We start from the raw sequence: 72,089 nt of genomic DNA, 5'->3' as shown, positions 1-72,089 counted from the left end.
CACAAAAAATGTCTTTGGTAACGTTAATTGTCTGACTTAGTGTACAAAAGATAATTCAGAGCTGGGGACTCATGGGCTAAACAAATACACTGATATCATTGAAATCTCTCCGAATGAAAGAATGAATGAACCTTTTTCAGCTTTAATTTACAGTACTTGGAGTTTCTTTGTGTTTATAGATTTTAAGCCAAACCCTTAAATCTGATGTTAATGTCAACTTTACATTACTTAAATTCAATTTTATTTATTTATTTATTTATTTATTTTTAATGGTTGAGTAGCATTTATTGTGTGGGCATTTTGGATAAGGATGTTACAGTTGGGTCTAGCACAGTAAGTCAATACAAATAATAGTGTGCTTTACATTAAAACCTATAGAGAGAAAAAAAAAAGAAAGAAAATAAGCACTAACACAGACACAGGGAAATAAGTGTCTTTTTCTCATTAAAATTATCCCACAAGAAAGGAGGGAGAAATTGCAGAATTATTTTTCATTAGGCATTTTTAGAAACAATTTTTTAATAAGTAGTCTAACTTCAAAAACAGTGAAACAGGATTCTGAGGAAAATGACTTTAGACTAAGAATAAATATTTGGCCCAGTAAATGATTTATGATTGAATTATATATCTCTCAAGGACTAAAGGAGAAATGTGCTTAATACTGTTCCTAATACTAAAAGTGAGGAACTAATTTTAGGGCCTAATTTTACAACCTTTATTTAGGCTAAATAGAGGCTTCTCAACAAAGTATTCCTAGTGGTCTTGGTAAAATTATTATCAAAAGTAAGTTATTACTTAGCATAACTCATACTCCTAGAAGACGATCTGAATATCAAATAGTATTTAAAGTTTTCTGAAACATGGTAACATTGTCATTACCAGAAAAAATGGAGGAGGAGGGGATAAATTTGACTTCTGTGTTACTTTATGTTAACTTGTTGCAGGCATTATTGACAAAAGCTATAGCTAGAGATAAGCTCGTAAGAATTTCCTTGGAAACTAACCCTATCAGATTTAAAATACTGTTTCTCAATCTTTTTTAATCATAGGATCATCCAACCTAAAAAAAAATAGGTAAATACAAAAATCCAAAGATTGATTATTTTTCTTGGGAAAAAAGACTGCTTTGTGGATTGTAGATTGGGAGATTTTTCTCTTGAGACTTACTAAAATGAGACCAAACTCTGAATTTCAGTTTATTAGTTTTATTTTTCCCATTTGATTCATGAGTATGCTTGAAGGTATGAGAAAGACCATATAAACATATATTTCAGGGAATTTTGCAATCATTTCACAGTTTGTCTCCTGTTGCTTTATGGACCACCAGTAGTCCCACGGCCACAGGCTGGGAAATCTTGCTGGCACATGAGCATGTTGGTCACAGCTCACCTCTGCACTGTCTAAATCCCTGTATAAATGCAGATCTTCACGCAGTATAAGGACGTGGATGAAAGCATGTACTCAGCATCTAGCTCCTGAGAAACACATACCTTCTAATGCGGTGACAGTCACTTCATTAGCATTTTAGGAACTCAAAATATAAGATATTAAATTCTAAAAATGCCTAGGCTTTGCAAAGATATGCAGCAGAAAAGCTGCATTCTGGCCATTTTGGAACAAAAGGATTAGAGCTGCAGAGCTGTGTTTGCATGGTAATACAGGGTACAGGTGGTTGTGCAAGTTCAAGATTTGAACAAAATACCATTTTCTGGCTGTTACGGTATTCTAGTAATTGCAGCAAGTCTGCCTGAAAGGCAAACGGTCTGCTTAAAGACACTCCCCCAGTCTTAAGATGTAAGCCCATCCTCCTGTTTTACTTAAATTCACCCATTTTGTCGCAACCAGTGGAGTCAGCTGATATGTTTCCCTTCACTATAAAATGCATTTAATCACAATAATCAAATGCCTGTGTAGTGAGAACATCTTCATAATCCACTGTACCAGCTTGTTCGCTTCCAGGCTCTGACTGGTGTACTCTGATAATCTTTTTGCTGTCATGCTGAGATGTTTCATTCCTAACTGGAGCTCAGCTGATCTGAAATATCAGCATTTATACTTACTCTGAGAGTAGGACTACCACGGAAATGTAATTAAAATTGTGTTCCTTTCTGCATGCACATGTGCAAGGCATTTAGGATGGTCACCTGAAGGTCTCCCCCCACACACCACTTCTTTTGAAGAACAATTTAAAAGCTAAGTATTTACTAGTACTATTCAAACTGCAGTTAACAATTTCTTCTATTGCATTTTGCTTGGATTTTGCTCAAAGACACATACAAGTCAGGAGCCTGGAGGCACCACCAGGCCTCCCTGCCCCTGCTCACTTCCCCTGGGCCCCAGCCCCAGGCCCCCATTTCAGCCCAGCCCGGGGCCATCAGTCCCTGCCCCGCGATGCCGTAGCTGCGCCGGGCTGCAGCCCCAGCTCCGGCCCTGTGATGCATCAGGATGCATCCAGATGCCCCAGGAGCATCTCCTTTTGCTCCTGGCTAGAGCCCCTGGCAGACCCCCGGACCTGGTTTGTCGCTGGCCATGTCAGGCTGTCAATGGACCCGTTACCAGCCCCAGCTCTGCCCCTGGACAGCTCCAGGGCTGTGCCCTTGCCGGATCACCCTCGGGACCTCTACTCCACAGTGCCACATTCCCTGTGGCAACAGAAAAGTAAAACTCTTTTTGTTTTTTTTTTTTTAGTTGAACCAAGCCCCTGAATACCCACATAGAGTTGCATGTTACATATTTACTCACTTTTCACTTAGCTGGAGGTATGGCAAATTTAGACACATGAAACTATGCATAAACATAATTTGCCAATATGAGCATCCTGTTCGTGAATGCATGTGTGTGTGTGCACTTCTCACTAATGCACATGCACATTCTTTTGGACACTTCCCTTGCTCTGAGAATGCTCAAGCATATATTTTACATAAACATTTGGGGTTGTTTTCTTCTCTTAAGGTAGACATGTACTTAAGGCACAAATTGCATGTGCAATAAGATGCTCCAATAAACATATTGGACAAGTAAAAAAAAAGGGGGGGGGGGAATGCTTGCACACTGGATTCGTGTCGTGGGTTAATGCCTCTGCCTCCACGAGGGGGTGCCTCGCTAACGCCGCCAGAGCCTCACCCAGTGCTGCCTCCGCGCAGCTCCAGGAACCTGCACTGATTTACACCAGCTCAGCTTCTGCTCCAGCGTGGCAAAAGCTGACTGTTAGGGAAAAGAGTAACAGGCATGAGCTAGAGTGTTTACAACACACTTCTTAGGCAATCTGCAGCAGGCAAGAGGCTGTTCTTTGGAAAACAAACAAACAAGTGAAAAATCTTGTGGCTGTAGAGATAGTTGGAGTAACATAAAGTAATGCTTTTGGAGTAATCTCTGGCACACAAGCTTGCTGCTACTAGATGTTATACATGCCAGCTAAAACATCACAATAGGGTATCAGAATATGCACTGAACACCCAGTACATCCAGACACACTGCCACACATTTAATGACATTAATTGGGGTACCTGAAGTCCTCAATAATGCTGCAGAAAAGGGGCATCTTGGGATGGTCATTTAATCTGGAAATAGCTTTAAAAACTGGAACAGACATCTCCCCTGAGAATGGTCTCTGTGAGATTAGCTGCACGGGCTCTGCAGCCCTCTCTGAGGAAGTGTTATTCTTTTACTTTAAAACTGTAACAGGAAGCCAGGCAGAATAAGCCTGGGGACAATTTGAGTCAAATGCTTTACAAAGAAATATATAGTGGAGGCAGGAGAGCAGATTAAGTGATACTGCTTTTCCCTTTAACTTCTTCACTAAACGTCAGGAAAATTAGACACTTACTTATTAGACCATGTTTTTTTAATTTAGCAACCCTACTGATTTTTTGGAGTAATTTGATAGGAAAAGCCTATTTCAATTGTTGTATGAACTTTTGTTTTCAGATAAGCTTTTTTCCAATGAAATAAAGAAAATCTTTCAAAACTGCTTCTGAATACAAACTCCAGAGTGGCTGCACTGAGTGCCACTGAGAGTCAAGCCACTTGTTTAGATGCCTGACAGTAACTCCACAGATTTGAAAAAGGTCCCCTACAAACCATTTATGAATACTAATAGCTATATTTTTTCCATAGCTTTAATGCTGCAAAGAGTTAGGTCAGCTAGACACAGATATAGAGTCTAGTCAGTCTTAGCAGCAGTAGATACTGCTGTATAATTCACTGGCATAGAAGTGCACTTAGATAAATACATTGACATTACTAAGACTCAGTGTGCACAAAAGACACCCCTGGCACACTAATAACAAATAAAGCTGAGTGGCATTAAACATGTCACTTCTACTGGAGCTCAGCGTTGACACCCATACACATTTCTTTTCACACTACGTTATTATCCCTTCTTCCATGGCAAAGCCTCTCCCAAGCAGATGTTAAGTCAAATGGTAAGATACTTTCATATCTCTGCAAATTATATAGCAAGCATTAAGGAAATGAAAATAATGCAGCCTGTACAGTAAGAATTACATGGTAGACTAGATCTTAAACATAAGATTTATACAAGAGCATTATTGTTTCATGTGAACAGGCAACTAAATACGGTGATGCAATGAATGAACAAACATAGATACTGGACTTCTTTTATGCAATCTCACTCCAACCTCACTATATATGTAATGTGATAGAATAAAAGCTTTCATTTTGTATACAATGACTGAGCTTWAATAAGCAGGACAGTTTTTTCCTATAGACAGCTACCATCAAGATAAATTTTGGAAACAGATACACTCAGCTTTTCTTGGGGAAATAAAATAAGGAAGTTTTTCTTGGAAGTTCTGTAAGATGTTTTTTCACCTTCTGAGTAAAGTAAATCAAAATACCTCTCAGATAGAATATGTTTTTAAGTTTTTCTTCTTTCCTTAGATACAGTTTTCCTCTAGGAGCAGGCAAAAAGAAATAAACCAAACTTTGACCCATGTACATAGTTTGACCTTTAAGAAAATTAGGTGAGATGAACCTTTGTAGCTGCGTGTAGAATTCCTTCTGTTAGGGTGTCCAGAAACTGGCTGAGCTCTTTACAGAGGCAGGATTTGCCCATGCAAAGCTGCACAGTAAATAATCCTCTACCCTCAGATGATGGGAGAATAAGAGAATAATAGTCAATCATTCCAGCTACTTACCTTGCATAACAGAGTTCTAGATAATCTGGGAAAGGGCTTCTGAGTGCTAAAATAGGGTGTAGCCAAAACTCTTACCCAATACACTTAGCTGGGATGGAGTACAGGCAATACTTAGTGAAATGAAAGGACAAGATCCAACCCTTCACAAAACAGAAAAGAGAAAGGAGAGAGCATACTTCATCCCTGATTTGCAAGCTAGTAAATGGTCTGCTTCTGGCCCAGCAAAATGACAGTGTCATATATAGGATTAATGGCAAAGAAGCAAGTAAGAAATCTGGACTCAGATTTGACTCTCCTCTAGATGGATAAATTGCTTAAAGTTTGTCCAGAATATCTGTGCCTCTAAGTAGTATTCGAACTAGTTGGAATCTGGATGAATGTCCTGTTTAAACCTTTTGGATATTTTATGTTTGGAATGCTCTCAGCCATCAGGAATGTATAATCCCCTCAACAGGGCTATAAAATGCAATTTAGCATTGTGTAAACCTAGAGAGTAAGTTCAACACTGCTGAAAAACCCTTGGATCTGCTGTAGAACCGCAGTGCATGAGTACTACGAATGTGTGGGCTCACAGTCTGTAAAGCAAAGCTTGATGAACATATGATGAGTCATCACATAGAGCATTCACTAGAAATTTTAGGACTTTGTAGAAAAAATTGGGACCTGCAAAGAAATCCTGGATGAATAGAGTGATTCCTCAGAATTCACCGAGTCTACACCTTTGGGCAGAAACAGGGACTTACCCAGGGAAAAAAAAAAAGAAAAAGCAAGCAAACAATAATCTTGCTTTGCTAGTCAGTAAGTCAGTCCATTTTTATGAGGTTTTATTTATGGGAAAAAGCATCAGGTGAATGCTTAAACATTATAATTTTAAAAAATAGTATATCTGCTAAAATATGGAACCCATAAAAGGACAGAAAGAAGTTTAAGAAACCTTCTGCTAACCCCTTGCAAGCAAGTTGCCTCTGACTTGGCCTACCAGTGGGGCCTGCGCTGGGTACATATCTCCTTCCTCAACAGGAACAGACACACAGCTGCAGCTGGAGTTTAACTAGCCCAAGGAAAGAGCAAAGTCTGGTTCAAATTGCCTCCTACTTCCTCCCTCACATGCCAAAACTTTTTGACACTTGCACTACTGGCAGCATTAGCCTCCCTGAAGACCAAGCACAAAGTCTGGGGTCTAGAACAAGAGTGTCTTAGCAGAGGGGAGGTCCTGGCATGGGGCTTCGATACTCATAGATTTTCAGCAGGGATCCAGAAGTACATATTTTCTCTAGATAAAATAGTTAAGCTTTAAGCTGCTTTTTCTAACTTCTAAATGTAGTAGTAGTTATATTTTAAAACAGCTCTGTACTCTACCTAAATAAAACTCTTCACTACACACCCGGCTGTCCCCTGGGAGAGAGAAGGAACCACATGCACTTGTGGAAGCAGCTTATGGTAGGTTCAGGTCAGGAGTCTATAAAAAAGATAAGCAGACAATACCTCCAGGACCTATCTTTGCTCTCCCAAGGAAAGAGGCACTTGTTTACATGCCATATTCTCTTCCTGCTTTCATTTTTTAAAATAAGCATCAGAACCATGGGATTTCTTGTTTCCTTCCAAATATGAAATGCTGCTCAGAAAAAAACAGGTCTTTAAACAATACACTTTGTTTGCACACTTCAGTTAATTGCTACTTATCCTGTCCTGTGAGGAAAAATCTCATTTTACAGTCTCCTTCCACAGTATTTAACTTTGATATAAATATGTGCAGTTCTCGTGTTAGGTTTTTTTCCTTAACCAGAAACATTTGGCTAGAGCATAACATAAATTGATTTTTTTTAAGACATAATATAACATTATGTGCAATTATACAGTAAAAGAATTGGCTTGTGTCTCCTGCCTTGTGTTCTTTAGATCAGGAACATCGTACTATCTCAGTGAGTCTATCTCACTGTGTGACTTGTTTAACTGTAATCATACCTTGGAGTCTTTGATTACAGTAAAAGCTGATGCCATGGTGAAATTCTCTTTAATATTTACGTTGTGAGACCTGTTGAAATGATGCAATGTCCTTCTTCTCTGAAGTGCATTACCTCAGTGTGTCTGTGAATCAGCATCATTAGAACTGCATGAGTTCATCCTTCAAAAGGATTAAAAAATATTCAATGTTCTGGGAAGTAGGGGAAAACACTGCTAATAGCAATTCTCATTTTATTCAAGGCTTATGACTTTTCTGCCCTTGTTCTACTTTTCCTTTCACTTGGGGTATTTAACAGCTTCAAGGACAGCTGGCAATGAACGGAAATTTTTGGTGGACACTTCTGTTTCTTCGTAAGAACTTCAAAATTCTAGATCCAGAGAGGAATCTGGAGTGAATATTCCTTTTCTTCTTTCATGTTTTGTCTTTTGGGTTTTTTTTCAGGGGGAGGGGGTTCTGATGCTTTCTTACCAAAACTACTTAGATTGATCAACCTAAGTTGGATGTCTGAACATGCCTTCACACTAACAAAAGAAGATTGTGGATAATAGCTTACAAACAACCAAAGCATAACAGCAAAATAATAGTATTTTATGGAAGTACCACTTCCATATTTATCTACTATTTTATGGAAGTGCCACTAATAATTTCAGTTAAATCTATGTTGGAGTTTGTACTAAAACAGAAATTTAACTTTTTGTTAAGTTTAACTCAATTTTTTTGGCTTATAATATTTGATTTATGGTTACAGTAAATGACTGTGATGTAGTTTCATCTAGAAATTGCATTTTACAATATTTGTCTAGATAGAATTTTAAGTCTGAGTTGTTCTATGGCTTTTCTGAAAAAAAGCAGCGGAAGCACTTCAGTGTTGTAGGTCTCATTTCAAGCAGTCACTGCCTTAATTGTCCTTTTCCATTTGTACCAGGATCCAACATAATGAAAAAAAAAATTGTGGAGCCTCTTTTGGGATGAATATTGTATCAAATATAGAAAGTCTTTCTCTGTGAATCATTGGCTGAAACAAATTGTGTGCCTATATTTGAATTCATCATTAGTGGTCACTGTGGTTGAGCCTGGGAAAAATGCACCTTATTCTTTATGTGAGTCCTAAAAGCTCTTGCCAATCAGAATTGTCTGAACAGCTCCAAATCATTCTCTCATATTGATCAGGATAACAGGAACTAATTTTCCCCTTGAAACATTGCAATGAAATTTTGTTTCTTTTTAATCTGTTTTTTTCTTCATATTCTTTCAGTCTAATTATATTTTTGCCCACATCTTAGATATTTGGCTGTTGAAAATATTACAGCTTCACAATTTATGCGCAAACCAATTTTTTTAAGTGCTATTCTATCCCCAAACTTCCAATTAACCCAAAAAATCCTAATGTAACAATATTTTGCCAGAATACATATTACAGTGTTATGTAGCCACTGCACTTGTATCTGCCAAAATGTTAAAACCTAAGTGTACTCATTGATGTTGTATAGTATCAAATTTAGTTTTCAGATAGACACTATGATTTTTGTACATTTAATCTATTCTAAAACAATTAAAAAGATCCTTCTCACCCCCTCACTCCCCCCAAAAAAAGACTTTGGGGTATAAAGCCTAGAGATAGGTTTTAATTCAAGTTTATTTTTTCTCAAAAGCAAGTTATTCCAGATTGAACTGGGTACCTCAACATTTACTGTCTGACATTATCACATGTAATCTCATTCACATTACTCTAAGACGGATACTGTCACTTACCTGGGATTGGCTAGTACTGTTGTGAAAATCCAATGAAACTGCTTGTGGGAGCTGTTCAGGAAGAGAAGACTGCACTGTCAGTTTGTATGAAATACCTTATGTATTGAATATATATATAATATACACGCACATGCATACACACATATATGTTTATCTTCACTGAGTTTTGCATCAGTTCTGATACCATTTATGATTTGTTTTTTTTCTGCTAAAGACTCAAAGTGAAACATAAAAATGTAATCATGTCAGTGTGAAAACACATAATACAAGTTATGCATTTCTTATAAATGGAGTCATTTGCACATGGAAATATGCAGAAAGCATATGTAAACACTGTACTTTATTTATTAAAACAAAGGAAAAAAAAAAAAGAACAACAGAAAAAACAGTGGCCTAGCTGCTAATGTTATGAGAGCACAACCTTCTAGACTGACCAACATTTTCTTTTAACTTCTATTTATGTCTATATGTCACTTATCTTTCGTACTCAGGTGTGATCTCCTTGGGTTGTATTTAGACAGAGCATTTTATATTGGAGCAATGGTCTGTAGTGAGATCTCTGTACACTGACAAATAAAAGTATTATCATTACAAGGCATTTGGAAGCTAACAAAATCAAATATGGCATTCTGAATACTCTAGACTTCTTCACAATAAATGGTTATTGATACCAATTCTGACAGCCATGGACCAGCTTTTTAGCATTTTATCTAAGAGTAACCACAGCAAGACCAGCTTTCAAGAATCAGCTCTTCAAGAGGAAAGGAGAATCTGATGCCAAGAGACCTTTAAAAATATCTGAGGGACAGATACTGAAACCTTTGCTCCCATTACACAGTACTGGATTTTACAGCTGATCTCATTTCTTCTGCTAGAAATGAGATCTCACTGCTGGCAGCATGCACTTCTACTGAACATTAACAGGAGGAACGGAATCTGGCCCCAAGTCAGATGAACGCTCAGTATCATCAAATATGTCCTTTTCCCACCAAGAAACTGGGAAACATTGTAACCTGCTTGTCTCATTGATAGGCATACGGAAAACTCAGAGAAACATCCTAGGGAAAGGGCTGCTTTGTTTTAAGGCAAAACAATGCCAAAAGTTGTTAAAAGACAGTTTTCTTTATATACTTCCCTAGTGTATTAGAGCAGATTTCAGTTTATCACCATGGAGTGTGAATAAATTCAAAGAAATATCTATGCATGTTTCCAATGAGTAAAACAAGGTTTTTTAACTCGTCCTACAAAGAAGCAACATTATTCATTTCAAGGCCTTACTAAATCAGGAATTTAAATTTGGTCATGCTATATAAACATGATATGAAAGAAAGTAATTACTTATTATAATATAATCTAGCTAAAATTAGACGCTCATCCTTCAGTATCTATTTAACATAGGTCATTAATTTTTAAGAACTGTTTTCAACTTCATGTTGGATGGCAATAAGAAGAAAATGTCAATTCTGGAACAAGTATTACAAATGTAAGGCCATATTTTTAATGCTTACAGAGTTTTATATCTTCTGGGGGCAAATAAACCCTGCAGTAGTCCCAGAAAACAAGAAGTTGTACTTCTGCTTTTTCATTGAAGAAAACTGAAGCACAGACAATGACTCTAAACTGCTTACCTAAATAAATCAGAGAGGCACAAGAAATAAGTGTTATTTGCAGAAATTCCTCAAATGAAAAATGTGAATTATTTGAAGAAAGTTTTCTCTGGGAGTTTGACAAGTTGGACAGTCTTATCACTTAGAACACAATACAATAGCAACTGCTAGAATACCTACCTGGGATATGAGGAAGGAGCATAGCAAGAAGTTGAACTTGAAAGATATTTCCTGCCCAGATTTCCATGGCAAAAAAGGCAGCTGACACAGGTATTGAGCACAGCAATTCTCTTTAAAGATAATTGTTTTTTCTAATACCAGCAGCGGGGGACTGAAGGTATCGTCTCCTCTTTGCCTTAGTTTAATCAGCTACCATTAGGGCTAGCTGTAGGCAAAGACAGAGTAGGCTATTGCCTATAGTAGCATAGCAGAAAACATCACAGTTCCTCTCTGGAAAAAAAACAAAAAAACAACAACCCACATTGCAGTTGCAGCTGGGGACTATCAGAAGGCATGTTAGCCCAGGAAGGAAATATGGGTCCAATTCTATTTATCTGATTGATCTAACTGCATAAAAAAATATCAAACGACAATATCCCCAAAGCAGTGTTCCCTTCCCAAGCGGGAATCTGTTTTGACAAAAGGGAATTAACTTAGAGAGAGTGGAAAGCCTCCTTATGATAATGAGTAAGAGTGAGTAAGTGATGTAACATGTTAGGAGATGGGTCATGCACAACTCCAGGAAGAGTTCAAAACACCTAAGAAGACAGAGAGCTGAAAAGATTCAAGCAAAGTCTTTTTATCTCTAATAAAGTCTGTGAAAATATCTTTCTGCTAGTATCACACTCTTTCTCATTCACTCCGTGACAGGGAAGGAAGTGGGATGTGCTGGAGAAAGACCCTCTCCTGCTAGGTGGACATGAACGCTCCACCCTTCAATAGACCACAGCCTTTAGCTATTCACCATGAACGAACAATCAATCTTCCTAACACCTTACTGGTCTTGCTATGAGTTATTCTGAAAGTTCCTGAAGGAACAAGAATCAGGGATGGGTAATGCTGTATCAGGAATGATCAAACAGGTATATAGGAAACGCACATTCAACACACAAAAACATCTCTTCTTCAATATTATTTTTCCCCCAGAAAATACTGAGTGTTTTTCAGTTGTCTCGTGCCCTGAAGAGAGTTCATCTGAAGAAAAACAGACAGGCAAGCAGAAAGAACTCAAAGTATGAGCTGTTCTACAAATCCCAGTCTTGGTATTGAAGAAACTGTCTCAATAGTTTTATTTTCTTCAACTGATCAGAAGAAAAGAAAATTTTTGCTTTTCTGCAGCTGAAGTTTCCTTGTCATTGATAAAGAGGGCAGAAAACAGTATAAAGAATTCTTTTGCCAGGATTCTCAAGGGATCATAAACGTTCAAGTACTTCTACACTGTGAGCTGTAATACTTGAAACAGAAGTAAGAGTTGTTCCCTGGGGTTTTTTGTGCCTTGGCTGCCTCCTGATTCCCCTCCACTCTGCTCCATCCTCCTGTGTGTTCGCTGTGACTTCCTCATCAGCTCAAATGGTAAAAAGCTTGGCATGCTTCAGGAAAAGGGCTGAGCTGCCCCACTGACACCACTTTACACAGTCACAAGTTCACAAGTATTCCTAGAGTTTCAGAGTCAGAACTGAACATCTGTGGGACTAACAAACAATTTCTCCGGCTGTCTCTGTAGGCTGCTCCCACTCATTGATTTATGCTCCTGATGCTTGAAACTGCAGCATAAATCTGGTTATGTAATAGAAACTTGATAACAGAGAAAGTCAATACTGCAGGGTGATAGAGCTGAAATTACACACTGGCACTACCTTTTATTAACCCTGTAGTAGCTCACCTTGGTTGCTTCTCATAGAAAAGTAAGGTGTCAGACCTTAGGGAAAAGCTTTTCTTGCTACTTTTAGCAGCATCAGATTGAACATTCTTCCTTCAGTCTTGCTGGAGTCAACAAGAATCATTTTCTATAAATGCCATTTCTTCGCAGCAAAAAAATCCTAATATCTTTGCTTCAATGCATGTTACCATAAATAATAACCAACTCATTCAGATCAGGCAGTATATCAATACTATATTTATTTATGTAAACAAACCAGGATATTTTATATCATCGAAGTATTTTCATCTCGGACAGGATTATTGAGGGAAAGCTTGTTTGTCTGGGGTTTTTTTCTTTTTTGTTTTCTTTTGTGTGTGGCAATTAGTTTATTTCTTAGCCACAATTTCTTAGCCACTGTTACATTTAGAACCCCATGATCTGCGAGATGAGGCTGTTTGTCAGATCCACAGATGAACTCCTGATAGCTACAGTCCACATCATTCCTCATTTTAAGTAATAAAGAAAACTTAACATTACAGTTTTTCAAATCATTCATACATGAAACTTCCACTTTATGTCCTCATAATCTGATTCCTGCTGTTGCTATTAGAAATACATTTGTCACAGTTCTTTTTTATATTCATGGTTTCATCATTTGAAGTCCTGATGGTGATGCAATTTCAGTTTTCCTTTTTCTTGACAGAAACTAGGGGATTTGCATATTTGATATGGGGGATTTAGGGATGAACATGGAAAAGAATAAGAACAAAATGATTAACTCTTATTGGTTCTTCAAGGTGAACTTTCCTTCTCGTGTGTAAGTAAAATATGTTTGATTTTATATTCATATGTTCCTTATAAAACTCTGGTAATAATATGATCCTTCTGTTACTCAGCATAAGAAAACTTGACTCATCAGTAACTGAAATCTGTGTGAAAGACATTAACAGAGTTGATCTAAAGCAATATTTCATTAGCGTCCCATGAGAAGTATTATGAAATATGAAGCTAACACTGTTATAAACACTTGTCTGGAAACTATTACTTGAAGATTGGAAGATGTCTAGAAATCCCACTTTGTCCAGGTGCTCCTTAAGTTGCTTAGCAACTGCCTCCTTAATCACGTTCTCCAAAAAGGGAGGTGTGACAGAGGATAGTAATTAGATGGTCTTGAGGAGGGTCAAGACCTCAGCACACTGTAGCCAGGATGTCATTTTGCCCTTCAAAAAGATGTATTAATGAAATGTCCATCCACTGGGAAAATGCTTCCTCATCGACTTTCATGAGTGCTGTGTTTATCTCACCAGAATTTCCCACCGCTCCTGGGATGAGGCACTGCCAAAATCAACCATGGGTGTGCTCATGGCCTGTTCTGTCATTCTTGGTTGAAGACTGACAGCCTCATATAGGAATGATTTTTACCCATCAAGAATATGAGAATGAATTCACTGGTTTCCTATTTCAGAGAAGAGAAACTGGTAGAGAACCCATGTCTCCTTATTAACTCTTCAAAGCAGCTCTTAACTGTGTGTAGATCATAATGGTAAATAACTATTCGGACAGAAAGTTGGAGTAAAAGCATTGTACTGCAGTACGTAAGGGAAGGGCAATATTTTGGGGTTTACCGCTTTGGGAAGCTGCTTCCTGTCTTCACAAGAAATTCCAAACACTAATTTTATTTATGAAAATACAGATATGTCCTGTGTTCCCATGTACGTGGAACACTTTAATCAAGTCCTATTTTATAATAGGCTCACGTAGCCTATGTACTATTGTTGTCTCCTTTCATACTATGCTTTTTGTCAGCTCATTGTCAGATGCTTCCTTTTTCATCTATTCTCTTCCACTTACTCTCTGCTGCTTTTCTGTCTCCAGTTTTTCTCCTTTATTCTTTTGGGGAATGGTGAGGAAGGGAGAAGATTAGTTCTGTTCTTTTTTACTTCCTTCATGATTTTTTGTAGCCTTTGTTCAAATAAAAAGCCTCCAGTTGTTGTCCCTACACATTTTCTCACTCACTTTCCAGAGTGGCTACTGGAATGAGACTTGCATATTAACTTATTTAAGTTCTTTCGATCATCACTTGTTTTCAAGAGGAATATTCAGTATTCAGTATTGAACTGTGGGTAAAGAAAACAGAACAGGCACCAGGGAGCTGTATGGATCCCAAAAAGCTTAGGCCAGCAAGATGCTTCCTGAACTATTTCACTTTTATAAGAACTCTACTGCAGTGTGGAAAAACCCTGACATAAGGAAACTTTTCCCAGCCAATGAGTTGAAAAGTAATATAACTGTCTCATTTTAATAATTCTAGACAATATTGTTGCCTAAATTCCTCTGAAGTTCCATTTGCTTGCACACAAGTTTGAGGATTTATATCTCCATAAATATACAGAATCACAGAATCTGAGAATAATTCAGGCTGGAAGGGACCTCAGGAGGTCTCTAGAACAAGCTCCTGCTCAAAGCAGTGCCAGCTATTAGATCAGACCAGGTTGCTAAGGGCTTGCTGCAGTCGCCAATAAAGGTTGTTAGTGCCCTGAGGGACCTGACATCAGGCTGGTCAGGAATGATTTACCCTTGGTAAAGTCATGTTGACTGTTCCCAGGCACCTTCCTCTCCTTCATGTGACAGAAATATTTGACAAGAGGACTTACTCCGTGATTTTCTCAAGGACCTAAGTGAGACTGATGGGCCTGTAGTTCCCCCGGTCATGCTTTGGGTCTCTTTTGAAGAGGGCTGCAACATCTGCCTTTCTTCAGTCATCAGAGACCTTCCCTGATCTCCACAATCTTTCAAAGATGATAGACAACAGTCTCACAAGGACATCAGTCAGCTCTTTGGCATCCTCAGATGCAGCCTGTTGGGTCCATGGTCTTACGTGTGTTGAGTCATCTCCAGTCATCCCTGCCTTGACCCTCACCCACTGCTGGTCATTCTCCTCCTCCTTGAACCCCTGCCGCTAAGCACAGAGGCCCAGAAGACCTTGTTGGAGAAGAATGAGTCAAAGCAGACATTGAGTTATCTGTGTCCACTGGCACTGAATCACCCATGAGTTCTACATATACTATAGAATCAGCTCTATTTACACGTATACTGGAGAGGGTTTCAGATTGCAATTACCAATTCACCTCTAGACTTCAATAAAGGCAAATTCCAGTTTACCTGAGGCATTAAACTTCCGTATCCTTCTCATGTTGCAATTATATGTGTATATAATCCCTCTCTCCCAGCCTTTAACTTTTCAATTCATTTAGCTAAATGTATACTTGCAAATTGCTTTGCAATCTAAGTGAGGCTACAGAAAATGTTATTTTTACTTTGAGCAGCAGTATATTTAGAAACCAGAATTTTTGTAGTAGTCTGCAAAGTTAGATCCTCACCTGACAAAATTGCACTCTTTTGAGTTAACCAAGTATATGTCAGCTTGAACAAAGGCACCATCTAGATAATAGTAGTAATAATAGCCAATAGATTCTAAAAAGCCATTATTCACTGTTAAAAAAAACTCGTAAAACTCTTCCCCCCTTTCCCAGGTAAATGACTTTAGCACATCAAACAGCTTTAAAACTGAAAGTTTCAAAATAGACCTGCAAGATACTCTTCATTACTGTTACTTTTATTATTACAATCTTCTCCTTTCCTCATTCCTGTCTATACAACCATTTGGAGTAGATAAACATTGGCAATAGGATTAGATTAATCTCCTCTCTTTGAGGAGAGAGGTTGTTCTGTGGCAAAGTCGAAGTCTACAGTTTGAGCTCTGACACATCTTTCCTGTAATTCAATCAAAAGTCTTGAAAGTAATTTTGCAAAGATTGTCCTATAACCATGTCTCAGTCAGAACCATGATTCTTAAAATATATGAACAGAAATCATGCTTCTTGAATCAAGAAAAAATCTGAATGTTTCAGTGTTTTATATGACTTAGGATATGACTGTTTATATTAACTTTAACAGCCTTCTATATGCATTAATATATCATACTGTAAAGTACTAACTTATCTAATGTGTACAATTAAATGTAATCAGAGTGCCAGTTCAATTACTCAACAGCAGGAATAATATGTCTTCTGATCAGGGTTCCTTATGGAAAAATTTTGTTGTTGTTGATGTTGTTATTTGGGATATTTTTGAATGGAAGTTGATTTTGTAGTCTTGTAGAGTAAGAAATTTTGATATTATGTGAAAATTGTTTTATATCTTCTTTTGTTTTTTCTTTCTGTTATATTTCCTGCTATCTGGAAATGCTGCATCCTTTTGGGAGACTTCTGGAAAAAATGATTTCATCTTCTTCCTAGGAAAGTAGTAAGCTTATTACAGGGTCTTAAGAATTTGCAGCTGAGGGAGATACAGAGCAGGAGGGCAGACAACACTGCACGTTTTATCCTCTTGCTAATTGTTGAGAAGATATTCTGAGAAATTAAGTGGACAGAGCTCTGAATTAATTCCTTTTCTGTCCTTTCAAGTGCTGGAGATCCTTTAAGTGCATTGCAAGGATTGCAGTAATAGGTTATGCTGACAGTTCCTTCTGGGTGTAGGAATTCATGGCTACTTAAGAGAAAAATGAGACGGGGAAAGGGGGGCTGGACATTCATCATCTATCCAACCTCTCCAGAAAAAAATACAGACAAATATTTTCCTCTTCCTCCCCTCAGTAGTCCCCCTTAAAATGGCTGATAGCATCATTTTTCCTGCAACTTGATGACATTTCTAGTACCTGCTGGAGACAAAGGATTTTCCCACAAATGATCAGTCTTTTGCAAATCTCAGGGAATCTGTAGGCTGTGAGAGGGGGGTCTTCTGCCTGTACTCCTGGGAAGGTGGCTAGCTGGATCTAGCTTTTACACATGTAATCCTTGTGCATCAGATCACTTAGTATGCCATCTGAAGCAAAAGTACCCATCACAGTAAATGCTTGCATGGATGAGTCATTCATTCTAACTAACCCGGACCATGATAATCAGAAATGGAAGGCATCCGAGTCAGGTTGGTGTCTCCATTTTAAACTTCAATATTTCTAAAGTGCCTAAAGCGCAAGTGCTTGCCCACTACAGCTGCAGTTCTCACTCCACAGAGGTTCTTAGGCTCTATATGGCTGACCAAGAAAGATGAGATAAAGATCTTTTGTCTCATTTTTGGAGGCATCTTCTTCTCTACTTTGCCTGCATATCTGAACATCTAAGATAAGTGCCCTGAGCTTCCTTTGCTGAAACTACTTATTTATTGGAATGTGCAAGTTAAGCTCTTACCTTTAAAAATATGGCCTCGAATCCCCTAGTCTTATGCACTTTATCTTGGAGTTAAATTATTCTTAAAGAATTTAGGAACTTATTAGAGGACTAGAAATACATGTTGTTGTTCTTCATTCTTGTCTTTATTAAGACTATCAGTAGGCAGAGCTATGGTCCTCAATGAGTTATCTTTCATGATAATAATATAATCAAGACATATTCAAAACTCTTCAGGCTAAAAATGTAAAATCGTCATTTTATTATCCCTGCTTGTCAAAGTATGATACTGCATACGTATGTACCTTTGTTAATAACTGTAATGTATTTATTTTGTAACATGTTCACCAGTAATAATTAATAACAGATCATAATTTTGATTAACTTATTTTTCAAGTTAGAATTAACTCCCAGGAAATATGCACATTTTGCAATGAGTAACTATTAAACTTCAAACTATTAAGCTTAGTCTTATATTTTCTTTTGTATTATTATTTCACTTATTTTCCTTTGTGGAAAAACAGAATACTCTAATCACCTGCCAATTATCTCTTTCACACAAAAGATCATATCTTTGCACATTTACCCTTTACTATATTAAAGTCTAAGACTCATCAGAAACATCTCTTTTTTTTGTGAGAGTTACTTTTCACATGTAAGTTACTTTGTTATATTCTAGAGTACAAATTACCAGTGGATAAGTTGCTCTGTATTAACTAGTTGAATACAGAAACTATGAGTTAAGCTTATTATATGATGAAATATGCACATGGGCAGTTACTACTGAGTAACTCACTGACAGCCTATAAATTCATAATCTAGTCTACTCTGTTGTGACTTGTTTATATGTCCAAAGGCTTATTCAAAAGATCCTTTAAAATCATGGTTAACTCTATCTGTGCTTAAAATCCAGTGAAGTTAATGAAATTAAATATAGATGGAAATTCAGTGTATTCAAGCATGTAAAACTTAGTGCAATGGTCATCGAAGTTAATGCTGACTTATTGGAAGCAGTATGGTAGAGCTAAAGGGCTAAAGAAGCTAAATAAAAGCTAAGTGAAAGAAGACAAGAAGAAAGAGAGAGGAAAGAGAGAAAGGAAGGGAAAGAAAGAAAGGAAAAAAAGAAAGAAAGGAAAAACAGAAAACAGGCCAATGTTACAGACATAATGTAAAGGCAACAAAGAGCAATACATACTGTTGTACTCACCTCTTTAAAATTCCTCAGCTCTTAATAGCAGAACTATATGCTCCATGCCATCTGCCAGCTGTTAACAGAAATATAATCACACATACAGGTACTGTAAAGTACAGTCTAATTAGTGTACTAAAGCTTAATATATTTGAGATTTTTTTTGTAAATATAAAAACAATTATAATAGAACAAATCTATTCCTATGACAATATAATGAAGAGGCTTATGCTTCTGTAATGAAAGGCTTTATTACACTTAGTTTCATTATCCTGCATCATGCCTTACTGAATAGATTATATAGTCTCATGTACAGCAATTAAAATGATAATATACAGAAGCAGACACACAGAATCTGAATCACTACAGAGTTTGTAGCATGATGCACTGAGCAGATGACCAGGATTTACTAGCTTTTTCATGGATCTGCCACTCTGATGCATGACTTTCTTGCCCTTTTACAATTCCTTCAACAAAAAAATGTTCAATATATCCAAGAATAATTGTTCCATAAAATTAAAGAAAAAGGTATTTAGCAAAATCCTTACATGTATCAACAAAGGTACTTGTTCCAGTATTTGGACCATCCACTTTGTGGGCTTCAGGACAGGGCTGCAACACCAAAGAAGGAAATGGCAATGATTCAGAAAAGCTATAGAAGTGCTTAAGTTGCTTGCATGAAAATTGGAACTAAGAAGTATTTCTGAAGCATTATTATGAAGGATCTACTTCTTTTCCTTGGACATTTAGGAATTATGAGAAATTCTGTGGGATGATGCAATACTTCCATAAGCCAGCCAACAAGAAACCTGAGGGAGAGCGATATGCTTAAGCAGGCTTGAGTCTATACATTAAGCACCACTATCCACTCATTGTTTTAGGATATCAGCATTAACAACAGTTATCTTTTTGTGTGATGCTCTAATGCAGTGTTTCTCAAACTTTTTGAGAAGGCAACATGCCCCTGGTCATTCATGTTACTGTTTAAGTTCAGAAAAGTTCAGTTACTTCACTTTCTTAGCCTGGAGAAATGAAGCTGCCATTGAGTGCTGCTCTCTAGCACTTCACAGTCCCTTGTGAACCATCTCACAACCTCCACAGCATGCAGTTAGAAGCAGAAGCAAAGTGCCCACAAACGAGGAGGACCACAGGACTATAGCCTGGTGGTTAGGACTTCAGTAAGGACAAGGCAGGCCTTGGTTTCATTTAAGTGCTTCTGTTTTCTCTTCAAGGAAAATGTATAAACACTCGATGGACTATTAACCAGAAACATACCCCAGAATATCATATTGTATAATCCATGTCAGGGATATACTGTAAAACCAGCAACAAGTGGTTCTAGAGGAATGCCTTTTCAATGGGGAATTACTTGATCCCAAGAGAAGAGCAACAATACAGTTCCCTGGAGCTGGCTTTTAGTAACCACTTCAGAACAGACCAGATTTCTTTTACAACTACCACTATAAAGTTTTGGGGTTTGGAATCTAGTCATAAAATTTAGACAATTTTAACAACCCTGCTGAGGTTAAGGAACTATTCTTCACGTGTTGCAGCATCTGACTTAGGTCCCTAAGGTAAATGATCTGGATCTTTTTCTTCATATTGGTGCCAAGAGATAAAGCAGCATATCAGCTGATATGACATAGATGAGCATGCATTATGTATTGCTCCTATTAAAACATTTGGTTTAGAATTTTATCTTGTGTGCATAAGGAATAATAAAAACACAGTAGTACAAAACATGATGTATTTTCAACTACACTCACCACAATTTCTGGTAAAGAAAAAAAAATCCTAATTTACACAAGATACAGCACAAGTAACTTCAAAAGCAAGAAGGAACTGTATGTATTTTAAGCCAGCATACTGAAATGTCAGGCATCTCACAGCCCCAGTGACCAGTGCAAGATACTGTACATAAGTCACTGAAAGAATAAATGAAACACATTCATACCCGTAATTAGAGCAAACCACTAGCATTGTTTTGTTATAGGCTCAATGGCTGTAAAGCCAGTCTTGGTTCTCCTGACAGCTACCTCTGGGAAACACCATGTGCTCATGTCACTATGTTCTTGTCTGTGTTTAAGATGCTTTTCCATATGCTGTTTTTTCTTCCATTTTCCTTTATATGTGCCCTCCAAAATGTACATTTGAATGTCAAAACATCCTTCTAAGATGTAGTGACAGAGGATATCTGGGAAAGCATTTGAAACTCTTAGAAGCTTAATTTTCAGCTATTCATGCTTGTCATACATGCCAGCTACCCTAGCATAAAACAGATTCTCCATAAATTCCATATGTCATCTCATTACTTATCACTGCAAATCAAATTTCTGGGAAAATTTTGTCCAGAATTGAAAGATTCACAAATTCCTTGATACTAAACTCTGGGAAATTTTCTTTTTTTAACACCCTTTGCAACTCCAAATTCTTGATGGTTTGATTAACTTGCTGAGAAATGTTCTTTAGTGTACAACTTGACAGTAAAAACATTCCTTAGAGAGCTGTTGGAGGAGGAGGGAGAAAGAGGGAAAGTTACCGTAAAAATATAGATAGAAAATCTTTTTCCTTATTTCCAAAACTGGGAGGTATTGAGGAATCAAATCTGGATGTTTTAGAGGGTTAGCCGCATTTGGCCAACAGGACAAAAGCAGTGAGATGAAAATAGGACTGAGAAAGAGAGGAATATAGGGGATTCAGATGACCTTGGCAAGAGATGTCTAGAAATAGCATAAACTGAGATCATGTAGAGGTAGTGAGAAGACACAGGTGCTCTACTTAAGAAAAGTTTTCTTTTTCCTTTTCTTTCTTTTTTTCTTTTCTTTTCTTTTCTTTTTTTCTTTTCTTTTCTTTTCTTTTCTTTTTTCTTTTCTTTTCTTTTCTTTTCTTTTCTTTTCTTTTCTTTTCTTTTTTTCTTTTCTTTCCCCAAGAAGGTTCTTATTCAGAAATCAGGTTTTCCCATACCTCTTAAGGGAATTCTCAAGATAAAAACTTCCTCAAAAGACTTTCAAAATGTGTTGCTCTTGAGAATACTCTTGAAAAACTCTTCACATATTCTGTAAATTAAAAAAGTATATTGTACATTAACATCTATTTTCAGAAATAACACCTTTTTTGAGGCTTTGCTGTTTTTCTGGGTTCTGTTTTATGTGTAGAATTTGGTATAGACTAAGAAGATGAAGCTGGTGTATGGTTCTCAAGATCTGACTACAGATGGGTCATTTGAAAAAATGAGTACAGCTAGGAAAAGGAAGACATTACTAAAATGCACTAAGTTATTGTGTGGACAGGTTAAATTTTCTTAGTGTGTTGAAAGAGGGTTAAGTTTAGTGGAACGTGAAAGTAAAGAAAAAACAAAAACCAAAAACAGATTAGACAGAACTCAGAGTCTTTCTCTCTAAAAATAAACAGAGCTGTAATACACAACTTGTTTTAGTCGGAAGGGTGAAGGAATATATGGTAGTGGTTAGGGAGAGTGATCACAAGCCTTCTGTGGAAATGAGGTACACCAGAGCATGTTAGAATGAAAAGATTTGGAGTGTAATAAACCCATTGCTCCATTTCTCCCATTCCCCTCTAAAATTCAACCAGTGCATCAAATTTCTAGCTGCCACTGTGGCTTGAATGCTTTCCAGTCTCCGATATGTTCTAAATTATTATAAATTCAGCTTCTCATATAAAAGTCAGAGCAATGTAACATGCTTTTGGTGTGAGACTGAAAGCAGACATGGCTTTGTCCCAGCTGGTGGAAATGTGGTAATGAATTTCAAATAAATTTTAAACATTTGTTAAACTCCTCCTGAACAGTTTTACTTGCTACCAGTAAAATATAGATGCCACAACTGAACACTCGCACTTAAGGTTTTAATTACACTTAGACCGGAAATAGAGTATCGTATTTAAATGGTGTGTCTTTGTTCCACTAGCCTGCTGCCCTTAAAAATCTGAGTGTAAACTTTCTGTTTCTCTTCTTTCTCTATTTCTTACTTCATTTACTATGTATTAAAATCTACAGTTTCACTGTGATCATTGAAACTATGCTGATATATATCAGCTGATGATCTGTCTCAGTGTTTAAAGACTTAAAATATTATAAAAAGTCTTGTTTTTTATTTTAGAAATTCTTAAGTAGATTTTTTTGAAAAACAAATTTTACCAAAATCCTTGTTTTCATTGATTTATACACTGCATTTGACTCTCTTATTGGCTCATGTTAATAAACGTTCTTAATAAATACATGAGGATCAAACAGAAAGAACTGTTCAGCTGGAAAGAGCCTGCCATGACAGCTCAATTTCTAAGAGTAGGCCAGGAACTCAACTTCTTTCACTTCATTGGAATTAAGCTAGTTCCTTCCAAAAGAGGTTTGGCCTCTGTATAGTCAGAGCAAAGTAGCTATCTTAGTAGTTTGTAATTATACTGAGTTTAATTACACGTAAAGTATGTGAGCTGAAACATCTGATTTTGATTGGTAGAAATAGAATCAGTGTGTCCTATTTTCAGCTGTCCATCTCAATTTTTTTGCTTCTTTCCTCCAAGTCCTGAAATGGAAGATACCCCATCCAATATCCTTTTGCACAGGAGGAGTGGAAGATGTGGTACTGTATATTACACATTTGGAAAGTCAGTAAATTGCACAGGCTGCCAAAGAGTGCAGAAAAGATTCTGCTTTTCATTGCTTCCATCTGCTGGTTTCATTTTGTGTTGAACTGGCAAGACAGGCAGCATCTCACAATGTGCAATTGGTGAAAGACTATCTAACAGGAAAACAGCATTTTCCTATGTCAAATTATAACCTGCTGTGTTTTGCCACACTGTGAAGTCAATATACAGCAAAATGCAAAGACAATTAAATTACACTGTAAAATGCTATCTCATGCCTAGAATGCAAGTTTGCATAAAAGCTAACATGATGTTTTTCACAGTTTCTCCACTTTTGATAGAAAAAGCCCCCTACACAGGAATCTAAGTAACTACTTTGGTTTTCAAAAATGCACCTAAAAACTTTTGTAGTACTTGAGTATAGTCAGCTTGTTTAAAAAAAATCTATTTTTATTTAAGGTATGAATGACAGAGTTGACTACCTTTAGGCATCCAAGTCTGAGACACTGCAGCGTTTTCTAGTCTGTTACCAAAAATATTTTACTAAATGCGCAAAGATACCAACATTTCATTGAAACCCCACTATTTTTTTAATTTTTTGACTATCCAAAACCAATTCCATGTGAATCATTTCCTTTTGCATTACAATGTATATGATCAGCCAATTTTCAATGTTATTTTTTGAAGTTTGTAAACTTATTTTTTAGTGATAAAAAATCCACTCTTTTGAGACTATGCAATATTCTCAGCAAGTAGATGTTTGAGTGATGGAGGTGTTCTCTTTAGATGAAGCCTAAAAACTTGAATGTCTGAATATCAATTGGACATGATGCCTATTCATACACAGCAAGATTAGTTGCCCTATAAATTGGCCACTTCTGGATGTCTCTCTCCCCCTCCCTTTCTGTATTTATTTCAAAAAGAATAAAAACAGATTCTTAGTGATATTATGGGCTATTTCTCTGACACCTGATGGCATGAACTAAAGAAAAAAAAATTCTGTTTCTTCAGTCTGATAAGGGAGAGTTAAAAAGCTCCAATGAGAGTTGGAAAAATGTTAACTTTTCATCTACAGTTATTCGTGATCCATTTTGAGTGTAAAATGTAAAATACATTTTGCGTTTATGGAGAACTTTCATTATGATGAACACCATGCTTATTTGCCAGAAAATGGATACATAGCAACTCATGAGAAACTAGCTACTCGCTGGGGAGCACATTAACTGGTGGCATCTCCAATGAGAAGCATAAGGGTGTTGTGATGGCTGGAGCATCAAATCAGAAATATTCTGAGGATAAGATTTATTGAAACTATGGAAACGATCCAGAACACCAAAGTTAGTACTAAAGAGAAATTTTAATTATGCTCGGAGAAAAATCTAGCAGCACATAGATTTCCTACTAAGCTCCTTGAATGCCTTTGGCCTTTTTTTTTTTTTTTTTTTTTTTAAATGATGAAAACTATTTGAGGGAAGAGGAGTTGTTTGTTTTATCCTCAATTTGATTCTAAACAATATCGATGAAATAACGGAAACAAGTAACAATGAAGATCCAGTATTCACTGGAAAGGGGAAGCTATTGAAAGCTTATATTGAACTGTAAAACTGTTTACACCTTTTTCAGGTGTTATCACAACTAAATCCATCTTATGAAGGAAAGAACCCCAACTATAAGAAAGAAAGAAAGAAAGAAAGAAAAAAAACCCACAAGTATTTCTGAGTTACATGTCTTCAAATTGTCTGAGCCCAATGAAATGATTTACAAAGGAAAGTTACCCATGAAAATTGATGGAGGAGAAATGATGTTCATATGGCTAGAAAAGAGCTTACTATATCTGCCTTTACAAAGGGAGTAGCAAGACCTGGAAATTTATAGACAATCAGTTTAACTTCTGTTCCTGGAAAAAACTCAAACGACATAAAATTATTTCTAAGCACCCAGGAGATAGCAAGGAGACAAATAATAGCCAACATAGATTTGTCAAGACTAAAATTATATCAAGTCAATCTAATTTCCTGTAAGTAGATAGGACTAAGGAGAAGCAACAGATACTATGTATATTGAGTTCTTTAAGAGTTTTGAAATTGCCCTACAGAATAGTCTCATAACAATTTAGAGACGTAGGTTTAGACAAAATCCTTTTTGGATGAGTGCACAATTGTCTGGAAAACTATAATGAGAAAATTTGACAGAATCATATTACAGTGATGCTTTCAGAGGTATCTGCTTTGGCACTGAAAAATTATTTAACTTTTTGGCAATGTCTTAAAAGGTAGCAAAAAGTGTTTACAATACGCATAAGACATGTCAGTAGACAGGTCTATAGGCCAACTGGAATTAGAATTCAAAATGATCATGAAAAAATTAAGGAAATGTTTTGAAAAATATAGGATGAATTCTAATACAAACAAATGAATACCTACAAATAGAGATAAATAATCATATAAATACAGGAGGAAAATAAGTGGCTAGTTAGTAGTACCTGAGAAGAGCATCTGAGAATTATGGTGGATCACAAGCTGTGCTTGAGCTGAAGCATCCAAACTTCATATGGGATGATGGGATGTGTAAATAGAATACCATCCATATGAATTACAAAGTTATACTGGGCACTTCATTTAAAGAAAGCTGTCAAACACAGCAGAGCAAGGACAATATTCAGATGTTTTAAAGGTATACCTGCTAGAGAGACTGAAGGAGCTGCTGTTTAATCTACAGAAAAGGGAAGGGAGAATGGCAAAAACACAAGTAGCCAGAAAGAAGACTGGAATAAACTCTTCTCAAAGTTCACTGAGAGCAGTGAAAACAGGAATGAAGCTAAATCAAAGGAGAGTTTGGTTATTTATGAGGAAAAGAAAACAGTTCAAGACTTTCTATCAGTATGGACAGTCAGCCCTTGGAATATACTGTCAAGAGAGGTTAGAGACTCTCTGTTCTTAAAGGCTTAAGGACATTTTGGATAGCATTTGCAGAATGTCAGACATCCCTTTCAGGCTTATTTCCTGCAATTGCATGACGCAGTAGTATGTAGTAGTACTGTATTACTGGTAACACAACAGCTCTGCAATGGCCCATTTCATAAGATGCTTGATGATGGATGGACTCATGCTTCTCTTCCTGGGAACAAGATAGTACCATTAAAGAAATTTAGGTGTTTATGTTATTCCTAAAAAAATACATTACGTCAAGTTGTTAACCCAAAGAGGCCTCTACCATTCTCAGGTAAGAAACTTCTCTAAGCTGGCTACATTATAGTGCTTTACAGATGCTAATTGTATGCAGCAGAGAGAATCAAAACCAGTAAGATGTAAAAATGGTCATTTAGCCATCTATTTACTTCAGCTTAATATCTAACTTTATTTTTCACATTGTGGAGCACCAATGTAAGAATATTGAATAATAGAATGTGAAGATGCATTTTATTTAAATGACATATTGATGCAAAACTGTAGATGTCAGGAGAAAATTGAATGTAAATAAATTAACTGGATTCTATACAAACACACATACCTTAACTAATTAAAATACATAAAATATATTAATAGCTGTATATTACATAAAGCAGTTAATTAACTGACCTAATGAACTTTTAGGACTTAAAGTTAGGACAGACTGTTATTTCTCTTCTTTTCACCAAAGATATTCACCCCAATTTAAGTACCAAAAAGAAATTATGTTCATTATCCTGATATTATAACAAAAAGGAAGATATAAAAAAATCCTAGAAGAAATTTTGGAAGGATATTACCAAGTTTGCCCACACCTCTTAGTAAATTCTTTTAACTCCTCTTGCAAATGTTTCCATTTAATTTAATTATATCCATGATCTTGACCTGTTCTTTACCTCTGCCTCATCTGAGCTAGCTATGTTGCTACAAAGATGGGCCTTAACTAAACAGACAGATAAGAAATCTTCTTGTACAGGTGTACCAAAAGGCTCTGTTCAGGTCTCGTCATCCTCAAAGTATCTTCTGTTATGGAATCCATAATTTCTTGCCTCATATTATATGTGATCAAAAAAAAAACCAAACCCACTAAGGAGTCCACAAAGAGAACTAGCCTTTAAATAGCCTATGATGGGGGAAAGTCTAGCCCTGACAGTCTGAACAACAGTCACCAATCAGTATGCTGTGGCAAAACTCTTCTCGGATCCTCAGAACCCCAGAGGAACATTATCACAACTCAAGAAGCCTGCTATGAATATTTAATCTCTCTAAAATTGGATGATTATGCAGATACTGTGCATCTGGAAGAGTTGTTCCCCCAGAGGCTTGTAAAAATAAATACTACATCTAAAATGTAACAGCCAAAATGCAGGTGGTGAATTCTCTCTCCACCACTTACTTGCAGCTCTACTTGGCTTGTCCTGATGTGCCACTGAAACAAATGGGTGTTCTCTGAAAAACAATTGTCAAGGCACATGTACCGTCTGTAAGGGATGAGGGGGCTCATCACTGGAATATGAGGTGTTCCTCTAGGCCATCTACTACCTTATGGTTGATGGGTTTGATGATACAGAGGAGAATAGTTTATAGGATTTCTTTTTAGTGAATGGTATATTAGTGTCTCACATTTTAACGAATTCCATAAATAAAAGATGATGAAACGCCAATGTTTTGCACACTACACACAGTTAGTTTCATCTGGAAATCTGGCTACATAAACAATGCTGTAACCAACATTTTTTACCCTGTCTTCTGTGTTGATGTTCTTGGAATTACTAGTTAAACAGCAATAGATCACTTTCATCACCAAAAATAAAATATTGAGCTAGTATCATTCTGGTTTTTGTACTTTCACCTCAGCGTCATCAGTCACACTGAGAGCAATTGATCTGTTCTGGGTAATGGAGACCTGTCTTTATGTGGGAAACTATTTGTTGTTCTAGCTGAAGCCCTTGGCATACTTCATTGTGGTGCTCGAATACAGTGTCTAAAGCGGGGGCATTAGACTCAGAGCCAATCCCTTGGTTTTCTTTTCTGCAATATTCTGGACTTCAGGAACATTATACTGCAGAAGAGAGGAATTCTGACCTAGACATATGTGCAACAGGAGAGTTCTAATAGTGTTATTTAAAGGAGTGTAAACTCTCCTGGAATGACAAATTTTTCCTGTTGAATGAAAATAATAATAAAACATTCATCAGAGATTCTGGTTTTGTCTGGAGCAAACAGCAGCTTGATGAGCTTCTACAACTGCTGTTTGTACACATACCCTGAGGGGGAAAAGAAAGAGAGGATTAATAGCTTATTTGATTTTGTTACTAAGAAAGAAGCTGGTGGTTATAGGAGAATATTTTAATCAGAAAATTCTCCAATAAATACATAATTTTTCACGTATTTTCAGAGAAAAAAGAAAATCTACTCTGACTTCAGAACACCAGATCTGTGTGAGACTTAAAATCATGCAATGTAAAGAAGCTGCTCCTAGTGGCAGAGGATCTTAATCCCTTTTAAAAATAATGCCTATGCTGCAGAAAGCATTCAGCATATTGCCATGGAGAGTGTAGAAAGCTCTAACAGTTTTCTTTCACCCTCAGGTGGCTGGACTGGAGCACAGTGTCACACTGCTGATCAAAAGCAGAGTTTTTGATTTTTAACCTTTCTGCCCCTGTCCCCAGTAAAAGAAGCAAAGGTCACAGAGCAGAGGGGTTACCCTATCTGCCACCCTAACCCAGCAACTAAGCCTCTAGCAAACACATTAGTGTTTTGTTTGTCATCCTGGATGGTGTGGCACTAGTGCTTGCTCTCCCACCACACCCTCCGAGCTCTCTTTGGAGGCTTTGTGCGGGCAGCGGAGCGAGGCAGAGATGTGCCTAGCAGGAAGCGGATTAAGAGCTGGGGCTGGGTCCACATTCTTTGGGTTTGTTGCCTTACCTTGAACACTGGATTTTTACACACAGCTTGAGGGGCAGCAGGGAAGGGGCTGGAAGGCGGTGGAAGCACCAGTCAATGGCAACGGCTGGTTCTCCAAACATCTCCCCCTCTCCTCCCCCCCTCTCTGCCATCCTCCAGCATTGCTCATCAAACAAAGACTGTTTTGATTGCTTGGATGACAGCAAAGGAATTCTCCTTTTCAAAAGCACTCAGTATGTATATATGTGGCCTAAGTAGTGTAACCAGAAGCACCTTTAACAGCCATAATGAGGAACGGCGAGTTCTAGCAGTGACCAGATGCATTCTGAACCAGAGTTTCTGATGAACAAATAAAACTAAATTGGACAAGTCTGCATATTGGTTCAACGGCATTATGTGTCAGTAAAAAATGATTTGATGGGTTGGCAGAATTGTCTCTATTGCTTTTGGTTATGTTTGATATCCTCCAGTCTCTCTGTTTACAAAGTCCTATGTTTACAAAGCTGTCTCAAATATACCGTTTAAATTCATTGCATAACGCACAAAAATCAATTTTCTTGTTCAGCAGCCAAAGGACAGAAGAACTAATTTTTGTGCACTACACCATCATTTCAAACTGGCCTATTTGTGACAGGTTTCCAAATGTGTATTATGCCAAGGTAGATGAAAGACACTATGGGGTGATTATGTCCAGTGATGGCAGCTTTCTGAAAAGAAGACAAGATTTCTGGGAAGTCTGTGAAGCATGAAGGCAGGTGAGTAAATTTGTGTGCTGCAGAACTACTCAATTTAAAGAGAATTTTCAAAGTTAAACCATATTTTACAAAATTTGTCTCCTTGCAACCTATGTCTTTCTAGCTTGGCTCTCCTATGCTGCATCATTCTCATATTACGACCTTGCCTCTGATGCACTCTTCTTTGTTTTTTCCATTGTAGAATTTTCTTGCCAAGTCCTAATCTTGGGGATCTCAAGGCTCTGCCTCTCTATTCACTCACCAAACTTGTTTTTCAATCTGTCAATCATTCTGACTTGAACGTATTCTAAACTTAACTCCTGCCTACCCAGTACTCCAGCTTCTATGCTGGTACTGCCCAGAGCTCTTCTCTAGTCTTGAGCTGACTGTTTGGATCTTTCTATTCACCATGCTATTCGTTGTCCTGTTCCTGTTCTTAACTCTCATCCTGCTGGCATTGTCTGCTCCCATTCTTGATCTGCTGAATGCTCTGGAGAAAATTCTCTAAATCTAACGTTCTTTATGAATACTACTTTCATCACTTCATCTTTTCTGTTTTCCAGGGTAGGTTCATTATGTTCTCTCCCAACTCTTGTTTTCAAAAGCTCTTTACAACTTTCAGTTTTACCTTCCTTAGCCTAAGATCTTGCTGACATTTCAAAAAGTAAAACTGAGAGTCATGTATAGCCGATTTCTGCATTTATTTATTCCAACAATTTTCCTTGCCATCTACCTATTCAGTTTCCAGTGCCATTCTCAAAGGTGTCATCTCAAGCCTATCTCCTTCTTTCTCAGTTCAAACTTCTTTTTTTCCCCTCAGTCATGATTCATTATCAATGACTTTATTAGATCATTCTTTCTTGCCTATTTGTACCTTGTTGTGCCCTTTGCCATTGCTGAGTTTCACCCATCTCTCCCTGTTGTCTACTGTCCCTCCTTCTCTGTCATCTCTGTGAACAGACTGTCTCTGCCCAGGGATACCACATAAACTTCTCTGATTCCTTTCTCATTCCCCTCTAGCCCTGACTGTAATCTATGCACCCTGTTGAAATTGCCTTTATAAAAGTAAAAAGGCTCTTATTATCCACCTGTGATAATAAGTCTTTGCTGTTATGATTATCTTCAGTCTCTTTTCTAAGTTCACTCTCCAGTTCCTCTTGGCTAGCTCTTTATGGATTTCTGTTGAATATCTTTTCTGTTTTTTTCTTCCTACTTACTTAACATCTGTCCCTTTTATGTTACATTTATTGAATCTTCTTCCCTCTCTTCTCTTCTTCCCCAGTGTTCCTCAGGATTTGCTGGCTTACCTTTTGTTTATATTGCTTCCTGCCAGACAACAAGGACTTACTCACCACATTTATGCTAACAATTTTCATATCTTGTTTAGCAGCCTCTAATTCTTCCCATTTCCCTAGTACTTTCTCACAGCTGTCTCACATCCTGCTTAAATTAAAGTATGCACGGGAAAACTGGACATCTTATTTTCATATTCATCTGCCTCTTTCCCTGCTTTCTTGGCAGGAAATTTTTCTCTGTTATTGAGTTCATAATTTTAGGATACTTCTCACTTCTCCCTTTCCCTCTGTCCCATTCACACAGATTCCCCCAAAATTCATATACTTACTATTAATACAACATATGAAAAAACCCTTCCTTCTTTCCCATTTAACACACTTTTTCATTTCTCCAATAGTTCTTCCTCTCCAACAACAGTGATAATCTCTTGCCCTCTCTTCAGTTCTTCCCTCCCATAATTCTTTATTAGCTTTAGATCAGATGCAGTGATGACCCCTTAGATCTCCAGAGGTAATCTGAGTTTAAGTATCTGATTCTCTCCATTGAGTGTTTAAGAAAGAAAAGGAAATATTTGATACTACCCTCAGCTCTTCTGAGGATATACATGAAGTATGCAGTACGAAGTAGACTAGGAGAAAAAAAAGTAGAGTTAGAAGTATCATCCTCCATCAAAATATTCCATCATTAGTCTACTTACCTTTGAAGTAGGAGGTATGGATTCATATCTCCTTTATCCTTGAATTCACATTAGAGGAAAGTTAAGTGACCACATCTGCTCTAGAGCATCCCACGTAGCCAGTCTCTTCCTCCGGAAATTGGGACACTATGCAACCAGAAAAATGAATCATGGAGTCAGAGGAAGAGGAGATGAGAAGGAGTTTAGTTTGTATGGAAGGGATTCCAGGTCTTCCTGCTTGCAATATACACATAAGTCACATTGAGAACTCCAAATCTTCCTCGTCCTTTCAGGAGGATGTATTTTCAGCCTCTGTCCTATCTATTCTCATTTTGACCCCTTGATTTTTGTAATCCTGGATAGAGAGCACTACTATTGGAATATCATTTAACCTAATGGTTAGGGTTGTTTTCATGTAAGTCTCACCTAAAGTTAAACATTTCTAGGCTGGAGAGACCTTAGAATGAGGGTTGCCCTCTTTCTGTACCAGTGCTATAGGTTACGTTGCAGAAAATTTTCCTCCAAGGCAATCAGTGATGTTAGCCATAGTCAAAATCCCAGAATACGAAATCTGGGCCACAGCAGAGCTCTGGGCAAGTGACAGATGCCTGTCTCTGCAGGGTAGCCACAAGTGCATGAATACATAAAGATAGGCACTTAGGAAAATTTAGGCAGCTCTATGAGGTGTACAGCGAGTTTAGGGTTTCACAGTATTATGTAGTTGTGGACACCAGACTGCATGGATTTTGTCTGGGACTTAGCTGAGGTGTTTCAGTCCCAATATAAATGAGATTTAGGCACAGGAGGTTGAGCTATGTGTGCGTTTTATCCAAACTTCTACTGTTATGTTTAAATATTCACCTTACCTTTCTTTAAGTGACTATTTGCTTTTCCTCTTCTAAAATAGCTGCCTTCTTCAGTAATACTGTGACTTAGGTCCTGACCATTAGGAGAAATCACATTAACATTCCTGTTTTATAGGTGGGTGTCTTAGCTACAGATACACTAAAACCAGCATCCACAAAAGTAGAGGCCTCTGCTTACAGCCGATTCCCCTGAGCATGAGCCAAACAGCAGTTAGGCACCTGAATAATTTTCTGATTTTGGTTCTACACCACAAGGAACCTACAGCAGATCAGGAAACAATCCTGGACTTTTTGTGGCCAAGGTTAGTTTGGTAACCACTAAAAAGCCCTCCATTTATGAATTTTGTTTATTGAGTTTCAATTGCAAAATTGATTTTGCATTTTCAAACCAGATTAGCAATATCATTGTAAAATAACAATATTGAGGGGGAAATAAGGCTTTATTTCATTGAGTGAAAAAAACAGCCTCAAACGTATTAAGAATTTAGAAGTGTTTATTCCCCTTTATGAGGTTTCTTTCATATGGACATATAAACACAGGAGTGTTATTTAATTCTTTGTAAAGGAGATACCATCACATCTCTTTGACCATCAGAATGTAAGTTAGTGTCAACTTGCACTATTCAAATCACACTTAAAGCCTTAATTACCCCGCTGTGAGAACTTTATAGTCATTTGAGATACAGAACACAGCACATGCTTACTGTACATATTGATTTTATCCTATGACTATTTTAATAAAAATGAAACTTGTACTAAAAACTGACTTTATTAATACTTAGTACTTCTTAACTATTTTTATTGGTCTTATGAGCCCAATAATATGATATATTTTTATTATATCATTTGCAGGGTCTTAAGATATTATAGGATATGTAAAGTGTTATATTTGCTGGTGTTACATTGGTACTTGGTGTTACATTGGTATTACAGTGGTATATATACATGGTGTTACATTAGTACTGTGATACAGAATGCTGTCACCCAAATGCAGACAAAACCAGTTTAGTTAGTAGAAGGTCAAAATGAAGAAAATAGTGAAATCTTTGCTATGAAACTCGGGTGGCTTAAGTAAGAGACAAATTCAGATTTCACCCAACTGTTTCAGAAAAGAAGTGCTTTTATCCTAAACTAATTTCTAATCCACAATAAGCAATAATTTAAATTTTCTGCTAATCTCACATAGATAGGAATCTAGCCTTTGAGTTGGCATTTGGATGACAGGGACATCTCATGTTTATAATTGGTTTGCTGTTTTTAAAATATTAACCTTTTTGAAGGCAAGGTATAGATTTCCAGGAGGATATTGAAAGAGGATTTGGGGTTTGGGGTTTTTTKTTGTTGTTGTTGTTGTTGTTTTTTGTAATCATTCCTGTGTAGGATTTGTCTTTCAGTCTCCCCAAGATTTCTTTGAGCTTAACAAGAAACAGAGTTTGGAAGATTTGTTTGGTGTTTAACTTGATTATTTAAATAAGAGATAAGCAATTGCCATTACAGCAGCTAGGCAATAATTTCCTGGGGTCATGGTCTCTCCTGCCCAGCATACACCCCTATTGTTAATGGAGCTGAACATGCACACACACATTTTTAGAAGGGAATGTTAAACAGTCCCCATTTATTTTACAGTGCAAATACTTACATGACAAAATGCAGACAGACTGCAGGAGTCTGTCTGAAGACTATAAAAAAGTGCTAGAGAACAAAGAGATTTAACTACCTAACCATTACTTTCCTGCCTCCTCAAGTCCAAATTTTAGAAATGCAGAACCTAAATTAACTGTCTTAACTCCTCTTAGTCATCACTTGGAGTGCCGTGGGGCTCAGGCATCAACTTTTTCCTCAGTATTTTTTCAGTGGGCTAGTTTAGCTCTGCTTTTAGAAACCTAATATGTCTCATGAATTGTACAGGGAGCTTAGGTACAGGTGCCTAATAAGTAGCAGCTAACTCTCATTGCAAAATCCCTAAGTGGACATTACCCAAACAGCTTTCTTTTTCATTTGGATGAGCATCCAAAGTATTAAGTATTAGGAGTCAAACTGTGACCTTTAAGGTACAGTGCTTTAAAACACTGTGACCTGTAAAACACACTCCCAGTGTGCAGCAGGAGCCCCGGAGAAGGATCTTGTGCCAGCCAGAAATCTAGGGCTTCATGCTGTAATGACATCTTTTTCTCTTTAAAACGGGTATATGCCTATGGTTGCCTTTTAGCTACCTTTTAGCTAGCGCAGAAGTGGGCTTCCCCTCATTTTTCTTGATTAGGTTGGCTTCTGCTACTGACTCTGAGGGAAAGGTCAACGTGCAGTAGGTAGTTAGCCAGAACGTTAAATCCCAGACTTGAAAGTCTCCCCTACATGCTGCCATCACCACTTCAGTGGCAACCAGAACAATAAATCTGACTGAAGGATTTATCACCTCTACCTTGGGCCTGGCTTAGTACTGCACTTTCCCTTTATTCCCCTGCCCTCTTCACATCAGGAGCAGCCTAGCCCCTTTTATTGTTGGGCGGAAAAACTGTAAGAAGCCTTCGGTTAGTTTTGAAGGCATCTTTTACACTTTTTAGCACCTGTATTTTCCAGACCAGGATGATATTTTACTTCAGGTGGAACAGATTTGCAAGTTGGAGCAGCTGATTACCTTAAAGATGCTTTGCAGATAGTTCTTTAAAGCTCAGTGGCCACAGCAGAATGAGCCTTCCTGAGGAAGTCAACTTTCCAATTGCTTTATAAACAAAGATATTGCCATAGTTTACACTTTGACAATCATTAGTTGTAAAAAGTGTGTCTCAGGGAGGAAAATATTGTCACAGAGTTCAATCCATTTGGCATTCAAATGACAAAAATATCATCAGAGTTCCCTAGTTATCAAGAACATAGGTTTTATAGACTATTAACTGGACTCGCATTGCTAAATCCCTGAGTAGCTCTTGGAAATTTCACCGTAGTGATCCTTGAGGGAACTTGCTTTTGGGAACTTGCTTTTGGGAACTGGCACTTATGGCCAACCCAATGTTGTCATCCATTCCTGCTCATAACAGTTCTCTTCAGTCACTGCATGACTTGAAAGATCTGTTAACCCTTGGCAGGCATGGCTTAAGGACTGTCTGTGCATGGCAAATACCTGATCCATTTTGGTCACTTGATTCCTTTTTGTTTCTCCTGACTGTTCCAGATGAATCAGTATAACTTACACAAGAATGAAACGAGTAGCTTTAGATGACGTAAAAGAGAAAACTAATGGTGTCTGGTAATCAGTCAAGAGGGGTTTACTATGAGGATATGGCAAGGCTCTGTGGTAGATATAGTGTCATTTTATATCTTTAATAATCAACACTATGTTAATGAAACTTCAGATGAACCACGTGTAAAGATGCCCCCCTGAAATTCATCTGAGCTGAAAAGTTGCTTCTTTAGTGGTAGGCGAGTACAGAAAGATACAGTAACACAAGCATCTTTGGGCCTCCCTCCTTTCTTACACTTTTCAAAAGTCAAAGCTTTAATTTCTAGGAAGAAAAGCATGCTAAAGGCAAAGAATGTGGAAGGAGCATGAAACCACAACATTCTGTCATGAAAAAGCTGATATTCAAGAGATACAATATATCAAAAGATAAAGAGTTTGCAGAAGCTGTGCTTTACACTCGTAGTTTGCTTATTGTCAGTTATAAAATGCCATCTATCTCAAATCTAACAGGAAAGTTGATTACCATGAATACAAAGGTGTTCATCCTTTGTTACGGGATGACTTGTTAAGGTGCATGAACCTGTCATTCCAATTAGAAGAAACAGATATATCTCATTTTGTGTACAGAAAATATACATGAGGAGACCAGACGCATAAAGTTGATCTAGAAATAGTGCTGAAGTTCTGTATGTATCTACCCATTGCTTATCTCAGTCTCTGGATGGATTTTTGTGTGAGAACTGATATAAAGCTTTCTCCTTTCTTTTTCAGGTATTCCAAGTTCCCTTCACGATATGTGAGCATTGCATTTAAAGTTATGAAGTTTTCCAAGTGAAGAAATTCAATGAATAGAATAAGAAACATCTGAGTGCATTTTGTCCGGTATCTATAGCCCATTGTCTCTAGGATCTTATGTCTTTGACATAATAGACAATGAACTTCCTTCTACTTTCAGTTACACCCATATAAATCTGGAGTAACACCTTTGGAATCTGAGATGAGTGTCTGCCTCAATCTCCCTCTTTTTAGATGCTGGATTGTGGCCAAGCTTTTTACTTTGAATAACTGCCTCTAATGTTGGGATTCTATTCATAGGACGTGTGTTAGAAAATACAGTACTAAACCTAGGGAAATGCTAGGTAATTAAAGTCTGTGCCACATAAATCTGAACTCTAACCCTTAGGTTTCAGGAAATGTATCTATCTGTGCATCCTGTGCATACAGCTGAAGAACAGACATGCCCACACAGGATCTGCAGCTTGCAGACTATCTGGTATGTGAGGCTGCTTGGAGAATCCCTCTGTTCTTCCCTTTTTATAGGTTCTCTGTTTATCTGGTTTTAAAATGCTTCCTTAGGTAAAATTAAGAAAATGTACCCCAACCCTATTTTCACAAGCATTTAGAACTTTAGATTGCCTTGCAAGCCATTGCAGGTGGTTGCACATTACATTACATTCATTCATTCTGTAAAGAAATGACACTGGCACAGTTTTTCACGCATCAGTCACATTAATTGTAAATCAGGTAAACCAGGTAAATAAACCAGGTAAATAAAGTAACCTTGGTTAAAACAAAGCAAGCCAACCCATTAGAAATAACCATTTGGAGTTTTAATTTCCTGCAAAATTATTTTATATCTTACAATAAATTTACTTAAATTATTACAGAATCTGCTGCTTTGCAACCAATTTTTTTGAGAAACATCTATGTTGTAGAAATCCACTTCTATCTCTAAGTCTAAAAACCATGCCATAGAAAATTGGCTTGATGGAGACCCAACAAAATGATTTAAGTTATTCATGTCAAGGTCAGAAACATCCTTCCAGCTTTGTTTGTGCCTGTGTGTGTGCACGTGTGTGTGTGCAATTCAGTTTTTTTCCATGATCGTTTATTTTTTCATAGGAAAAATTCATACGTCAACAACATTTTCTGTCAACGTAAATTTTGACTAATTTCATATTTTGTTAAGAATACTCCCTGCCTTTACTTGTATGCCAAGTCTTAAATGTCTTTTCTTGTGTTTAAGAGACAAATATATAGTAACTGCATCTCCAGCTACTTAACAACTCATGCGTAATGTGTTTCTCATTTCAACAATTGCCACCACTCAGCTCACGGTTTCATTAATTTTTCAGGTGAAGTTTTGCTGATATGTGGTTAAGGGATTGAAAACGTTGAAATCCACTAAACTGTGCTACAAGCTTCCCTTGGAGTTATTTACTTAGTGCTAGTACAACACCACTCCACACCACTATGTCAAAAACTAGAGAAAGGAATTGCACTTCTGAAGACAAGAGCTCTTAAATCAGCTTTGCACTAGCTCAGACAGTTTTCCCTATAAAAACTTATCACTATTATTAAAAATTACCTGGGTTAAATTCTCTAGCAAGGTTATTTTTGCATGGGGAACTGGAAGCACACTGAGCTTCTGTTTCTAGGAGAAAAGGGTAAAAAGTGAGATAAAACGGGAATGCTATTTTTTAATTAGTAAGAATTAAAAAGAAAATGTAAATAACTTTTTAGGATCCAAATCATGCTAAAGCAAGGTATGACAAAATAGGAAATCGTGTAGATAATCAGTGCTGCCATGAAACATATGGCCGTGCTACCACCAGGGACAGAATGTTGGGTTGGTCAGTTAGCCTGACTTGGTCTAAAAGCACTTGCCTGGAATTAAAATTCACTCTCATTTTTAATAGTACTTTTTAGAACATAACTTAGAAAAAAAAATTGCTTTCTATCAAGTAAAGGACCTCACCAATCCTTCTAGGCAGATTAGAATCACTGGGCCAAGTCTTAACATCCATACTTATTTTAATTCAATCTCGTTGAAGGAACTGAAGAAATAAAAGAGATTTAGCCCCCAAATGTTACCTTAAAACTTAAGCCACCTTATGATCTTAGATTGAATCTCTCTGAAGTAAACTGGAGTATTTCTATTTACTTTGTTATGTCCTACATGAGGCCCAAAGGGCTGTAAAAATTTGAATATATGAGTAGGCCTTTATTTTACAGCATGCATGCACCTGCTATAGAAACCTGAGTTGCTTCCACTTAAGAAGGCAGCAGTTCCCAGAACACTATCAAATAACACAAGACTTGAAAACCAGCCATTCATACTGCACAGACTAGTGCCTGTAGGGGACAGAGAAATGCCTACATGAAATATGCCGGGACCAAGTTTATACATATGGCATGATGGAAGGGCTGAGCATTCTTACACCTTGCAAACAAAAGAAAAGTGAAGGTCTGGCTTTGCCTCCCCAAATGCTTAAACCTTGATAAAAATTCTTGCTGCAATGACTTATAATGGAGTGAATTACGTGCCCTGTGCTCCAATGCTTTTAGTGTCTGTAATGCCTCTGATGGGGGAAAAAGACAGAGCGCTCAGTTCGAAATATTGTTGAGAAGTAATTTAACAAAGAAACCCTGATTAAAATAGTCCCTGAACTATTCAGTATTGGAAGGTTTTTTTTCTTTCTTTCTTTTAATATGAAACAAGGTCTGAATGGCAGATGTTGTGTGTGTGCCTTGGCAATAGGATTAAAATCTTCCAGCAAGTTTGGGGAGGTTTTCATTTTCAGTGTGGGCATAGCTTCCCTTAGGCCTTCCTAACGCTTCCCTAATGAAGTGATCCCTACCCACCTAGAAAGCCCGCCGCAGTGCCACGCGGGGCTCCCGCGTCCTGAGAGAAAGGCAGCACTGGAGCACAGATGGGGCCTGATGGATGCTAAAAGGGAGGCATTACCTGCTGAAGTCGCAGAGCAGCCACAATTATTACAGGGCTCTGGGTTCATTGTCAGTTAGAGTGGCAGTTAAAGCGAGCAGCAGCTGTGACAGATGGCTGAGCTCCAGCCACGTTGTGGTAATGGGATCAGAGCCAACTCAAATCTTTTCTTCCCTCTTAAAAAAAAAAAAAAAAAAGCCCCCCAAATCAACACATAGTTGTCAGTCACAATGTATAAGGGGGAAGTATCATATCTACAAAGGCATCATTTATCTGTTCTCTATTAACCCTTACTTTCAACTTTTTGAAGTCAAGATTTTATTTATTACTTACTTCAAACATGTTTTAGCAGGATGTTCAGCCGAGAAGACAGTTTACATTAAATCTTTATTCTGAGGGAACTTACAAGATTCTTTACCCATAACTGAACCAATTTAACCCAGTTGTTAGCTTTTTAATTGCAGAAATCTTTTGCGCAGAAATGTAAAGGCTTTGGTTCAGGACAAAGCACGTTAAAATAAAACCAAGGCTGAATCTATTGTCTCTGGTGAATCTGAATCCATCTATTACCTCTAGATTATATTTGCTCAGAGTTAAAGACTGGAGTCATAGCACCCATCCCAGTCTCATGTAGACAAGTCCCCAAGAGGGTCTTTAAAGAGCTTTCATTACTTATGTTTCTGGTTTGGTCTGCCAGACAGTTCTTTGTTTTTCTCTAGTTTCAACCACTGCCAGCCTAAACCTGCTCTTGCAGGTTCTCAGGAAACACTTCAAACTCTATCTAGGAACAGTAACTGCCCAAACAACGCAAGTCCACTCAACACAGGTCATGTCTTCACAGCATTCTGCACCAAATTAAACTTCCCGAACAATTTAAGCCTTTGACCATGGTGCACAGCACTGTTAATCTGGTCAGAAGTGTTTTTGAGCCTTGTTGATACCATACCGGCTATAGCAGTGTGAATAGCAAAAGTGTAGTTCTCTGGGGTGTAATATTAATGTTCTATAAGAAGGTGATAGGGAATACACAAACAGGAATGATGGGAACCCATCAGAGGAAGTCCTCCTATTTCATCAGCAGTCAATTTGACAACACAACTGCAGAACAGCGTAGAAATTGAGTGAACTGAGATTGTCTGATGATGAATACAATGTGTTGATTGGTAGTGGGTGTAAATCTAAGAAGGAAACATATAGATTCCTTGTCAGCTAGATCAGTGATTCTTTGGAAAAGAAGAAGCAAGAAGAAAACAAAGAAAGGAGTGGATTACTTTCATACTGACTTTAGACTAGTCTTTCTGTAAGAGCTAGGACAAGAGATCCTAGAGACAAGATCCTAGCAGTCCTCCAGAGATTTACAGTCAAAAGACAAAACATTTTCAACTATCCAGCACAAAAGAAATTCTTTTTCATAGAAGGGGGAAGTTTGGGTAGGCTAAGTGTAAACAAAAGCTAACAGGATCGGGGCATAAGAAATTAGAACAATCTGTAACAAATGAAAGGCTGCAGAACAACTCTTTACAGACTTTCACCAAACAGTAAAAAAGAGAAAGAAGGGGGAAAAATGAAGCAGAAGAAGACCCAGAAGCATTTTTAATTACTATAATTTATATTATAATGGTGTCTTGAGGTCCTTATCTAGAGTTAAAATTTAAGCTTGAGATACAATCTGTTGTGTATCTGGTTGTTTAATGCCCCCAAGGGGGTGGGAGAATTGAAAGAAAACTTAATCTTTGGTTGCTAATAGTGTTTGCAATTGAGTATAGTCTTAGGACAACACAAAGGCAAAATGTTTTTATTGTTACTATTTATTTGAGCTTTGTGATAACTAAAAAAACCCCTAAATTTCTTCAAGCTGTATTCAACACTGGAAATAAGGCTTGATCAACAGTTAGTTGCTTAGTGTTTATGTTGCAAAGGTTTGATTGACTTATTCAACTTTATTCTTATTCATTCAATAAGTAAATTAAACAAGAACAGGTGGCTTCCCTGTTTATATTAAAGATTTTGTTGCTTGTATACAGGGAAAAAATAAACAAAACTTTCCCTTTGGTGCATATGTTGGTTTTTGGAGGATGATAGAACAAGAGAGCATTCTCCGTGAAATATTTTTAGAATTTGGATTGGTCTGTCAAAACCATAATTACAGCTGGTAAGTGAGGTATACAGAGTATATGATGCCTTATACTTTTGTTTTTTTGTTTTATACTTTTGTTTTTCTGTCCTCCTATGGACTATTCTACTCAACTGTGCAAACTATGACCAGCCACTGTTTTCTTTTTCCTCCAAAACTCCAAAAAGTGTTTACACCCCAGGCTGGCAGAAAAGACAGAGAAAAGGAGGTAGAAGAGAACATCCTATTCTGATTTTGCAGATGGAGAACAGATATACAGAGAGAATAAAGAAAGTGTCCATAGTCACACAAGCAATCTGGGAAAAGGAGGAGAAGAAATGTAATTCTTCTTGGTTCCAGTCAAGCATCTTAATCTTATAATCAGCTCTCATATTTTGAAGGGCAAGCAGGTCAAAATAGAGTAGAAGAGATACAAGTCCTTTAAAGGGCAGTGATAGAGTATTTGCATTTTTTTATATGGACCTTGGCCCATGTCTTATCAATAATGCAATTCAAATAAAATGATGTGAACAAAAATAAATTACTGATGAAAATAAATTATTTTAAAATGCAAAGAGACTCCTTCTTTACCTCCAAATAATAACCACTGCTCTGTAGCTTAGTGAAATACTGAAAGACACTTGAATAAATTATTTGAAAAGTATTGTTAAAATTGGAAACACATAATTTGATAAATATTATTTGAACTACTCTGGAAAACATCAGACTTTGGAAACAGTGCTTTTGAATAATTTTAAACATATCAAAGAAGTTCTCCATTCACTAATCATATCACTTCTGCAATTTCTGAAGGAACAGAAGTTGAGATCTATGCAAAGGTTAAAGTCAGATTAAAAATGAAAAGATACTTTCAGCACTTAAGCAGGTGAGTAACTTTGCACATGGGAACCATTCCATTCGGCACTCTTCATGTGTATAGTGGCATAGCATTACACTGGAGTTTAATTCTGCTAATCCTTATTTTGGATTGGGTCACACTGCTAATTTTTGAAAGACTATTCATCCAGTTCAGTGTGTATTTCTGGTTGGGATGCAAAACAGCTCTTTCATTTAAAAATATTCTCAAAAAAAGGAAAAAACTTTGAGAAGCAGCCCCTCTCTCTGACACTGAAGTTACTGTTTCCACTATCAATAGATAACGATAATTCAGTAGTTAAGTGATACAGATGATATGCAAATGAATAACCACAGTCTGCAGCAGGGAAAAAAGATAAGGCAGCTCTTTTACAAGGCCACCTTGTAGCTCTTTATTAACTTGCAGCCTCTGCAATATCTTGTATATTGTTGACATTGCTTAGCTTGGGCTAACAGTAACATGCATACAATACGCCCCTCACACCCTTCACTAACTCAGTCAACCCTATTCATGTGTTACACACCTGTGTATATTTACAGTCCATTTAGATGAAGTGTGAGAAATATTAGCTTTCAAGGTGGACTCAGTAAAGATGTTTTGCCCCCCTTTTTGGACTTTGCAAGTGTTAAAAGAAAAGTTGGAAAGTCACAGGTCCTACATCTTACATATTCTTAGGTTTGATGCTATCAAAATCTTGTATCGGTTTCTCTTCATCAAATAGAGACACAAGTCCATCAACAGAAACCCTGGACAGTATTTGTTTTTTCTCGCAGTTGTATCAGTTGGTCTAGTGAAAGACAAAGCTTTTTCCTCCTGTATCAAAGATGATCATACATATAATATTATCAACAACATGAATGTTCAGCACATATAGAAGGATACTGGTTCTTTAGGGAGATAAGACTTTTAATGGTTTTGTATTACTAAATTGTACCAGGAACCACCCTTTAAGGAAGTGATGGGGGTTATTAATAGCAGTAAGTAATTTAATGATTTATGCCATTTTTTTTACAGTCAATTTGAATGTCTATATCTGGTTATGGCAAATGAAATGCACTACATTTATCTTTGTGCATTAAAATCCTGAGCTATTTGGAGAACTCTTAGTGGATAGAGGGGATCTTACTATTTATAATCTACTGCAGGCTGCAATACGCACAAAACACTCTTATTCCTAAATGCCTGGTCTCTGGCTATAGACGTGTTGGTGTTGGAAGGATTTGTGCATAGATAGTGAAACACAGAGACATTTTGACAATTGACAGTCTTTTTCATTGACACCATGATTAAAATCATGCAAAATTTAGTCCCAGGGTTACACTGAGCTTGAGTTGACCCCAAGTCTATCATTTGACTGCTGCAATTTTAGCTTCTTACATCATTAATAGACTGTTTCTGCTTGACCTGAAAGAGGACAGCCCAATTTCAGTTTATCTGGAAATTCACCTCAACCAGAGCCAAGAGAAAGTTCTCCATTTTTATTTTATTTGCATAACAATTATTCTCTACCACAAACTACTTGCTGTTAGTCAGAGGAAATAACATCATGCTCATTACTAACATGAAGTTAAAAATAGGGAAGATATTTACTTACAAAAATCTTTATGAAGATATCCACATGTAGTACAGATGGTGTTTAGGTGTCAGTGATGGACATCAAATTTCATCTTAAGTTTTGGATCAAATGGTGAATTAAAAATGATTTCGAACAAAAAATGAACAATTGGTAACATCCTTTCATAAGGGTTTGCTGAATTCTCATTTTTGTATACTTTCTCAAATGGTTCAAGGATGCATATCACAGCTACTGAAGATATGCAGAAGCCCTTCATTATGTTTTAAAGGCCTGTCCTCATCTGTTTCCTGACTTAGTCTTGTGCTTGAAGGCTTTTACTGCACCATCAGAGAACACTATGAATGTATTTCCTCTTGAACGAGTGTGGAAAACGAAAAAGGGCTAAAACCTGCATGACCAGCATGAAGAAAAGCTGTAAGGCAGCAAATATCTTCCTAAGGAAGTAGTGAAATTCCTATTTTTTATGACTTTTAAAGCCTTTAAAATTTTAAAATTAGAGTGGATAAAAACTTGGAAAATAGATTTTAGAAGTGAATTCATCACAGGCAGGTATTTTGCTAAATGAACAGATAAATCTTTTAGTTTCTCTGAATTCTATCATAAAGTCATAAAAAGAATTCCCAAATTAGTATAGTGGGGGATTCTATTGGGAAGATGATGGCACAGTATCATTCTATGACTTTATGATTAAGTCTGCCTTAACTTTTACAAAGAAGGTAATTGAACTTAAGATAAGGAACATACATCTGCAGCACTTCAGGCAGCATTAAACCGCTGCTCTGGGGGAAAAAAAAAAAAAAAAAGAGCTGATATAAAGTGAATGATTTTCAGGAAAAAACAGTTTATCTTCATTTTGCCATGAATTAATAAATTGGCTATGGAACTCAGAAAGAAAAAAAAACAGTAAACAAATGCTGTATAATTTCTTCTGAGTTCCTGACTAAAATGAATCCACACCTGTAGATTTCAGAGAGCAGTGGTTTTCCAAACAATCTCAAGGGAGAATCATGTTTCAATCTTTCTTTCTGTAGACCACTTATTTCTGCCAGTGAGATGATGAAAATGAACTCAAAGAACCAATTTGGAAATGATTAATTTTCCCATTGCAAATTTGTAATCTTACCATAAGGTTGCAGAAAGCATAGGAGCCTACAAAATGAAATATTCGCTCGTGCTTAGTTAAGTTTACAGAGTGCTAATAACTTTCCAAAAAGAGTCTGTGTGCCAGTTCTGAACAAATCTGAGGTTACTGGATGTATTATTTTTTAACTATCTATAAGTGAGATATTGTAATGTCTCAGTTACTGGAAGATTTTGAAATATTTGTGTTGCCTTAGGCTAAGTACAAACAAAAAACATGTAATGTGGTCAAAGAATTTGCAGATTAGTATAACACCATCTAACTATGTAAGACTATGCCATCCTCAGATGTTTTCTTTCACAATCACTGGTGTCAGTTCGGTATATCTTTATGAAATAAATAACGAATTTCTAGTTATGCTAGCTTGGAATCTGCCTGATAACTTTTAATATTTTTTAATGAAATGGAACTGTATTTACAGCAGAATTTTAAAGCAGTTTTACTACAATTTTTAACATATTGCTAATTGCTGTAAAGAAAGAAGTAGCTCAGAATTATTTCTAACAGTCATAAATAAATGAAACAGTCACAGTCTGGAAGGTACCACAGGATTTAAGCATCTTTTAAACTCTGTAGGGTTTTGCAGTGTAAATGGCAATTCTGAGTTCTATGTAAATACAGTTGCATAATTAACTGATGCAGTAATTGCAGTGTACAAACTTGAAATCCAGAGGCAGGACTGGTCATCTCATTTTATGTTTATAAAGTGAACATGTACATCTCGGGTAGTCACCCAAGGAGTCTTTTACAGGCAATGGATTTGGGACATAGTTCAACTCATCAGGTATAGGTGTCTGCTTTGGGATAAGACATACTGTGTCCTGTGCTCCATTGACTATATGAACTCAATCTCCAGTTACCACATGGGCAGCCTCAGGTGACTAACTCACATATTGATGGCTATATTGCAAGCAAAAACATTTAGTGATATGAGCCTCACTATTATTATCCATACTCATACTCCCATTTAAGTCATTGGTAAAATTACCATTAACTAAACCATTTTGAGAAGAGAAATAGGGCAAACATGAGTACTTTGTTAATAAATTGATTGTTATTTTTGACTGTGTGTGGAGGATATTCACCCTTAGTATTAGAAACAGAAATCCACTGAAAAATTCCTGTCTTACTGCTCGAGCACATCTACTTTCATATAGGAATTCCCAATTGCATTGATTTCCTGGCCTCATCATTGCTTAGCCAAGCATTACTTCAGGTTGCAATTGGAACTCCATGTTTCTTGAACTTTAGCTAAGCACCTTATCTCTGATTTTAAATGACTTCAGATCATGCAAGCTCATTGTTCTCTTGCCAGCTGGGATCATAAATTCTAATTTATTCCAAAGTTAAATGCATCCATTAGTCTCACAGTTAAGCAAAACAAAGAAGGGAAGAGAAAATCACTGAAAATCATGTTGTTAAACTGGCAGGAAATCCAAACAGCATGTGATATGGTGAAATGAAAGAAAATAGTGATATGATCCACTATGGGCTTGCTCCAGCAAGATTGAATTTAACAGGAGTTATTGACATCTGCAGGAAGATCAGGCCTGCTAAAGCAACCTGTTTGATAACATTTAGAGAAACGGTTCAAAGAACACCTGCCTATATTTTAAGAATGCCCTTGATAACAATTCAAGAAAAATTCATGTGTAACAATTTAAGATACCTTATTCCTTTCCCCCTAAGCAATTCTGAAGTATTAGACTAAGAAAAGCCCTATCAGGTCAGAGCAAATGTCCTCAAATCCTGTCTCAGAGAGGGGCCAAAGGCAATGGAAGAGATTAAAAACAGAGCAAACCTGTAGCAATGTTTCTGCTGTGACTTGGGGAGCAGGGATCACCTGAGCTGAGTGTTGTTGTTGCATTTAATGATTTTGGATAGCTTCTACTTCCATTAATTTATGCAGGTATTTTTTGATCCCTTTTAGACTTTTAGCAGCCACAATATCCTGCAGGAAGGAAACCTACACAATATGTGAAGAACAACCTTGTTTGTTTGTTTGTTTGTTTGTTTGTTTTGCATATACAACCTGCAAGTTTTATGTGATGCTTCCTAGTTTTTTATTGAGAAAACCTGGAATCAACTATTCTTATGATTTCATAGTTCTTTTTTCATACCCTCCCTTTAGCTAGCTCTTTCATTTCCTCGAAGGTCTTAATCCACTTAGTCTTTCCTTATACAGAAGTGAGTATATATTTTCACTTTTTTTGCCCCTTTCTGAATGTTTTCCAGTTCTATTATATATTTTTTGAGTCAAAGGAAACAGTGCTTCAGAAAGTACTTAAAGCTGTAACCATACTATAGACTTATTCTCTGCTATCTCTTTCCTAATAATTTCTAATATTGGGTTAGTTTTTTCTGACCATTGCTGAGCACTGAGCTGATGTTTTCATAAAATGATTATAAAGTATACAAGCATATACATATTATGCAAATACACACCCCAAGATATGTTCATGATACAATGCCTATTTTTGATGCCCTAGAGGCATTTCGCAAACATGCATTTTAATCCTGGTTTTCCTCCTTAGCCAAAGAAGAAAACTAGATACTTCTATAAAGTAATCCGAAGTAGAGACCAAACATCACCTCTTTCTCTCTGCTGACTGCAGGAAGAGTCCAGAAAGATTAGAAGCCTAATTCAGCTGATATCTAAAACTTCATAATATGAAAACCTCCATAATTCCCGGTGTGCTGATGGATGAGGATCCTTTGTTTGTTTGCTCAAAAGGCACTTCCATACAGAAGTGCCTCACACATAGCTCTTCTTCAGATTTATGATTAAAGTTATATCAGTCCAAGGGAAACAATAAGCCCAAAGTCTTCAGTGAGTCTCTGTGTAGCTTACCCACAATCATACATTTACAGGGTTCAACCCTCTCTCTCCACCTCACTTGAAGGAATTCTGATTTACTTCCATTCCTGTTAATATTTAAAACACTTTCTCTGTGCTTCTCTGAGAAAGCTAATATAATTACCTTTCACTTGTTGACTGGCCTTATCCATGCTTTTCTGTACCAGCTATTGTTCTTAATCTTTGAGTATTCCTATTTAAATCAATGAAGGTAAAGGTGGCAGAATCTGTATGTAAATGAAAGCTGTCCTTGCATATTAAATGTGCTGTCATGTTGGCTCCTTAAACTTATTCTAATTTCACAAAGAAATTATGAGTGCATTTTAGTGGAAAATCCCCTGCAGGAGCCAGTTTTGTCTCTTAATTAAAGTATTCTTTACAAAAATAAGCAGTCCTCTTGGTATTATGTATCACCTGTACAAGGACATGGTATAATACATCACTCCTATTAAGTTTCAACTTAGTATCGATACTTAGGCACCCCTGATTAGTACTTCAAAGATGTGTCAGGGTGCATTTGAACTCAGTTCATTTTGTTGCACTTTGAAGTACTTTCAACAGCAGTGATAACAAGGACTGAAAATGAGCCGCCTGGAATCCACACAGAGATCATATTTCCTTGCTAGGGATCAGTTTTTGAATGATATAAAATGTATAAAGATTTGCTCCTGGCTGAAAGATTTTTATTATTTATCTATTGGTAGATGAAATGACTTTTGCTCCATAAACTATAGTTTATGCCTGAATGCCATTTTTGGATGAGAAGCCACCACCTCTCAGAAGTCAAGAAAACAGCTAGCAAAATGTTATAATTTTACAACAGTGTCATCAAAAGGCACATGCTTGTAGAAGTCAGCTCAGGTAGGAAGAACCAGCCATAGCAAAGGTGGAGTGCCACAGTTTGGCAACGGATTGTGAAACCCCCTGAAATAACTCTCAGATAAGTTGGGTTCATCAGTGCGTGTAAGATTGGGACTACGCAGCTTGCAATAAAACAGATTGTCCCATTCCCAAGGGCAGCGAGAAACTGCTCTGGTCTTATCCAAAACCAGATCCACAGATCCTGTGACACAATAAACAATTAGAAGAGAATTATATAGGCAAGAAATGATTTAACATTCTCAGTATATTCTGTGACTGTTGTTATCCTTCAGTTCACTTTCATTTTGGAAAAGGGCAGAACCCCGGCTGAGCCTGCTTTTTCTATTTTGCACATGTAGTTCCTCTTTCCAGTCACAAATGCTCCTCTAAGATGACAATTCTGCTTCATCCTTCAAGGGATTGCATAAGGGGCTTGGGCAAAGCTCCCTCTTTTCTCCTCTAAGTCAGGAAAAAGGTTGTTGTCTTTGCTAAAATTTCACTTCAAAACAATAAGCAGGGTTTTAGGTGGTTTTTGTTCCTACAGACAAGTAACAGAGTGAAAGAGCAGTGACTGCAGGGGATGGCATAAATCTTGGAGCAAAGAATGACTTGAGGCTGTGCACTCACTTCCTGTCTTCTCATTTTTTTAGCCCTTAGCCTCAGTTCTCACGAGCCCCAGTGTCGTTGTCCTACTTGTATGCTTGACAGCAATGTTCTTATTAAAAAGAGAGAAAAATTGTTAAACTCTTTGAAGAAAATTGACAATGCCTTAGACTGAGCCTACTTCTTACCCTTCCTTATTGTCTCTGAAAGAAAAATAGGGGTATGAATCAATCCAGTTCTTCCCAGAATACCCACAAGGGGAGGTCACTCAGCCTGGTTTAAAACCCTGGTTTAACATTAGCAAAGTTAAATTACTGGCCACATGCTTATTCCAGGCAGGAAGAGAAACATCAGAGAAGGAAGTTTAGGTGTCTAGGTCACTAGCATAATACAGGGATGGGAAGATCACCGCAGCTGTAGTTATCTGTATTGTGTGACTGGGTGATGATCTTCAAGTTTTAGGAACGTTTTGGATGAATAAGTGAAAATCTGGCTGTTTATGCAGCTTAAACAAATTTTGGAATATACTCAAGAAAGGGTTTTGCTAGCTATGCTTGCTTGATGATACAGCTCAGTGTGCTGTATTAAAAAGAGATAGACACACATTTTATAAACTATCCATTTATTTCACATTACGGCAAAGTTCTATTTGTACAGATTTTTTTTGGTGGAATAGCAATGGTTAGGTTTCATGGAGAAAGCAGGTGAAAAGGCTTGCTACACAAGTGTACTATATCAAGCACAGCAAAAACCTGCCTCAGCTGGAGCTCCTTAGGACCACTGTCAAATAAATAATACCAGCAAGAGGGATTTCATTTATAAGAAAAGAATTTTTTTGTGTGTGTTTTGTGGCCCCTAGAGCCTTAACAATGGACAAATTCATCAATAGGATGAGGAGTATTCAGTTGCTTTTTATCCAAATGAGTTAGTTCATATCAAATTTCAGTGTTGCTGCTCAAACCATAAGGAGATTGTATTATCTTTATAATTAATAACTGCTTCAGTGATTTCATTGTTTGGGAGACTAATCTTACTTTGGAGTATTTTGATTAAAATCCCAGATCTACCCTGGAATCTTTACGTTTGTTCTAAATAGTGACAGTATTATTGAAAATACATGGATACTATTAGAGTGCAACACAAATTAAAGTTTCTTTAAGTCATTGTCCCATGAGATTAACTATGGTTGACTTTTCTCTGAGAAGTTTTTGGAGAAGAATAAAATCATGTCTACCAAAAGACATTTTCATTCCTAAGATATCTTTCCTGGTTTTCATTTTATTAGGATGAATTAGCTTTGAAGTTCTTCAGCTTCCTACCAGGACACACTTTCACCAGTTGAATGTAAGTGCTTATTTAATTTTTCCACCCAGTCTACTCTTTCTGAAGATAATGGTAATATAAGCTCAGTTCCAGGCTTGGCTTCTTGGTTTGTTTTACAAAAAAAGTTGGAACACCCATTAACAGCACAGACAAAAAAGTTCAAGGCTGTAGAGTACATGGCCTTAATAGAAAGTCAGTCCTGATTATCTTGTCAGTGAATTGAATTAGAAACATTTTCTGCTTGCTGTTTTAGGTGCACCTGTCTGTAGGCATAAGATCAGATACTGTAAACTTGCAGAGTGGATTTGACAATAATTAGATATCTGCTCTTCAAGAAATACTTTTATAAGCAGACATGAGGAGTTCTGACTGCTGCCAGTTGAAGTCATGCATCTCCTCTAAGCTACTGAGGCATGTTTTGAACTAAGACATTGGTTGTCTTAGCACAGTGTTGTCTTAGACAACATAATAGTCTAAAGGTGCAGGACCTTTCCCTAAATCTCTGTATTAGGATCCAAAATATATTTATGAATATGTGAGCAGAAAGTCCATTCAAGATTTCCACAATCCATGACATCTTTAATAAATTCCTTAGCTTTTCCTCCTTTTTATCACCATTCTGGTTTTTAATATGTTTGAAACCAAACCATGCCTAGGAAGTCTAAGAAGCAATTGTTCTAAGAATATACTTTCATCTGAATTCAGGCATATGAAATTAAGAACTCTCGAATTTACCAGATGAATACTCTACCTTATCAATATCATGCCTCCAGCCATGGCCAGTAAAGATAATTCACAAGAAGAGAAAAAAAGTCTTGAAAACTAAAATGAAACTTTCAGTTTGGCTGTGAATAAAAGGCAGTAACTATTCTTGATTCTGGGTCTTTTTCTTGTTGCATTTTGCTTGGGGCAAGATTTAGCCTTGAAAAAACAGCTTTTTTAATTCATTGTCTCAATGTATTAATTTCACTTCATTCAGAATGGGAGGATATAATGAAAAATTTCTGGTTCTCGCTTCTGCGGAGGTCAGGAGTTCACTTAGGCTCCAACAGACCAGTCATTTTTAAGGTTCACAGGGGCCAGCTGCAAACACACGAGTCCTACAGGTAACATTACCTCTTGCTGCCCCAGCCAAAATGACTCACTGACAGCAGCAGGGGGTGGGGTGGGATGGGATGGGGAAGAGCCTTTGGCACCAGTACGTAAAGGGGCTGGAAACTGCCTCTGTAGCAAGAGGCTGTAGCTGTTCTGCTTCGCAGCCTATGTTCTTTCACTATCCTTCTTGCTATTTTAATATTGCCTTTACTTCCTCATGCGTAGCTCTCCTTTTGTAACTACCCCTTCTTCCCACTTTCATGTCTAGGTGCTACCAAAGAGCTTTAGGAAGGTGAGAAATAAGGAATAGGTAAAGTATGGAGTATTCTTCACACAAAATGAAACAATTACACCTGGAAATGGACCACATATCAGAACTATGGGAAGCTAGAAATAACTTTTGTTAAAGATCCACTTGTGGTGTTAAATGATTTCTATTGTACTAAATTGTATTGCATCTTGCCTGCCTTTTTTATTGCAACTGTATTCTGAACAACATTTGCTAATTCTATTCCCAGTGATTCTGAGATATCTTTTGTCTATGGCTATAGCTAATTTAGAGCTATAAATGTGCATAAATTGTTCAAATCTCTTTTTACCAAAATACCACTTTACCCTTACCTATGAAACACCTTCAAAGTAATACTGTCCAATTGTTCATGTCAGCTAGATCCTTCTGCAGCTTTTAGTCTCTCTTGGTTAATATTTTTTTCACAATTCAGAACAAATTAGACTCCACAAACTACTGAAAAGAAATTCTACTAAGTTGAAAAATCATTCATTGATGGTCTGGTACCTGAATACTGGCATAAAATCAGATTAATTTCCATTAATACACTGGAAAACATTTATAGTAGTCCAGTCCATATGCAATTTGTGCAATGGAGATCAGATTCTGGGCAAACATATATAAAATATGTAAGGCCTACCATTACCTGGTATTTATGTCACCAGATACCACAGACATATCTTGATCACATTTCTTGTACTGATTGAGGAGGAATATATTATCTGGCTGTATAACCATCATCTGCCTTCTTGCATACTGATATCTTATTCATGAGGTTCAGATCATATACGGAGAAACAGGACAACTGGTCTTCATGTTTGTGTGAATGAGTAGCTTCCATTAGATTTAATAATAGGTACACTTAACAAAGAGAGAGTATTGCCTGCAAGACAGATCTAAATCCTTAACAGCATTAAAATTCACTGAGTAGGAATGGTGTGCAGATTCAGACCCCAAACACTAGTCATTATTGCATTCTATATGTCTGATAAAATGTAAGCCTTGCTCCCATTTCCACCCTTTCTACTGAAGTCATCCCAGTTTGCTTTGGTGTTAATTTATGGAGAATCAGACCTCTGGTCACTGTTTTATGTACTTTCATTTGGTGCCACATACCTCTTAATTTCAGTCTTTTTATTCTAGGACATGTACAGCTTTGTGCATAAATATCTGTTTGTACTATTCTGTTCTCCATGCACATTTAAAACTCCATAAAATATACTCCATTTGCAAAAAAAAAAAAAAAAGGAAAAGAAACTCTGTTATGTTTGTACTTTTAATTTAACATTGGTTGGGATAATGGCCAATATAATATAGGCACTTTTATGTGCACTGGAAAGCCCAATTAGGACTTGTTCTTAGTTTGATTATCAGTCAGAAACATGCATATGGAAATATTCATTAGAGACCTACTGAGAGCTGTGATAAAGCAGCAGACAGCTGAATTATAGAGTCTGTCAGTGTCCCCACTACAATTTTACATTTTCTTGATAAAGGACAAGTAACGAAATATCTAAGATGTAATTTGGTGTCCACTGGAACTGTACTTCATTATGGCAGATATTGTTCTGACTCTGTTCAGGAGGTTGGTGAATGTTTCATGACATGATATTGTGCACAAATGATAAATCACCAGGCTAAATGTTGCACCAGCATTCCATGCACATAAAGGCAACATAAGCATTAGCTGGCGGTTGCCTCTCAGTCACAGCCTAAAGCCAGTAATTTGGAGACTGGAAATATAAGATAGATTCTAAAAGCTTGGATTGAAAATGGTGATAATTTTTAAGAATGATGATTCCATCTCACTCATTCAAATTAAACAATGGTTCTATTCAGAGGCCAGGCAGAAAGGAAATAAAAATAATTCCTTGTTGGTTTTATGAGTAGAATTTGTGTAAACTATTTCAGTTAACATTAGATAGTTGTTGTTTTAGCTTACGGACCCTCTGCTCTGGGCCTTAACTTTTAGTAACCATGCCCACTGGCAGTACCACACAATTTGAAAGGGTAATAGGCTTACAATAGAATTGAGAAGGACAGATGCATAGAACTGTGATATCAGTCAGCTAACTAGATCAAAGTCTCTTATACAGTTTATTTAAAAAGCAGTTGGGAAATCTGGTTCCAGTAATGACTTCAATGTGTTTTCCTTTCAAACAGAAAAAATATCACATTTGTAAATGAAAAAATGACATTTGATCCCATTATCGAATGTGGTATTTTAGTAAAAAAGTTGTTCAAGACCTATCATCTTCCATCTAAAATTAAATTATTTAAATAAATATTAAAAAAAGTGGTAAGGATGGATAATAAAGGTCCATCTGATATTCTCAACACATTTGATCAGAATCTTCAGCAGTGTACTGGCTGTAGCAGTCCACCTAAAATTGAGCAAAAATCGTGGTAGTGTTTATTCTTTACGTTGTGACTGAATTTTATTTAGACTAGGATTCCTCAGCAGGCTTTATTATACAGCATGTATTGTATCAGCAACCCTAAAATAAATACATGTTAAATCATGTTACTAAACAAAACTGTTGAAAGATCAAATTCCTTAGGCCATTCTGGCTGTGTGTGTGTATTCAACAATTTTACAGTATTGTCTGATGCAGGATTAAAACTAGCTCACCATATGAAAATAAAACTGAGACACATGCATAAATGAAGCACTTTAAAACATGCACAGTCTTAAAACAGAATTGCAGAGCAGATACTAAAATATAAGTATTCCCTTTTCAATATCGTCATCATTTTCTATTTGAGAAGCATATTCATAGTTCTGGCATAGTTGTCTGAGATGCCTGACTGGCCCACCTTACTTCAGTGGTTGAAAGCCTCACACACTTTGAAAGCATTTTCCCTTAGAATGTTTCCCTGTCATATAAGATAATATTGTTTTCCTTAAGTTAACAGACAAAGAACAGATGCACAGAAACTGTGTGGAGGTGTACATTAGCAGGTATAGGCAGATCTGAGCTCAATCTTCCCATGCTAATATTGGAGTTGGAAATATGGTGGAAAAAGGCACTGGTGTAAGTGGTTGCATCTAAATTTTGGGTCCAGACACAGTTCTAGCCACATGCTGCACCAGGGCTAAGCTATTCTGCTGAACGCTTTGGGGCTCAGTTTCATAGCTGAGGATGTTTCTGAAGGGGTAGATCAGACCTTTCCCTTTTACTTCTGTGTTCCTGACAACTCCCTTTTGCCTGGACTGAAGTTAGTTCAGCTGAGTGGGAAAAAAGACAAATGACCAAGCTGAAAATTAACACAGCAAAGAAAAATCGTCAGTTTTCCATCAGATCAAATCCCTTCCTCAGCTCACTGTGCAGCCCCATGTATCCTAACATTGGCAGAAAGCAGGTAATGAGGACCTGCACCCATGGCAAGGTGGGGAAGGCTGGGCTATCTCTTTTGGCAGCACCATGGTCATGTGAGCATAAAGAGACAAGGAAGCCCTCCCCAAATATAGTCACATGGATTAGTACTGGGCTAATATCTAGCAACTTGCCCAAAGGTAGAGCAGATGACTGTTGGGGCCAGGAGTTCAAACCTTGTCTTCCACGTATTCAGCTTCCCTGCTGAGCTCAGTGATCTGCAATGCCCCTTGTGCACGTATGCGTATTGGGAGGTATCATGACGGAGTCTCCATATGGAACTGGAAGTTAATAAGGTTTCACTTAAGCGAAGCACTTTCAACATGCATTTAAAATTAAATGTGACCAAAATGCTTTGCTGAAGAAGGAGGGTCTTATGTCTGTGCCCAACAGCTCTGCTGAAACAAGATATTCAACCTTATTTCAAAGTCATATGAAGTAGTAAAGTGAGAAAAAGACCCACTGCTTTCTCTGAGTCTTTAAAACATCTCAGTCTCCCAGTGCCCTGGCCTATTTTTAGGTATCATATATTTAGAGCTCAGAAAACAACATATTGCCAATAAGATATGAAATGAAACCTCTTTTTTGTTTGTAAATTGTGAATCTACCCAAATTTTTGTGACTATATTTAATCCTTGTAAGTATTCCTGTATTGCACAAAAGAATCATTCTCAGGATACACATTTAAACATAAGCCTGCATGGATAGGGCTTGAATGGGACTGCCATTATGGTTAGATATGTACTGTCTCTCTACACAGAACCATTTTACCATCCCAAATTGGAGGGGGGGGGTCTCACTCAAATTGGGGTCTGATGATTGGAACCCCATGGCATCTGAAAAGATATTTGCAAACACTGTTGCTTACATACTCAGATAGTTCTAGTTTCTAATATTTTAATGTTATTCAATTCCTACTGCGGTTTTATTTTCATTTTAAGGAACCATGTACTTTTATGGAACCATAAAGACACATATACATGTATATTAATACTGTATCATATATTTTTTCCAGCTGAATTTCATTCTGAAAAAAACAACAAAGCTACAGCTGAATACCACATGAAAAATATTTAGCCTTGCAAGCACTATTTATATATCAAAAATCTTTATTAAAATCATGGGAGCACACTGCTGAGTAAAAACATCTGTCATTTCCCCTCCATCTTCTTTTTTTTCCCTTTAAACAGTAACACCCACATTTCAAATGGCTGAAGAGTTTATTTAAGTTATTCTGAGCATATGGAAAGTCCCAGCATCATCTACATGTGAAGACAGATAGCATGGTAACTCTGAGAAGAAAACTCCCAAAACACTGAACATGAAGGGAAAAAACTGAAAGAAAGCAAAATCATTATATGCCAGCAATGTATTGGATATGGTAAGTTTGGTGATACGTGCTCAGTGTAGCTCTAGGAACTGACCTTTTCCCCTCTGTCATTACTAAAGATTGAGTGGGTGAGCCATCTTTCTCAAAAGATATATTTATGCTTTGCTGACAAAGTTGCTTTTCATGTTTAAAAATAAAAATGTTCCTTATAATAGAAATATAATTATTCTTACTGTGGAGGATCCAATCTCAGTATGTGGAATACTGGAGAAAAAAGGATGGCCCCTGCCCTGAATAGTTTACAATCTACTCCATAAATCTGTCATCCAGCATAAATTTAAAAAAACTGACCAAACTTTTTATTCTTGTTTGAGCCTGTTTTTACTTATGTTGCTTATATATTGATACTAACCCTCCAATCTCAGTGGTGTTACTCTGATTTATAGCAATGCACCTGTAAAGGAACATCATCAGGTCAAATGACTACTTGAATGAGACAGATTACTCAGATGAGTAAGAGCTGAACTCCAGTATGATGAGCATGGAGAAGCCAATCCGAGTCTCCTCCAAGTCAGGAGCCAACAAGTCAGGAGGAATTATGCGATAGCGCAGCATTAATAAGGACTGTAGACTGGGCTTTGCCTGGTCTCCAGACAGTCTCTTAGCTGATGGACAGGTTAGGTCACCAAGCTTCTGGTACTCTGTAGTCATTTCTCATGATTTTTAAGGGGAAATCTTCTTATCTTCAGCAGCTGCATAATTCTTGATCAGACATTACATGACACTTCTTTTTCCAGAACAGAGCTAATGACTCTGTCCTGGCCTCCTGCCATGTACACATTTATATGCTGCTTCAGCTTTTGCTTGTCTGAAGAATGAGAAAGAGAAAGATACTGTGCATATAACATACAGTAGATTTCCCACAGGGAAATGTTTTGTGTTAATGTGCTACTAGGCCAATTTTACACTGGAAAAAAAGTCTTCTCAACATCTTTTTCTCAACTCTGTAGTAAAGTGAAAGTTCTTAGGTTTCTCCTTTTTTCTTATTTTATAAATCTGTTCTGTACACATTTTCTCTTCTGCATTTTTCCCTTCTTGAATGTTAATTGCATGACTAACTCCACATTTCTTGAAGTTGCAGAGGTCTCCACAGGAGCTGAAATCAAATCTAAGACACTCACAGAGGGCTAGGTTGTCCACTGGAGTAACTTGGTCAGTTCCATTAAGGAAACAGTCTAACTTTTGTAGTTCTATGTTTTTAAGTTACAGGAAACCCACCAGGTCTATATGAGAACCTAACTGTCAGGTTTAAGGTCAATAACAGGAAGAATAATTTTAATCTAGGGACTTCTTCAGATCTCACAAATGTGAGGCAACATATAGATGAAACTGAATTTATACTGAATTGAGTTATAGCAATGATTCAGTTACAGAAAACATTGTTTTTCTTCATTTTGTTCATTTGTCTTTGGTTTTTAAGTTTATTTCATAGCATTCCAGAGACAGTGAAAAAACTGTAGAAGATTTTGACAAATGCTGGCCAGTTCCATAAGTGTGCCAGATAACAAGGCATTTTCATATGGTTAGAGACTACTGTGAAATTTTTCAAGCTCAGTTCATGAAGTTTGTGGTTTAAGTCCCCACAAGTCATCTTCTTTTCCCCCCACAGCTGTTATATTATGGCATCCTCTATTTGGAAAAGAAGAGACACAGCTGGGTCTTTCTTCAGTGCTGTCATTGACCCTTGCCCTGCCCATTAATTGTCCATCACTGGTGATATCTGCTCCCCTACCTCCTCATCAAGCACTTCCATATCCAGATGTGCCTAGTCAGTTCTCAGAGGTCCAGGACTGACATGGCAAAGTGTTTGTACACCATGCAGACTGCATGCGTTGTCCATCCACTTAAACCAATTCTTCTGCTACAGTAGTTGGCATCTGTGATGCACTGAATCTGCAAAAGGAAAGGAGGTAGGGGGTGGGAGTGATTATTTTTCTTTGAAAGACTTTGACAGGGGATACGCTGTCTATTTCAGAAGGAAAACCAAAGCGCTAATAGAAGAAAGCCTCAACAGAGAAGGAGATGCAGAGACATTTGGACTTTCAAGCAGAGCAAGCTGCTCTTGAGAAGAGACTTATATCACCATAGAGGAAATAAATCACAGACTGAAACAAACACTTTTGAGACATCCAGATTTTGCTCCAAATAGGTAAATGATAAAAGGCTGCATCATGTATATTAAAAAATGCCAGAGGATCTTTCCAGCACTACAACTCCATAGTCTGAACTGTTACATTTTTAGAACAGCTCTGGCACAGTCTTGACACAGGATAGATAAATAACATTTTCAGAAACAATGCTTGGGCACAATCCAGGAGTCAGTGTTGTCCAGGGGTCTTCCCAGTATGAGATGTGAGTATTGACCATCTTACTCTGAAGGTCAAGAAAGTTTAGTAGTCTGAACATAAGAAATACCATGGCAGCTGGCCTCAGTGCCAGAGAGCACATTTAATTTATTAATACAGATGTGACCAATGTCCAAAGTTGAATGCTCCTGGAATTGCCAGTAGTCCCCCTAAAGACAAAGAAAATTTCTTTAAACTGAAGTGTTTCTTCTGATCTCCTGGAAGGGATGGAGCAGCACATGTCTGGGTATGTCTGAATGCAGATTTTCACTGATAAAACAGGATCTAAAACTGGTGCACAAGCTTGTTTGGATCCTTTGTCAATGCCTGTGAAGAACCTTAGATGGTAAGTCAGACATACATAGTTAAGGGCTGCCACTTGGTATAGACATCAGCACACAAGGATAAGCCTGCATTCAAATCATATTGCAAACTAAATGGCCAGCTATCCATTCATAGCTTGGTCAGACTTTGACGTAACTCTATAACTTTAACATAACAAGACTCAAACTTGCATAGCAAGGGACATCCTGATACCATATCCTGTTTAAACACATTAAAGCAGGCACACTTTGTTTTACCTTATATCAAATAGGGGTGGATTTAAGAAAAAGTAGGAGAACTGATACCTAATCCAAAATAAAAGTCTCCAAAATCTGTGTAGCTGCTGCTCCTTCAGCAGCTAGATTTTACTGTTTTCCATTTGCCATGTAACTGTCACAATCCACATTGCTCTCTGCAGGTGACAGTGCCTTGCTCCTGGGTGGTGGGAGTGCAGAGGTAGGAATCCAGGGCGCTGCCCAGCGAGACAGCTCTGCAGCACAGGTGGCCCCAGGGGAACGGGAATGGGAGGCATCAGGGAGGATGCGAGTAGCATGGGGTGCAGAAGCAGGAGGCTGGGGACACACAAACTGCAGGGACAGGGGGACACACAAAAGAGAGAGCCTTAAAAGCAGAAGGAGGAAGAATCAGATGAGGAAGCAGAAAGGGTGGAAGCTGCCATTATGGTAACAGGTAAAAGTTAGAGGGTAAGAAATATTTAAAAGTACTTCTCTGTCATGATCCCCTAAAGAAGCAAAGGGTGGCAGGAGGCTGATGACTGCTTTTGCACCTATAGCAGACCTCTGTGGCTCCACGAGCCATTAAGAATGCTGTATATTTTATCATGATGGCAAATCCCAATTAGATTTCTCCTTAGTGGGAAATCCTAAGAAAAGCTCACAGACTGTTCCTCTGTCCTACTCCTAAGCACCTTCGCAGCCCTTCAGCCATCTCTTGTTTTCCAAAGGAAAGGAATAATTTCCTCTAGATTCAGGATAAACAGACTTATCACTTTGTTACTGCTGTGATAACAAAAATGGGAAAAGGACTTAAAGGAGCAAATGAATGAATCTTAAAATTCAAAGATGTGACCTGATCCTAGGTGGCAAAACAACCTGAAAGGACTAAAAATCCAAATTACATGGCAAAAGGAAGGTTGTCTTTGAAAAGCTGGCCCAACTTCAATATGATTATTCAATTATATAGTCCTACTTTGATACTACTTTTTTTTTCACCTTTAGGGAAAGGAGAACAGGAAAATGTGCCTTTGCAAGGGACAAATAGAAGAAGATGAGAAGAGAAAGGATGATGAAGAATAAGCTAAGCAATAAAGCTGGTGAGGTTTGCAAACCTGGAAGCTCAACTAGAGTATTTTTCAAAGTATTTTAAATTAATCTTATTTCTAACTCCCTCTTCCAACAAACAAACAAACAAAAAATAAGAGTCCATGGAAATGAACTTCTATATTCTATTAAATAGTATCTCTTCTTAAGTCCACAAATTATTCTTTAAATATCAAGGTTTAATTTTATGGAAAGGACATTTCCCAAAGACTGCATATTTATCTATCAATGCAGTACATTTCTGTGATCAGATATCAGTTAATCTCACTTTGTTTCTTGCTCCATTCTTTGTTCATATTAGGGTTTATTCTTAAGCATTTTTAAATTTATTCTTTTGCTAAAAAGAATTAGGAAATAACTCATCGCTTCCCAACTTAAATGGCCAATTTCACAGCTTTATGTAAGGGTGGAGCAGTATATATCTTTCTTAGTGAAGATGGGGAATCATGGGACTCGGCAACAGACCTTAGGGAGCTGGACAAATTGGCAGTATACAAAACAGTCACTCTGAAAACAATCATGTTTCTAAACCATCAATTCTCATTCATATGTAATGTCATGATCCTACTCCTACTGACATAATTGGCAAAGCCTTTCCTTATTCCATCGGGACTAAGATTGGTCTTTTGGGCTTCCATTCTGCAAACTCACATGCACATGCTGAACAGGCCTATTCACACGATTAAGTTAAGCATGCAAATAAGTCTTTTCACTTGCAGTTTGGACATTACTAATGTTTGGAAGAACTGAAAAGTTACTTTTCTTCCTGAAACCTTTGGTGTAATAAATCCACTGTTTCCATTGATTATAAATGAAAGATTTTGCTTCATGAGCAGAAAGTACCCCAAGTTCTTTGTCTGTGTGTTTTTAAATCCTAAATATTAGAAAAAGTAGTTACAAAGAGTCTTTGTCCCTATGCAAGTTAGCTGCAGTAAGAATTTCATTGAGTTGTTTACTGGCCATGGCCCTTTTCCTTCTAGATGAGTCTGGAAAATCCAGACAACCCTCAAGGAAATGTATAAATCAAGAAAAATATATTTGAACAGAACAATGAAAAAATATGTTCTACCAAGATGACATTGTTCAAAATTATTTGGTCAAAATTAATATCCTTTCAGGAACACGCTACTTTTTTCAGGCATCATGCAACATAAAAAAGGAAAAAAAAAAAAAAGAAAGAAGAACCATGAAAGAACTTCCTTGCTTTTATATCTCATGCTACTTGCTCCTTTCTTATATCCCTGCTCACAGACCACTTCTTTTCTAAAAATGACTCACATCCCGTTTCCTCACTTTGAAACCTAGTGAACTGTACATATTACATTTCTTGAATTACATGTGCACTCTGCCCACTAATCCCACTAAAATAGGAGGATTTATACTAGCATTCCAAACTTCTAACCAATTTCAATATCTGTATTTTATCTAAATAAACAGGGTTGTCAGGGAAATACCTTTTTTTCCCTTTGCTTTCCAGGAAATATGGAATTCCTTTCTTTAGGTTGGCAAATATTGGAACGGCAAAGTACTGGGATTTAATAAGGCATTACTTCTGGAGGAAAGGTGGAGAGTCAGGATAGATATTATGCTCTCCATGAGAGCTGGTGTTGCTCTACCAGGTATGAGGTTGACTTGGTTACTGAGGGACTGAACTTGCCACTGCTGATCTGGAGCCTGGCAGGGTGCAACACAAGGCGGAGAGTGGGATGTCGCAAAACTAAACTCTCCATACCCACTGGAGAAGGTCCAGGGAGACACCATGGGCTTAAATGTGTTCCAGTGTTGGTAAACTCAGCTGTGGGACATGAATTCTGGATTCCCCTCTCTGAGCAAAGATTTGTTAATACATTGTCTGTAGGTTTAATGCACATGGCATAAACAGGCCTTGGAGCAGGGGCTAAAGCCATCACCTTCCTTAGAGTACTCAAATATGAGCCTGTGATTATAGTTCTGCTTTCACATTCTCTTTCTAATTTTTAAATGAAATTAATCTTGGATTCTTTTCTGCAAGATGTCCCAGTTTCAACCGCTCTTTGTTGTTGCCACAGTAACATACATGGTGAGAACAAGTATTTTTCAAGATCACAGACTTTAGCTTATTGAAATATGGATTTCAGGTTGCTTTTGGTCTAAAAGCACATTTGGCCAGATGAGCCAGGGATCACACAATTTCTATCTCCTTTTGGGCTGTTCAACTTTTGCAGTGCCTAGGCAATCTCCTTTTGTTTCATGGTCTCTCTGTGATCACCCCAATTCACTCTCTGTTCTTCACAACCTTGTATGAGATAAAGAAGAACAATTTCAATCTGAATTTCAGATGAGGTGTCCTTTGACTTTAATGGTAGTACAACTGGTAGCTTTTGGCTTTTGGGAAATGGGGAATCATCTGCCCATAAGCATGTAAAAATAGTTACACATATTAATAGAATTAAAATGCCTTCTGGCTTGCTGACATCTATTGAGGTAAAACACTGGTCAAATTTGGGTAGGTAGAGAATTTCCTGTAAAGTCAAAAAAAAAAAATTTGTCATTATTATTTCTGTGCTCACCTCTGTAGCCCAGGGTGTGGTGTGTATACTGTGGAGAGTCAGAAAGGTCTGGTTCCAGGCCCTAGGACATTGACCTTTCCTGCTCTCTTCCGGTGGAACAAAAGAGCTATCGCTTTACCTTTTTTAACATAGATTTTAAGAGACTTCTGGGAAAAGTTCTGCAGCCTATTGAGTGTGGTGGCATTGGGAATAGCTGTCCTTCAGGCCTTTCTGAACAAAACAGTCCTACACAGTTTTCTAAACTTCTGGAGTACTTTACTTTATGACTTGAATGGCCTCACCTCTGACTCTATTCCTCTAGTCACTTAAACTCAGCTACTGACTGGGACCCAAAATAAGCCTTTAAGATACAATTGCAGCCCTGCTTATATAAAATTGCTAAGTGGAGTCAAGGTAAATTTATTAAAAAATGAGCTGCAGAACTTTGCTTCCTGGGACTTGTTCAGTACTGTTCAATACTCTTCAACGAATGTAAAGGAAAGCCCAACTGGATGCAGAGAGTCAGAAGCAGCTATTGATTGGGAAAGAAAACTAATTCTGTGTAGAAAGCATTGCCTTGGCTTCCAAATGTTTTTTTTTTTTTTCCCAAGCTATTACATCCGGACAGGTAGATCTCTCCAAAAAGCTTTTAAGAAACATTCATGGCTTGATGAATTCCTGATCACTGTGAGGCAGTTGCAGACAAGTGATTTGTCAGGTGCACCTCAGGATAAATAAGCCTCTAGATCTGACTTGTTTCTTTGATTGCAAATAAGCATAGACGAATAAAGATAGCAGTTCTCAAACAATAATGTGTTATTCTCCAATTAAGCAGCTGAAGTTTCCAAAAGTGGCAGAGGCATTTTGGGTTAAGGAATTATGTGCTGGACCTTTCTGCTATTATTAAAACCATGTAATCTAAAGTAAGTCAAAGGCGTGTAAACACTAAGAGATTTCTACCAATTTCAAAACAAAGTTTAATAGGATCTTTGGGTGCACTCTATACCCAATTAACAGGATTGCTGATGTCTGAGGAGTTTTTAGAGTAGAGGACTTTTTGTATGTCCTCTGAAAAAAAATTATATTCTTCATTTTTGTGTTTTTGAGACAACAGGAGATATTTTTTAATTTACTATTTACATGCCTTAATTGATGCATTTGTTAAAATATGTGACAGTTTATGTGTAGTCTTCATAGCATAACTTTAAGGCCAAACTCCACTCACTAAGAAAGAGATTGAGAGACTCCTATGCTTTGCTGGCATTGAATCAAACTAATATGAATAAGTAAAAATCCCTAATAAATATAGGAAGAGCCTATCTTTACATTTTTACTGCATCATATACATTAATATTACAATATACTTTGTAATTTTATCATATTTTATTATAAGTCAATATTCATTGTTATTCTTTTAATGTTAGATTTATTTGGCTGAAAATACATATGCTTGTATGAAGGTGTCTGAGCTGCAGGAGAGGTTGTTTCATTTGTGTATGTATATGCATATATAGAGATGCATATGCACATACACAAGCATTTTCCTTTAAGGAACTGTTAGACACTTAAGCTTAATGAAACTTCTTCTTAATATAATAAAATAATCAAAGAAATGGTATTAATACGGTACTGCTATGAGAATTTACATCATTCCTGCATATTTTTTATAAAGAACAACAAAATGTATTTATTTATAGCACATCAACCTCTTTCCCCAAACATCTAACCTTATGAACATATCAGATGATGTATTTCATTACTCATTGCAAAATTACACCAATTTTTGAGGCCCAACAAGCTAGAGTTTTAAGTGGTAATCAGCAATAATGTATTGCTTGTACCTTAATGTCACTATTGGTGATTTAGTGATTAATTATCTGACTGCTGTGTAGTGCTTAAAATAATCTAAATGCATAGGGTAAATTAGTTGATCAGGAGAAAAGTCTGTCATGCAAATTCAGTTCTTACAGAACCTTCCTGTCACACTCATCAATGACAGCCTAAGTGGGTCGCCAGAGTGGATGGCCCCTGTTAATTTATTTTCTCAGACATGCAATACATATTCATGATATCCTGCTGTTTGTCTGTCACCTCAAAGAAACTCTCCATCTCCTCCAAATTATAATTAATGAAAATATGCACAGTTAGGCTTAGGGGCTTGGAAGAAGAGATACTGGTATTATGTTTCAGGGGGCTGCAAGGTATTGGTATCAGCAGTTGCTTGCTAATGTGGTAGAGGAAAAATGTTGCATTGCCTGGTACCCTTTTTCCTTTTTCCAGAAGACAGATATAAAAGAACACATATAAAAAAATATATATATATATATATATATATATATGTAGTGTACAGAAGCATTACTCACAGAAGAGCTTTCTTTCTAAGAAAGATGCTATCCCAATGAAAAGTAAAAGAGGGTTTGTTTGTTTGTTCGTTTGTTTGTTTTTCAGGCCATAACAATAGAAGATCTATATGCAAACTAACTATACCCAGTAATATTAAACTTTCAAAATTGTATTTTTCTATTTGCTAGGTTTAATACTTTTTGATGAGTATGCCTTTTTATCCAGAATTTTCCATATTAATACAAGTCATTTCCTATCATCATCACAGCAATATATAATATATGAAAAGACATATTATGTATATTTATTTATAATATCTTACAGATCTGAACAAATGCACCTTATGGCCAAACTAGTAAAAAATAAGAGGTAAATACACACGAACAAATGCATATTTCTATATGGGTAATGGTAATAGCAATGAGATAAATTGCATAGCCATATGATAAATTGCAAAACCATGCTATAAATAAAATTCATCACATGCCTCTTCAATTTATCAGTTACCTTTGACTGTCTCATCTTTTTCCTGCCACTAATCCATCTCCTCTAAGACTGGTTTGAACATTCCAGTCCTCTGAACAGCTTCAGACAACTATCAGTTCAGTAAGAAAAATAAAAAATACGATTTTCGGAGAAGCAGTTGTTCCATGTAGAATATTTCTAGCATTTACATTGACCATAGAACAAAATGTTATATTTTGCTCCACATCAGGCTATGTTTTTCTACTGGTTATTATCAGAATCACAGGTCCTGTTCCAAAAAGTAATAGGTTATTTGGGTTGTAATAATGTGTTGTTTAACTGTTGTCTTTACTCCCTGTAAATGAATGACTACTAAGTATAACTTTACCCAAATACAGAAGAGTTTTTAAAATTTAAATTGAGCTATGTGTTTGCAATTAATCTGAATCCTTTATGATCAGATGGAGGGGCATTAAGAAAGGAAGGTCCCTTCACTTTTAAACAGTTTAAAACATTTGAAAAATAGTTCTTCTTTTATAATGATAATATGTGAGAAATTCATGACAGTGAAGTAGAAAGATTTTATTGCTGACCTGCATGACTTATTTGTGGCTTTGTCACTCATAAATAATGTATTCAGCCCCAACTCATGCCACTGAAACATTTATACCACAACACATCACTGTGTATGTTATATAAATATTTATTATGATGAATTATTAAAATGAGCAATGAATATTTATTCTTCTTGCAGCATGAGTATACGCATTTATGTATATTCTGTTTATATAGAAATGCACATACATAAGTATTTAGGAAGGTCTTTACACATGGCTCTATGTGCTTATGTGCTCTCCCATGCATATACCCTCATGTGCATACACCCATACATATATGCATGTGTGGATGTACACACACAGTTGTAATTCTGCAAGGCTGCAAGCATGCTCTTTATAGATGTACATCATTTATAAATAAAGGTATCTACATGAAAGGTGGAATTATGTACATTTAATATTTTTTTATTATCTATGATTAATTCTGACAGGATCATGGCTTAGCTGCAACTATCATAACAAAAGCAGGGCAAAGGCCTCAGCTGAGCAGTATCTGAGTCTCTGAGAACACGGCGTCTTTCATTAGCCAAGATTTACAACACAGGAGAATTCTTTCAGCCACTGTTTTCACACAACGTTTGTCCACTTATACCAAAAAATCACTGTATAGCTTTCATAATATCCAAAATGCATTTAAAGGAACAATGTCAGACTGTGATTCAGAAGGCTCCCTACAACAGATGCCTGCTGAATGCTGGAGACTGTCTGGATGCATCTATCTAATCACAGCTGATTTCATAGACTATTGGCACATTTTTTAAAAATTTGCCAGGAAATCATATGACAGCGTAGACAGAGAGAATAGACAAAAAGCTATGACCATCACTAGGAGAACACAGCCAAGGGAAAAAGCTTGGGAACCAGACATTAGTTGCATTTTCCAGTCTCCAAGAAACTTTTCATACAAATGTTGCACACCATGACATAAAACATTCCAAAGCTGGATGCACATTTGAAATATTAATAGGAATGTATCAAGTTCTATAGACAGCATCCTATTTCCCCCATTTGAGATGTACAAAGCAAAGGATTAACACCACTGGCAATATTTGTGTCAGGCCATACTGATTAATTTAATATTCTGATTGGATGAGCAGCAGAGCTTTAACGGCTGTTAACTTTCTGGCAAGCAGTGCTGAGAAGGTGATAATGAGATTAACATTTGGAGGACCTGATTTGCTTTTGCGCTGTATTTAATTACTACTTTGACACCAACTGGTATGCACGATGGATTGTGCAGATATGCCGATAGGTATCCATATTTGCTAAACTATATTACTGGCTTTAAATAAATATGTTAAATTCTGTGATTTCAAAAATACTTTGCACAAGACATGAAAAACATGTAAACTCATGCTGAATTTACAGCACCTTAAAGACAATATTCAGAATAAGCAGAGTGCCTATGGGGAATGAAAAAAAGAGATTCATCAGCAAAGAAAGTTATACATTCATTAAAGGTTAGGAAATGTAGGAATAAAGTAAGAATTGACAAAAGTCAAGCTGACTGAAATTTTGCAAAGGAAATTGAAACAAATGTTAAAAAGCTCTTGAGCTCTATTAATAAAAGCAGAATAGGGAGCGGGGAATGAGACATTAGTACTGTTAAGATTGGGTCAAGATTTTAGCATTTCCCTCTCCCTCTTAAAAAAAAAAAAAAAAAGCATGGTTTGACTTAGCATTCAGTGAGATTCTGTAGGAGCTTAATAATGTCTTAGAAAGCTTAAATCAAATCTGAAAGACAAAGTAATTAATGCAGCCCTTACCCAAATCAAGTCATGATGACTAACCTGACACTTTTCTCTACAAGGAGAACTGATTTTCTGAACAAGTGGAATGTGGTATTGACGAGCCATGGTTGACAAGACAAAAGACAACAGGTAAGGCTATCAAGTTGGAAAAGGGATTCATTACAGAGATGGCTAACAATTTGTCTTGGGATTAATTTTATTGAGCACTTTCTTTAAAGATTTTGTTTCTAAAGGCCGGAAGATGAAATTTGCGTAAATGTAAAAGCTCATGTTGTTGCTACTTGGTTCACCGAAAAAGACTGTTAGGACTATTTATACGCAGTTCAGAATTGAAGAAGCAAATGCTTTAAAAACATCTGTTCCAAATGCATGGCTTGTACTTTTACAAAATCATATACCTTAGTGTCAGTTTTTACTGGTTGAGCAAACCATGTATTTAATTATCTCCATGAACAAAACTCAAGAGAGACCTCATTTTAGACATCTATTATTTTGGACCCAAACTTCAAGCTGAAACAATCACTGTGGAAATATCAGAGCACAGTGGGACTGTTAATACATACTGAGTATGTCCTTCAGGACCATTCTCATCCCAATAGCAGATGTGCTGGAAGGAAGGAAATAGAGAGAGAGAATCCAATTGACATGTATACAAAAGCCCATTTTACTGTTCTGCAACTGCAAATGCAATTTTCACACACTATATAAGTTCATTTACACTGTTAGGGCAGTGAAAAAGGCCTTAGGCTAAATGAGAACCAAGCCTTTAGCTTGAGGTACTGCTGGCTCTTCGTAATAACTAATTGATATCCCTTGCAGCTCTCTTTTGCTGACAAAATGTGTGGTCTAGATATCAAAGGTCAGGTTCAGCAAGCGAGACCCTGGGATGATTTTCTTTCTCTTCTATTGATTCATTCTGCAATATTAGGCATGTTATTTATGTTTTCCTCACTTGCATTTATATTTTCCTCCTTCACAATACTGAAAATTTGCTCACTGATTTGGGACCAATTCTATTAAATCGCAGCACTCATAGTTGGATTACTAGATAATAGCTAACAGTACTGTTGCAAATCAGTGGTTTGTAGATCCCCACTATAGTACCATCATATTTGTGGAAGCTGATACTTTCAAGAGATCATCCAGTGTCAGCCTTTACCACCGAGCTTTGATGCCAACTTCACAGTAGACGTTTGTCATAACTTCAAAGCTGAAACAGTCAAATGGGACAGACACAACCCTGAGCCAACTGCAGGAGAACCCATTGAGCCACTGTGAGTGGGTATGTAATATAGGAGCTTGTGCTTAAAGCTTGTGCAGCGTCATTCAGGGAATCTGCCGTCACCCTGGCTCACTAGGAACACAGTGGACCTGCCGTGCAAGTCCAGCATGAAGGCAGTGAGCCTGACACTTTGAGGAGTCCTCAGATTTGCTGTGTATATGTGTCGTGCATTTGTTTTGTACTAATATAGCTATGAATGTTTTAATTTACCTTAAGAATAAAGGTGGTCTTAAGTATAAAACCGATTAAACCATCACTTCCTAAGCTTCACTGAAATTCCTTTCTACATGACCAGAACTCAATCCTCCTGTAACTTAAAACCTGTCAGGACCAATGAGAGAAATAAATTTCAATGAAGCTGGAATGAAATACTTAATCAATGATGCTGAACAAGTTGAGTCAACCCTGGTAGGTCTTGAACTTTTGGATCCATAGTACATTCCCAGTGATTCTTGAAAAAACTAAAATAGGTAGACTTATCAAAATATCTACAGCACAGCTTGAAAGTGTCTAGACTGAATCATGGATCTCTGGCACTGCTCACAGAAGGAGAATTGTCTCGAAATTTTTTGAATTATTTTGCTGACCAATCAGAAGTAAAAGTCTTCTTCAGGAATTTTTTACCAAAATAGAACAGCCATTGTCATGACAGAGATTTAGTTGTTGAGGAGACTGGGTAACTTTGTAACTTTTTTTAACAAAGGAATTCTAAATGTAATGAAGCAATCTAGATCCAGCAATCAAACCAAGAAATACTATAAAGAATGAGATTATAGTGCTACTAATTTTAAGAAAGGATTAGCACTCAATAATACACAAAGGATGTGCTGTTGACGAGTTGTGTCGTCAGGTAAGGGAGTTACGGGAGGAGGTCAGCAGGCTGCGCAGCATCCGAGAAGATGAGCAAGAGACAGACAGGGTGTTCTCGGAGACTGTGCAGCTTCGGGAGTCCCAACCCCCCGCAGCAGTGGAGTTGCCAGAGGGCTCTGTGCCGTGTGAAAYGGTACATCATAACACCGTAGAAGRMGGCTGGAAACTGGTCACTGCTCGTGGGAGGAGAAAGGCTCCTACTCCTCCTGAAGACYTGMAGCTGAAGAACAGGTKTAGTGCCCTCCAGGATGAGGAGGAGATGGGCATGGCTGCCAGGGAAGTACCTGCGACAACAGACCCTGTGCCCTGCCGGAACGCCCGGAAGAAGCGGCGGGTGATTGTTGTGGGGGACTCCCTGCTGCAGGGGACGGAGGCACCTGTCTGCTGACCTGACCTCATGTCTAGAGAGGTTTGTGGCCTGCCAGGGGCTCATGTACGAGACATCATGGAAAGACTGCCTAGGCTTGTCCACGCTTCGGACTATTACCCACTGTTGCTCTTCCATGTGGGCGCTAATGACACCAAGGGCAAACTGGAGACATCAAGCAGGATTTCAGAGCTCTGGGGATGGTGGTCAAGGGTCTGGGAGCCCAGGTCATCTTCTCCTCAATCCTGCCAGTGAGGGGGATGGATGAGAGGAGGAGGAGACRSACTTTCCARGTTAACGACTGGCTGCGCCACTRGTGTTGGCAACAGGGTTTTGGTTTCTACGACCACGGGACCCTGTTTGAAGATCGACAACTGCTGGGGAGAGATGGGATCCACCTCACTAAGCAGGGCACGTGTGTCTTTGCCAGCAGGTTGGCCAACCTGGTAAGGAGGGCTTTAAACTAGGAAGGACGGGGGAAGGAGAGAGTTACAGTGCCAGGGTAGTTGGCAAAACACAGCTCAAGTCAGGATGCCTCCAGCAGGTGAATGCAGCCAGGGAAGTGTACACGAGATGTGGCTATGGAGGATCCTCTTGCACCCCTCCTGGGAAACCTGCATGCTCGATCACCTCCCTGAAATGCCTGTACACCAATGCAT

Source organism: Apteryx rowi, unplaced genomic scaffold (genome assembly GCF_003343035.1).
Source record: "Apteryx rowi isolate R43461 unplaced genomic scaffold, aptRow1 scaffold_256, whole genome shotgun sequence".
NCBI lineage: Eukaryota > Metazoa > Chordata > Aves > Apterygiformes > Apterygidae > Apteryx > Apteryx rowi.
Note: the sequence above shows the minus strand (reverse complement) of the source record.